This window comes from Apium graveolens, chromosome 1 (genome assembly GCF_009905375.1).
Source record: "Apium graveolens cultivar Ventura chromosome 1, ASM990537v1, whole genome shotgun sequence".
Taxonomy (NCBI): domain Eukaryota; kingdom Viridiplantae; phylum Streptophyta; class Magnoliopsida; order Apiales; family Apiaceae; genus Apium; species Apium graveolens.
This window is the reverse complement of record NC_133647.1, coordinates 173,543,191-173,615,279: the sequence shown is the minus strand read 5'-3', so window position 1 is coordinate 173,615,279 and position 72,089 is coordinate 173,543,191. Positions and strand designations below refer to the sequence as shown.

Below are 72,089 nucleotides of genomic sequence, written 5' to 3'. Positions count from 1 at the left end.
TCAATATCCAGTATTATCACATCGCATTTCACATGCTTAAATATTTTTGCTATTCTATCTATCATTCTATGGACCCATGCTCTTCCTCGAGCTTATACTCAATCACCTTTGAAACTCCCTTGACAGCAAAAATCGAATCTCGGATTTCATTCTAGACATCATAGTTACTAGAATCCATTGCTATTCCGTAACCTTCTTCGTATAGTAATACTACTCTTTATCGATAAGAAGGAATAAATATATCATAGATAAATGATCGCCTTAGTTAGTCTACCGATGATTACTTATACATCACCACAACCCGATTAGTGGTACCCAATCTCAACATCCATTACACTACAACTCTCACGGTTGTAATCGGCTCATTACTCAAAGAATCGTTGCTGCATTACTATGGTCCACCACTGACCTACTGTCGTCATTCGTTTTCCTTGGAATCTTAATAGCTAACCATACGGAGTCCATACATATCGTATCAAATTCTTCTAAGGAGTTAAATAATCACCATTCATAATTCATGAAGAACACTCCAGATCCTGACGTACTTTCATAACATGAAGCAGATAAAATTGCAGAAGAGTTTCAATCAAAGCAATGATAGCAGGTTAATACCATTATTAACCATATGTCTTTATTAGGAGACATGGAGCTCAAAGGTTCATTTACTCCTCTCGTAACATGGTCCTGGCTTATCTCAAAATAGGACCTTCTAAAATTGATAGCCCGCTCACAGTGCTAACATGAATTAAATCTTTACCAAACTACTATTATGGTTGAGTATCGTACAATCATCAGAAGAAATGTCAATCTTTCAAACCATAATACAACCTTCACGGCTTTAACCATCATCATTGTATTCCTCTGGCACGTGTGCTTATAATTGTCCTCTTACACTTAAAGTGTCGGCCACCTCTTTGACCTTTCCTGATAGTAAAATTTCCTTACAATCAATGTCATTTTTAACCACCTCCAAATAAATTTTCTACCTCATTTCAATCACTGCTTATGTGAAAATGCTTTTCTTAAGTCCTGGTGAGAAGAAAAACACCATTTTTTTCCATAAGTCATTGCCTTAGTCTTTAGATGTGAACATTGTCACGACTGACTCTCGATCATACTTAGGACGTCTCTTATCTTGGGTCCTTCTCATTTTCACCAATCTCGACCTTCATTGGGTCGATCTATACTTTCTTATGGTTCAACACGTGCCCACCTGGCATTATTATAATTATGTCATATTTCTTTATCAAAATTTCTATTCTTAAGAACTTTGAATATTACCTTTTTCCTTGTAAAACCTCTAAGATTATCCTTAAATTCTTCATCCGGTACTCCCTAGGTACAGGGCATATCAAGATACCATTTACTAATACTAGAACCCTTATTTAAGTACTTCTGAAAAATTTCTCTACTGATCTTTAAAGGTTGTTGTTACCTTAGTCCTTCGTTCCATACTACCCAACTCATAATGTCCCTATTAAGGGTGAAATGCCAACCTTTATGCATTCCTCTATGGTTCATCTCAAGTTATCGAGGTTCCATCCTTAATTCCACCTTTTTTTAAAAAGGTACTTGCATCCTTCCATAGATAAATCAAGTCATGTATCCCTGATAAGGGTGTCTTATTCAATCATTCCCATCTCGATAGTATATGCCTAATTTCACAATAACATCTGTATTCAAAATGAGGTCAATCAATATGGCCTCCAAAAGATAACAACGGTTATCCACTTTTCTTGCCTGATTTAGTAATGATAAATCCTTATTTACTTTTGTTCACCTTTGGGTCCCCTATACTAAGGGTATACGCAACTACTGCTTATCTCTAGCATAGGTATTATGCAACTTATAAGCATTTGAATCAACAATTAGATATCAAGATTACGAAACAGACATGCATATATACCATATCAGCATGCTCCAATATATCACAAAATTTGCTAATAACAATCATGCACTTATCACAAGATAATGCATATACATATATTTATATCACAACAACAGTATAACGGGTAGAAAACTTGCCTGAGTGTTCCCGGATAGACTTAAGCTCAGAGTGGGTCCGATAACCTATGAAGAACAACATAAGTCGGAATTAAACCCCGGTCGCTTAAGAAACTAGACTTTAACCAATTGAACCCTAACGTTCGCTTATGGTCACTCCTACGCTTAATGAATCACATAAGTCGTTCGAGTACCCTCGGCTCCACCATTTTTACTAAATTAACCATTAAGAATTTAAGGCAATTCTTTTGCGAGTACCCTACCAACTGCCTAATCCACTTTACATAATTGTTTCATACTCCAATTAGTCATTTAAGGACCTTAACCAAGGTTTCAAAGTAAGGTGAGGGGTAATGGTTTGTTCGCGAAACGTCGTTACTTAAAACGGTCGTTTCTCCTAAACCGCACATCGGATTCAAGCGAACCACATATCAAAACGAAGCTCGTAACATGAACTATCTAATAATGGCAATGGTCAAAACCTAACAGTGAGTTCACGGGTCCTGATGTTAAGAACAAAAGCAGTCTAAGGTAAATCGGGCATTACGACGGCTATGTTTACGCGATTACCAAAGTTTAAACCACTCCAAACAACCACCATTCAACTCACAACCAACAATACAACCAACCCTCATCCAAACCTTACTACATCAGTCCCCAAACCTCAAGATTTTTCAATTTATACAACCCCACACATGAACTACTAGCTATACTTAAGTTTCATTAACTATAAACAAGATTTCAACATCCAAATCACTACAAATCCAATCCAAACTCTAAACACACAAGCATCATGCTTCTCATTTACTATATCCATCAAAACCATCATAATACTCAAAGTAAAGTTAGGGTTTGGAGGTGTTATACCTTCCTTGGAGTGATTAGAGTAGCTAGGAAGTCTTAGGGAGCCTCCTACAAACTTGATCTTTCCAAAGAAATCAAGAACACAAAGTTAGGTTTTGAAGTTTCTAAAAGTCAGATTGAAAGAACTGTCAAAACGAGGGTCTTACCATGTTATTTGGACGAGACTTGTGAACAAGAGTTGTAGGCCATCTCAATACCTTTCCAAAGAGCTGTAGAACATACTATTTGAGTGAGTATTGAAGGAGATATAGTAGTTTGAAGTTGCTGCTCTGGTTTTGGCCGAGAGCTTCTTCATGAAATGGGGAAAGTCAACTTGTGTTTTTTGTTTTTGATTTGTTTTGCTTGGTTGTTTCCTTTTGTTTTGCTTAATTACCTTTTAAATAATGGTAAAATTTGTGTGGCTTGTAATCAACCAACAATCCCTCCATTTGTCATGCTTATGTCACCATGTCTATGTCATCCATTTGCCACATGTCTCTTCCTTGTGGTTTGATGATGTCACAATCCTTGGCTTCTTGTACAAGCTTGTCTCTTGGTTGCTTATTTATTTTACGGTTCGCTTAACTTTCGTTCTCATTTATTGTTTGAGAGATCATACCCGGGATCATATTACTTGGGTTCCCCTAAACCCTTCTTAATAATTTATATTCCTTTTATGATCCTCTCTTATAATCCTTGAATTTAAATCCTTTTAATCATGTTACCTTATACTCAATTCTTTCGGTATCTGGTGGATTTTCGGGAAAACATCAAAGTGTTCGGATTTGGATTCTGACGATCTTTACATAAACTTATATACCATATAGAGTACTAGTAAGACCTCAGAATATCAATAAAAGAACTGCTACATTGTGTGGCATGAAAAGTTTTCTTATTCAGCATAATTAGCAAAATCACTATTCATAAGGTTTACAAAAAGTCCAAAATTTTTGGGGTTATTACAAGTGGCGCCGGCCCAGCCTTATTATATTTGCCCAAATGGCCCGGAAGTTCCGCTAAGACGGTCCATTCCTTAGGAGTCCATTGTTCGGTTGACAAGTAAATATTACAGGTTCTCCTCTACATGTAGAAAATGGTGGGGTTGCACTACTATGACTGATCATCGTAAGTGGTCTTCCTGGCGCGGCAAACTCCCGTAATGAGTTCATCATCCAATTGGATATTTCTGCAACACTACCCAGAGCACTTTCATAGAAAGGCTACGGTTGGGCGATTATTGAGTGTTGGCGGGGTCGAGTTTTCAAAATGATGTTTGCATCAAATGAAGTATCTCATAACTTCATTTTATTTTGATAATATTTTAAAGATTGATTCTATACAAGTTTTGTCTTGTAGCTTAATCTATGGGATGAACTATTTATGCATTGAACGGTGGTAGTTTAAGTAGTATTCGGAAAAGATATAAGTATATTGGAGTATCTTGTAACTTCATCTTTTAAACTTATATCTAGTAAATGATTATCTTGTGCATGTCAAAGATTTTCAGAAAAACGTTGAGATAAGGTTAGATATATGAGATCACCTTGCAACGATATTTTTATACAGTTATAAACTGGAACTCTGTGTATATTATACATGTCAGAGGATTTCAAAGATTGTGAAAAGTATATATGTATATATATACTGAATATTTTGCGACTTGGTCGCGTTAAGATATCAGCTTGGTTCATTTCTTCTTGATTAAGACTTTCATGAGTACTATGAAAATACTCATATATTGTTAATTATTATACATATTTTTCGGTAGGCTTGTTGCTCACCCTTGCTTTCTTCTTTCATCACACAACAACAGATAGAAAGGATGAACAGGACCAAGCTCCCAATTTGCAAGCAGTTAGGAAACGTTCCGCAGTTTTCTGGAAGCGTTGATGTCGCCGTAGCTGAGGTAGGAGCTACCAATAGGCTAGGTTTTCAACTATTGATGAACCAGACTTATGTATAATATGAATTGTAATAATGGCAAGGAATATGTAAATTTATTCAGAACCCTTTTAAGGTGTAATGGCTTTCAATTGTGGAATAAAATGACTTGTGTTATTTTTGGTATTCATCTCTGGGACTATAACTTGTGGTGTGTGTGTGTATATTGTGGGGTCACAGTACGCAGCAGTTGGTTGATTGTTAAGATTAAGTATTATTAAGGGAAATGGAACTCGTGACGACCCGGATCCCCGACCCCGGATCTGGGGGTGTTACAGAAATGGTATCAGAGCTAAGTGTTATAAACCTCAGAGATGATGTGACGTTAAAATAATAAGTTCACTAAGATAATAAGAACTCTTGCCAAGTTCATAGTCGGACTACCTAAAGTAGTACTGCCAGTTAAAACCCTTATGGGAACCCTTATAAATAACGTGATAGAAGCGTAGTTCGTTATCGTATATGGTAGCGGGACTCCGAACCCTGAGGTTGAGGAGCAACAGCGCGATGATGTTTTATTACTTATTGGAGATCAGATTGTGGATCCGATAGAGCATTCTAATGAGGGACCAGATGATGTTCATATTAAGGATGTAGTGGTTGAGGATGTTATCCCAGAAGGGATTGTTACTGAAGAGGATCCCGTGGGAGATCCTGACAAGAATGAAAAAAAAGGACCGCTGAGGAATTGATGACCACGGTTAGGGAAACTGCCAGAGGTAGGATTGGCCGGTCACTGCCGGAGGTTCGTTCAAGTTTGTAAATATAGTAGCCTCTTTAACGCGGCTTACTCGTAAGACTGAGAAGTTCGAATGGACAGAGAAATGCGAGAACAGCTTTTAAGAACTGAAGCAAAGATTGGTGACGGCCCCTATGTTGGCATTGCCGAATGGAAAAGGAGATGTTGTGATGTGTAGTGACGCTTCGCATAAGGAATTAGGGTGCTTCTTATACAGCATAGGAAGGTAATCGCGTACGCGTCAAGATAATTAAGGGAATATAAAATTCGATATCCCCACCCATGAGCTTGGGCTCGTGGCAATAGTTGTACCCTAAAGATTTGAGGCACTACTTGTATGGAGAGAAGTGCGAGATTTACATAAGCCATAAGTGCTCTAGTACATTTTCACGCAAGAAGAGCTCAACATATGCCAGAGGAGGTGGTTAGAGCTAATCAAGGATTACGATTATGAGATTTTTTATCATCTAGGGAAAGCCAAAATGGTGGCTAATGCCCTTAGTATAAAAGAGAGACTCAAGATGAAAATGTCTTTGGGAGAGTTGATAAATGATTTTGAGAAAATGGAAATAGAAGCGAAGGTAATCGGAGCCGGTACTGAAAAGTTGTTTGAGATTGTAATGCAGCCCAAATTATTGAAAAAGATCATATTGTGCCAAGAAGAAGTGATAAATGAAGGCAGAGAGCCAATGAATAGAGAAGAGATTAATACCTAGAAAAGATGATAAGGGAATAACGAGGTATTCCTACAGAATTTGGGTTCTAAACGTTTAAGAGCTTAAGGACTGGATCTTAGATGAAATTCATAGCTCGAGGAATAAGATTTAGGGAAAACCCCGAATGTGATAGTCAGGGAGGTCACCATCAAGAAAGAAAGAACCCATAATATAATGAAATGAAAAACATTGATTTTAACGTATAAGATAACCCTGATTATGGGAGAAGGATGAAACATTTCATACTGAGAAAACAGAAGTCGAGCAAGATAAGGAGACCCGAGACGGTGCTCCTATACGGCAATTCATGGACCTGTCTAAAAAAAAGAACTTAGACTATTATCCCCAACCACCACCCTAAGGAGACAATGCGGTGGGAAATTGTTTCAGGACCTTTAAGTCGCTAAGCTCTCAGAGTTCCAAGGAACAAGCGAACCCAGTAGAGGCGAGAGCCTGGCTAAAGGAAATATAGGAATCATTTGAGATTCTAAATGATGGACGAATCACAAAAGACTATTTTTGTCACTTACCCTCCTAAGAGAGAGGCCACCCGCAGGTGAAAGACCAAGAAAGGCACGGAGCCAGAGGTTATAATAAATTGATTAAAGTTCAGACAATTGTTTTCGGGGAAAGTACTTCCCAAGGTTATGGAGGTAGTGTAAAAGCTTTAGAGCCAGAACAAAAGCGGACGAGTATGATGAATTATGAATCTAAGTTGTAAAAGTTGTCAAGATTCATTCTGAGGACACGAATCCAGAATGACGGAATGTTTGAAATCAATGCTTATGTTGTGTTGGTTCATGTAATGGTTGTAATGGAAACGAAAATAAAAGACTAAAAAGGGAAGGAGTATAAAGGGACATAAAGGAAATAGAGTTGAGAAGTGATAAGGGAGTTCGGTATGGGAAACCCTAAGAAACCCTTGCAATAAATATAGAGAAGTGTATCATCATCAGCGCGATGGTGACTGATCATGAGATAAATTCAAGGTTTGAAGGCGTAAGCGATACGTATAGTTAATTCCCTTGAAGTTGATAGTATTCGATGAAAAATTTGAGATAGATCGATTGATTAATAAGGAAACACGGATGGACTGAGGAGACAAGAAAGTAAGAAATTAGGAAAATTGGATGAAGGAAGTGACCTTCAAGAATGTGAAGTGTAAGACTGGGGGCATGATACCCAGAAAGGGAGATGCCAGGTATGAAAGATATCCCAACATTGAGATGACTGTTGAGATAAATAAAAGAGGTAAATGAGTAGTTAGAACTAAAAAGTTCACGTTGAACACGACTAATATATTCTAGAACAACCCTGTTATCATTACTGAATCAGGCAAGAAAAGTAGATAACCGTTGTTATCTTTTGGAAGCCATATTAATTGACCTCATTTTGAATACAGATGTTATTGTGAAATTGGTATAGACTATCGAGGTGGGAATGATTGAATAAGATAATCTATCAAGGATATATGACTTGATTTATCCATGGAAGGATACAAGTACCTTTGTAAAGGTGGAATTAAGGATATAACTTTGATAACTTGAGATGAACCCTAGGGGAATGCATAAAGGTTGGCATTTCGCCCTTAATAAGGACAATATGAGTTTTGATAGTATGGAACGAAGTACTAAGGTAACAACAACCTTTAAAGATCAGTGGAGAAAGTTTTCAGAACTATATAGACAATGATTCTGGTATTGGTAAATGGTATCTTGATATGCCCTGTACCTAGGGTGTACCTGATGAAGGATTTAAGGATAACCTTAGAGGTTTTACAAGGAGAAATGTAGTATTCAAAGTTCTCAAGCATAGAAATTTTGATAAAGGAAATATGACGTAATTATAATAATGCCAGGTGGGGCACGTGTTGAACCATAAGAAATTATAGATCGATCCAATGAGGGTCGAGATTGGTGAAAACAAGTAGGACCCAAGATAAGAGACGTCTGAAGTATGATCGAGAGTCAGTCGTGACAATGTTAACCTCTAAAAGACCGAGGCAATAACTTATGGAAAAATGTTGATATATTTTTTTACCAAAGCATAAGGAAGAGCATTTTCACATAAGCAGTGATTGGAAATGAGGTAGAAAATTTAGTTGAAGGTCATTTAAAAGACATTTATTGTAAGGAAATTTTACTATCAGGAAAGGCCAAAGAGGTGGCCGACACTTTAAATATAAGAGGATAATTATAGGCGCTCGTGCCAGAGGAATACAGTGATGATGGTTGAAGCCGTGAAGGTTGTATTATGGTTTGGAAGATTGACATTCCTTCTGATGATTGTGCGATACTCAACCGTGATAGTAGTTTGGTAAAGATTTAATTTATGTAATCGCCGTGAGTGGGCTATCTATCTTATAAGGTCATATCTTGAGATAAGCCAGGACCATGTTACGAAAGGTCTAAATGAACCTTTGATATTTATGTCTCCTAATAAAGACATATGATTAAGAATGGTATTAACCTGCTATCGTTGCTTTGATTGAAACTCTTCTGCAATTTTATCTGCTTCATGTCATGAATGTACGTCAAGATCTGGAGTGTTCTTCATGAATCATGAATGGTGATTATGTTAACTCCTTAAAAGATTTTGATACGGCAGATATAGACTCCGTATGATTAGATATTAAGATTTTGAGGAAAGCGAATGACTACAGTAGGTCAGCGATGGACCATAGTAATGCTGCAATGATTCTGCGAGTAATGAGTTGATTACAACCGTAAGAGTTGTATTAGAATGGATATTGAGATTGAGTACCACTAATCGGGTCGTGGTGATGTATAAGTTATCATTGATAGACTAATTAAGTCGATTATTTACCTATGAATATTTATTCCTTCTTATCGATAAAGAGTAGTATTATTATACGAAGAAGGTTGCGGTGTAACAATGGATTCCAGTAACGATGATATCTAGAACGAAATCCCTTATTCGAGTTTCGATGTCGAGGGAGTTTAAAAAGTGAGTGTTTATGAGCTCGAGCAAGAGCATGGGTCCATGGAATGATGGACGGAATAGTAAATATTCTGGCACGTGAATTGCGATGCTATAATACCTGATGTTGATATATATACGTATATGTTTTGTTCTCCTATGAAAAACCTCTATAGTTCAGAGGTAGATTCCAAGCTAGATATTTTGTGGCAGTATATTTTTTTTTCATATATACAATTCTCTTTAATTCATTCTTTTATCTCCTTTTCATTTTGTATAAGCTGAGAAGAACAACCCTTCCAGAAGGGGAGGTATTGCCGAATGACTATCTATCTGTGTGATGGAAGCCTAGTAGGATACCACATGTTGTTTAATTGCTTGTCAAGTACTAAAGGCTGGCCACCTTCCGTACTAACTATGCAATAAAACAAGTGTTCATGATCATAGTGATCTCTCAACAAATTCCTTTACCTCTATATAATGGATCAAGCTTTCGAAGATAGAAGTAGTTAGAAAAGGAATAGTATGAGTATGGTGATATTCGGAATGGAAACACATTCGTGATACTAAGGTTGACGCGTGTATTAAAAGGTTATAGAATGCTAACGAGCAAAGGTGTAACCAGTATAGTATTTTGTACGGAAGATAGTAACGATTACGAACTGGAAAAGAGTGGGTATTGAGAAGCAAAAGCTATAACGCTAGAAGCTATGATGAGAGTCTGTGTGATAGACTTGAAAGAATTTGGAATGATCACTTAACGCGGATTAAGTTTTCTCACGATAATCGATCGTATATCAGTATCGAGGTATCACCTTTTGAGATCCTTGAGGGAAGACAATGTCGATCTCCCTTATGTTAGGATGAAGATTGCAGAGCGCAAGATGCTCGGACCAGCAGTTGTCCAAAGGACCAAGGATATAATAGATTTAATCAGAGGACGGCTGGTAGTAGCCCAAGATGGGAACACGAAGTATGTTGATTTGACACGAAAGGACAAGGAATAGGAAGTAGGGGACCTAGTGCTGTTATCGGCATTCCCTTGGAAAGGATGGATGAGGTTCGGAAAGAAAGGAAAGCTAAGCCCACGAATTGTTGGACCCTTTGAGGTATTAAGACGTATTGGGAAGTTAGCATATGAGCTAGCCCTGCCCCCGAACAGGTAGCAAGTTCATAACATGTTCCACGTATCAATATTAAGGAAGTATAATTCGAATGCCAGACAAATAGGGGCATATGAGCGCATAGACATGTAACCAAACGTAACTTATATGGAGCAACCAGGAAGGGTTATAGATTAAAAAGGGATAAGTGCTTGGGAGAAGGGCTATCAAACTAGTCAGAGTTTGATGGTAGAACCACAATGTGGGAAGATTGACTTGAGAGTTATAAAGTGCAATGCTAAGAAAGTGTCCCTATTCATTTTTCCTGATTCCGGGACGGAATCCTTTTAAGGAGGGGAGACTGTAATAACCCAAAATTTTTGAACTTTTAGTAACCCTTATGAATAGTGTTTTGCTGATTATGCTGAATAAGAAAACTTTCCATGCCACACTATGTAGGGGTTCTTCTATTGTTATTCTGAGATCTTATTAGCACTTTATATGGGATATAAGTGTATGTAAAGATCGTCAAAATCCAAATTCGAACACTTTGATTTTTCCCGAAAATCCACCAGATACCGAAAGAATTGAGTATAAGGGAACAGGATAAAAAAGATTTAAATTCAAGGATTATAAGAGGGGATCATAAAAGGAATATAATGTATTGAGAAAGGTTAATGGAACCCAAGTAATAAGATCCCGGGTATGATCCCTCAAACGATAAACGAAAATGAAAGTTAAGCGAACCTTATAACAGATCAGTGGTCATTAGCCAAGTAATTAGGAGCTAATCAAAGAGGTTAGTGAGGATGATGTCATCAAACCAATAAGAAGAGGACAAGCATGGGAAGATGACATAAGAATGATGACCTAAGCATGACCAAAAAGGAAGGAAGGTTGGTTGATTATAAACCACACAAAATTCACCATGGTTAAAAAGTAATAAATCAAAACAAAAGTGGATCAACCAAGCTAAACAAATCAAAAAACACAAAAACAAAGTTGACTCTCATTATTCAAGAGAAGCTCTCGGCTTTTCTTGTTTTTCAAAGAGAAAAATTTCAAAATCCAAGATCCAACCATTGTTAAATTGCAAGATAATTATCGAAGGTTCCTTATGATTAGTTATGGCTATCCTAGGAGTTTAAGCTCCAAATTCATTCACAATCTCTTTCAATAAATCATTTAAGAAGAGAGTGAATAGTGTTTTCAAGAAATTTAAATTGTTTGATCTTGTGTTTTTGGTTAGATTAAGCTTTGGTAAGGACTTTCAAGGGTGATTCCAAGCTCCTTAGTTACTCTTACTCACCAAGGAAGGTATAATCTCTTAACCTAGCATTGTTATTGAATATTAAGAGCTTATTATGAGTTGGATAGTTCATGAGAAGCATGGTGATTGAATATGTAGAGATTAGTTGGTTTTGTGATGTTTTTGGAGTTGTAAATCTTGGTTATTAGTTAATGAACTTAAGAATAGTTTTAGTTCATGTTTGAGAATAAAATAAATTGGAAAACTTGAGGTGTTGGGGCTGTTGTAGTGATGTATGGATGGAGTTTGGTTGTATGGTTGAATTGTGATTGATTTGTGGTTGATTTGGAGTAGGATAAAATTTGGTAATCGCGTAAACATAGTCGTCGTAATGCCCAATTTACTTTAGACTGTTTTGTTCTTAACATCAGGACCCGAGAACTCACTGTTAGGTTTTGACCACTGCCATGATTAGATAGTTCATGTTACGAGCTTTGTTTTGATATGTGGTTCGTGTAACGACTGGGAACTTTACGTTTATATTATATCATGATTATAATAAAATATGTGAATTAATGTGTCATTTATGTCTGATTATCTGATAAACCCTAACGGTTACGTGATACGTGTATCCCATGTCATTTCTGTATTTTTAAGGTATTTTTCAGATATTTTATTATGCATTTATAGGTTTTATTTCAAACGTTTTATGACCCAAACGATGATTTTAAAGCCAGTATTTCAAATAAAATAATGGGCCTTATTTTTCATCAAATGACTTTTACAATCGCCTTGTTCTGAACATCTAGATAATTTATAAATTTTCTCATTTTGTGAAAAATGATTTTTCCGGGCCTCATTGGGTGTCAAAAACCCCACAAAAATCACATTTTTATTTTTATAAAATTATAGGACTTTCATTTATATTATTTCTTTGCATTTTTGCATTATTCACAATTTTTGGGAATTTTTGGCATATATATTGCATATATAAAATATTTATAAATTAAATTTTAATACTCAAAAATTATAAAAATTAGGGTCGAATATTTTTATTTAATGTATAATTAGCCCCTTAATTTTAATTAGGAGTATTAATTTTACTACTATAAATAGCCTAATTTTTATTTAATTAATTATAATTAATCATTAAAATCTGCAAAATTACCAAAAATTCTCTGAAATCGGGTCGGGAAGAACAGGTTCGGGTCGAAGAATCAAGTCGTGATTTCTCACTGATTACAGCATCAAATCGTGTGATTCAAGTACTCAAATCGAAGGTTTTGATCCGTTCTTTCTGTTTCTTGCATCAATTTCACGTTTTATTGCATCATTTTTTATTTTTGATTTCTAGGGTTTATGTTCGAATTAGGGCTTTTTGATTCTGGGGTTATTTTGATATTTTGATGATTGATATAGATTTGTTAGATGATTTACAGTCGATTCATGGTGTTTAATTGAACAAACGATGTTTGGATAATGATTCACGATTTCTAGGGTTTAGGTCGAATTTTCAAAACATAACTCGATGATTTATGTGAATATTTGGTTCTTGTAATGTTAGGGCTTTGATTGTATATGTTCTTAGCTTCATTTTGCACTATATAACGTTCGATTTTATGTACAAATGAATGATTTGGGTTTTTGGTCGGAGTTCATGTCGATTTTGATCGGATAAGATGACCCAAGGGTTATTCTGTGATGTTATTGCCAGAATTAGATTGTCAGAACGATTTGGAATTGAAACCCTGTGAAAAACGAACCAAACGGTTCCGTTTTTGGCCTGAAAGTGGCTCACTGGATTCTGCACCGGTGGCCGGATTCTGGGAAAAATCCGGCGTGTTCTTCACGACCCGGATTTTGACCCGTTTGACCCGTGTAAAATACCCGGGTTTGATCTGATTTTGTCAGGGATGGTTTTCTGACAACTGTTTCTGGAAATTATTTTTACTTTTTATTTTTATTAATTTTAAAAATCAGTTTTATTTATTTTGTAAATTGATTAATTAATTATTTAATTAATTAATTTATATTATAAATAATTCTGAATTATTTTCTAAAAATCACATTGAATTATTTTCTTAATTATTTATTATTTATTTATTATTTAATAATTATTTAAAAGTGATTAATTATTTTGATAATTAATCAAATAATTTTCAATAAATCATAATAAATTCATTTTAATTTCAAAAATTATAGAAAAATTATTTTTAATTCTGATTTTCTTAAATAATGATTTAAAAATTATTTTTGGGTTTTAAAAATTAGTAATAATTATTTATAATGATTAATAAATGGAATTATCAGTATTTAATTAATAATAATTCAACCGTTAGTCCGTTTTGCGTGAAACGAAAGCCTGTTAACTCAGAAAAATGAATCTTTTTCATTAAAAATAATATCAAAGCTTAATTTCTTTTAGAAGTTAGTTGATTTTGTGACTTGTTTGATTATCAGTCAAGTTACGTGCCGAGACGAGTCCGAAAAATTCCGGAAAAATGGGAAACGAGTCAGATAACGATCAGTTGAGCGATCAGCGAGTCGATTTTGGTTTTAAAAATTATTTTAACCATAAAAATGATTATGTGCTTATGTGCTGATGTGTATTACGTGGTTAATCGAGTCTTACTTGCTTATATGTAATACATGAGTCAGTCATAAGCGCATGGGTAGATGTTAGGATCGGTTTGAAGTCGATTCAAGATGCAAATGAAGTACGACGTGACTTAACCAGTCTGTTTTGCCAACAGAAGCTAAGCCATCCAGGCCTGTTGAGTCGGTAATAGTCCAAGGTGATAGACATAAGTGATTCAATTGCAGCAAGTCGCGCAGAAGGCAAGTTTTTCCTCTATTCTACTTTCAGAATAGTGATATTGATTCAAATATTTATCACATTTACATTCTCTTGATTATTGTTCTTGATCACTAATATTCAATCCCTATTCCTTTGTTCATATTTCATTTCAATTCTTGATTTCTCCGTTTCTTTGGATTCTTGATTCATATTCTGTTGGTAACACATGGAGATTGATATATTCTAGTGTTTGGAATATATCAAAGCATACCGATTGTCCTGGTTGCTAAGCGATGGACTGGATAATGATATTTTGGGATTGAGTGTGTCTTAATCCTGAGGACCGGGATGACTGGTGCCTCGACGTGGGCCGTAGTGCCTGGGTACCCGACTGGATCTATATATTGAGATATGGATCTGCATTATATTCTGACTGATCAGCAGAATATAGATGCGAACTTGTGTCCAGTTTAGTTTATTTGTACTCGCCAGTAATGGCCTTCTTTCTATTCTCGTGAGGTTATATCTTGGCAGATATACCTGGGATGGCGGATTCATTTAAAATGCTTTAACACTATTTATATGTTTGTGGACTTGTTGAGCAACTTTTGGCTCACCCCTTTTGTTGTTATTCACCTTATTGTTTTCAGTTAAGAATGAATATGAAACCAATCAGGACTCGAGTGGTAAAGAAGCGAGTCAAGCCTCGGGATCCTCTTATACCCAAGGTGTTGATCCCAATCCAGGAAGAAAGCTTTGAGTTGCCCGAGCAGGTGGAGTGTTGATAGATAGTATGTGTGTGTGTTTGAATAAAAGTTGAACTTAGTTTAAAATGAATTAGACAATGGTTTGTAATAAAGAGAGTTTGTGAGACTTTGAATGTTGGTTTGTAATAAAAGTAGTTAGTGGTTCTTGTTTTCATACTTCAACCTAAAAAGATCCTGGTTAGTGTTAAAGGGGTTTAATTTCATTTCTTTATTAATTGTTAATCAGATTGTACAGGTTTGGTGATTAGCTAGTAACCCCCAGACTTATACCCCGGGTCTGGAGGGCGTTACAGTTCGTTTGAATCCAATCTACGGTTTAGGAGAAACGACCGTTTTAAGTAACGGCGTTTCGCGAACGAACCATGACCCCTCGCCTTACTTTGAAACATTGGTTAAAGACCTTAAATGACTAATTGGAGTATAAAACATTTATGTAAAGTGTATTAGGCAGTTGGTAAGGCACTAGTGAAAGAATCGCCTTAAAACTCTTAATGGTTAATTTATTAAAAATGGTGGAGCCGAGGGTACTCGAGCGACTTAAGAGAATCATTAAGCGCAAAGCGAGCGTTAGAGTCTAATTGGTTAAAGTATAGATTCTTAAGCGACTTTGGTTTAATTCCAACTTATATGTGGTTTATAGGTTACCATACTCATCCCAGGACTTTTACCACCCCCAGTCGCTCAGGCAAGTTTTTTACCCGTTATACTGTTGTTGTGATGTAATTATATGTATATGCATTATCTTGTGATAGATGCATGATGGTTAATTAGAAAATCTTGCGATATATTGGAGCATGCTGATATGGTATATATATGCATGTATATTTCATAATCTGGTTATCTATCTGTTGATTTCAATGCTTATAGTTGCATAATATCTATGCTAGAGATAAGCAGTAGTTGCGTATACCCTTAGTATAGGGGACCCAAAGGTGAACATTTTCTAAAACCGGGAGTCGATGTTCCCGAGTATATTATATATATATATTTATTTATATATATATATATAGTTTTCAAAACTATTAATCGAATAAGGTTTATTCGATAACTTTATTTTTATTAATGAATATTATTTGAATATTCATTCGAGGACTTATGACTCCGTTTATTCTATTTAATGAATATTATTTGAATATTCATTCGAGGACTTATGACTCCGATTATTTACTAATTAATATTCTTTATTTTATTAAAGAATAATGTGTCGATAATCAAACTTACTTTTGATTATACAAATAAAGATAGTACTTTCGCATAAGTATATCTTTGGTTATTTAATATTCATTTCAAGTATAAGTTTCAAAACTTCTACTTCGATTATATTTAAAAAAGATCATCCTTATGGGAATATTATTTAATTAATAATATTCGGATATTTTCTAATATATCGGGACTGATTTATTTCATTAAATCAGCATTACTCCAAACATTCTTAAAAATATTTTGGAGTCTTCAAAATGATTTTTAAAAGTTAGGGCGGATCCTAAAACCTATTTTTATATTTAAGATCTTCCTTTCGAAGGGGATTTAAATACTCGTTCAAAACCTGAGGGATCCGGCTCTGTGGTGTGTTTTATATTCGCAACAAGGTTGCTGTGTTGACAAAAGAGTTTTTGATTACTTACCCAACTCTCGGGAAGTAAAATTATGGGAACAAGTTAATCCACTAACAGGCATCGCCTGGGAAATATCGGTGAGTTTTCCTTTCCGACTTGATATGACTTCTTAGTGGAGCCTTATCAACAAGTTTCTACTTGGGGAAAGGGAGAACGAGCTTTACGTTTCAGGGTCATGGATTTCATCTGAACTAGGAGTGGCGTAAGTGGTCGAGTGGCGCCGGCCCAGCCTTATTATATTGGCCCAAATGGCCCGGAAGTTCCGCTAAGATGGTCCATTCCTTAGGAGTCCAGCGTTCGGTTGACAAGTAAATCCGACAGGTTCTCCTCTACATGTAGAAAATGGTGGGGTTACGCTACTACGACTGATCATCATAAGTGATCTTCCTGGCGCGGCAAACTCCCGTAATGAGTTCATCATCCAATTGGATATTTCTGCAACACTACCCAGAGCACTTCGATAGAAAGGCAACGGTTGGGCGATTGTTGAGTGTTGGCAGGGTCGAGTTTTCAAAATGATGTTTGTATCAAATGAAGTATCTCGTAACTTTATTTTATTTTGATAATATTTTAAAGATTGATTCTATACAAGTTTTTTCTTGTAGCTTAATCTATGGGATGAACTATTTATACATTGAACGGTGGTAGTTCAAGTAGTATTCGGAAAAGATATAAGTATATTGGAGTATCTTGTAACTTCATCTTTTAAACTTATATCTAGTAAATGATTATCGTGTGCATGTCAAAGATTTTCAGAAAAACGTTGAGACAGGGTTAGATATATGAGATCACCTTGCAATGATATTTTTATACAGTTATAAACTGGAACTCTGTGTATATTATACATGTCAGAGGATTTCAAAGATTGTGAAAAGTATATATGTATATATATACTGAATATTTTGCGACTTGGTCGCGTTAAGATATCAGCTTGGTTCATTTCTTCTTGACCAAGACTTTCATGAGTACTATGAAAATGCTCATATATTGTTAATTATTATACATATTATTTCGGTGGGCTTGTTGCTCACCCTTGCTTTCTTCTTTCATCACACAACAACAGATAGAAAGGATGAACAGGACCAAGCTCCCAATTCGCAAGCGGTTAGGAAACGTTCCGCAGTTTTCTGGAAGCGTTGATACCGCCGTAGCTGAGGTAGGAGCTACCAATAGGCTAGGTTTTCAACTATTGATGAACCAGACTTATGTATAATATGAATTGTAATAATGGCAAAGAATATGTAAATTTATTCAGAACCCTTTTAAGGTGTAATGGCTTTCAATTGTGGAATAAAATGACTTGTGTTATTTTTGGTATTCATCTCTGGGACTATAACTTGTGGTGTGTGTGTATATTGTGGGGTCATAGTACGCAGCAGTTGGTTGATTGTTAAGATTAAGTATTATTAAGGGAAATGGAACTCGTGGCGACCCGGATCCCCGACCCCGGATCTGGGGGTGCTACACTTGTCGTCTTCTCCTTCGCTCTGATATGTCTCTAACTTGATAAGTTATGAAAAATGACCTAAATTATGATTATATAGCAGCCCTGATCAATGTATAAGTCTTTCTCTCAAAATCCAAGTAGATACAGGATTTTATTATCCCGACACGGCACGGGCGCGCGCTTGATCAGCGCGGGCGCGCTGGCTCTCTGATGTTTAGGCGCGGCCGCGTGCTTGATCAGCGCGGGCGCGCTGGGCTTTTGCCAAAAATCATCTTTCTTCTTTTTCTTGCAGTTTTGAGCCGGTTTTTCAAGAGCTTTTATTCCACGCCTTCCTGACACCAAATTAGCACCAAAACAATGCTAATTCACCTGATTACCTAGAGAATACCTGAAAATGCAAAAACACTAGAAAACACATTAAAACACCAATAACTTGAGTACAAATACACCATTTCAAAGCTTTATGGAGCGTAATAAAGTGTCTTAACTGCCACTCAACAAAAAGCTCGTAAAAGACCAACTCAAACCAACAAGAAAAGAAGAAGTCAGAAATTTCTCCAGAGAGATGGCGCGCCCGCGCAGTAGTAGCGCGCGGCTGCACCCAAAGAGTTGAATATCAGCACGCCCGCGCTGGTGAAGCGCGCGCCCGCGCTAGGTCGGGAAAATTAAATCATATTTCTTCTGGAATTTTGATTCGTTGGACTTCTACTCTGCATGGGCTGCTATATATACATAATTTATGTTCGTTTTTCATAACAAGACGTGCCAGAGATTAAGGAGAAGGCATAAGAACACCATAGAGCATAATTCAACCGAGGCGAAGAAGATCTAGTTTATTCTTGTGATTCTTTGTTTTAAGTTGTAACTTTGGATGCTAGTTTTCTTATTCGTGAACCTATACTCTTGTTTTATACTTGGTTTATTATTTATTTAGTATAAAGACTACATTTATTATACCATGCTTTCATCAGAACCCACGTTGATGATGAGTCCGATTATGGGCTAATCGTTATCGTGGGGTTCTAACTGATTTATTTATGGATTTCTTTAGTTAATTCGTTTTGATGCCTTAGTGTGTGGTGATTGTATGATAACTTAATATTGGTTGTGCTTATTCATCTTATGAGCTTCGTGAACTTATAAGATAGTGTGTTAATCTTTAATGAAGCGAAAGTGAATTTAAGGGTTTAGAACTTGCCATGCTAGCATAGGTTCATGTATTTGATATGCATGATTCGTAGGTAATTTTAACCATCTTACTTGCCCTATGTAATCACGATAGATAACTTGTGCGTTAAACCATTATGTTGTCAAATTCTATAGACATATAGGGTCTCAATGTAATTGGTGTCTATTCAGCTTCTATCTCTTTTGTGGATGTCTGGTAGTATGGTGTTCGTACAACGAAAGTTGGCCTTATCGGTTTCGTATTATCTGATTAGTGTCATCACCATTGCATGCTAAGGTTAAAGAATAAAAAGGCTATTGAATGAAGTTTTTAATGAAGTTAGAATCCCATGTTTGTGTCATATAGTATTCAATCTCTTTAATCTCTTAGTTGAGGTTCTTTAGTATAATCTCTTAGTTAATTGTAGTTATAAATAACCTCAATTTGTTATTTGTCTTAGCATTGGATAATAACCATACCAGTGTTGCATAGATACATTGATTGAAATTAACCTAAACCAATCCATGTGGGAACGAACTAGAATTTAATTTATATTACTTTCGATCGTGTATACTTGCATGACCATTAGCGCGTGTTTCAGCCCTAACAGACCCTAACTTCATATAAGTTACCATGTCTTACACCGGTCATTGCAATCTTGCCATCAGACTTACTGACAATTTCACAATGTTCTTCATATAAATTCACATGGTAACCTTTATCACAGATCTGACTCACACTGATCAAATTATGCTTGAGTCCTGCAACCAGAGCTACATGTTCAATGATGACATTCCCAATTTTGATTTTTCCATATCCCAAGATTTTTCCTAAGTTGTCATCTCCATAAGAAACACTTAGGCCAACCTCTCCTTAAACTCTGATTTCAGGGATTTATAACCAGTCATGTGTCTTGAGCATCCACTATCCAAGACTACAGAATTTCTCATGTTACCCTGCAATTAGTTTTTAAATCAATTAGTGATTTTAAGGACCCAGACTTGCTTGGATCCTTTGGCCTTTTTAAGTTTGTTAACATATGCAATAGAAGACTTCATATCAAAGTTTATGTTAACATTCTTATTATCAGTATTTACACCTGCAGAAACAGATTTTGTTTTATTTAAAGAGGGTTTCAGTTCATAATAATCATAATATAAAATGTGATACTCTTTACATGTATAAATAGAATGCCACACACTACCACAATGAAAACAAGGATTTTGTGGTTTATATCTAACTGTTCTATTCCTAAACTATGATTTAGGAGGAACAATATTTATCTCTTTATTCTTCCTGCAATAATTAGCAAGATGATTAGTACTCCCACAGTTCAAGCATGTATTTCTATATATATTGAGAATAGTTTTATAAGTACCATTTTCATTAACACCTACTTTACCAATTCTACTTTTCCTAGGCTTTTTCTCCTTATCTTTCATGTGTAATTCCATTAGATTTTTGCTTAAGTTGTCCTGAATCATTAAACCAATATTTAATGATCTTGTGTGAACTTGTTCACTCTTATTAGTATTTAAGTTTGATTTAGGTTCTGAGGTTTAACCTACCTCATGAATTGACTTAACAATATCAGCACTTGAATTAAACTTAATGTGCTTCAGCTGAACTTTGTTCAGTATACCCTTTTTATTAGTATTTGTTGGTTTAACCTTCTCAGTTTCTTTTCTATTTTTCTTATCAGAATTAGATCTATTTGCATATCCTAATCCTAATCCCCAACAACCATTCTCTAAAATTTCCTGAGTTGTTTTTCCTGAATTAGTACAAGCTTAATAACTTCTCTTTCTTTAGCTAGCTTCTTTTCTAGATAAGCATGTTTTTCTAATAATCTTTCTTTAACATAAATAGCATTAGCTATTTTTTTTTTAATTTCTAGCATGGAAAGTAACTCAATTTCTAGGTGATCATTCCTTTTCTTTAACTCATAGTTTTCACTCTTGTTTCTATTATTCTCTAAAGTTTGATCCCTATAACTAACATGCAGAGATTTAAGAAACAATCTTAATTCAGAGATATCATCAGTATCAAAAGCAAGAGTGGTTTGAGATACCTTTAATTTAGCAGTTTCAGCATTTTCCATGAGGGCATAGTTAACACCATCATCTGAATCTGATGAATCATCCCAGTTTATCTTCTATATGATCAAGGCTTGTTTCTTCTCAGCCTTTGGCTTTCTGCAGTCAGCTGCAAAGTGTCCAATTCCATCACAGTTATAGCATATTTCCTTTGACTTGTCAAATTTTCCAGACTTTGATTCCTTCCGATCAGTATTTCTACTGTCATTCCTCTTATCAGAGTTTGAGGAACTGGAACCCTTTCTAGAAAACCTTTTCCCTTTCTTGAAGTTCTTGTAAACCATATTCTTGAAGCTTTTAACCAATAGAGCAACCATTTGTTCCATGTCTTCATTGTTGTCATGATCACTATCAGTATCTGATTCACTGTTAGTATTTGAATTATCATCAGAGTTTGATGACTCACTATCAGACTTTGCAATCATAGCTTTTTCTTTGGATTAACCTTTTCTCCCAGCTTTCTCATTTGGCTTCTCTTCAACTCTAAGTGCATTTGGTCTAGTTTTTGATCCTTTTATCTTGCTTATTTGCTCCATCTCTAGTTCATAAGTTTTCAAATACCATAGATCTCATCTAGAGATATTTCTTCAATTTTATAATTATTCCTTATTGGTGTGACCTTAAAGTCCCACTTTTCAGGGAGTGCAAGTGGAAACTTCAAGTTTGAGTCCTCTAAGTCATATTCCTTGTTGACAAGAGAAAATTCATTCAAAAGCTTTTGAAATCTATCATAGATCTCAGTTTAGGACTCATTATCTCTTGAGTCAAAGTGCTCATATTCCTGAGTAAGTACTGTCCTCCTATTTTTATTGATAGTTGTAGTACCTTGACACTTTACTTCTAAAGCATCCCAGATTTCCTTTGCTGTTTTAATCCAATAACCCTGTTGGACATAACACTATCAAGATTGCTATGCAAGATATGTCTTACTTTTGCATCCTTCATGATTGATGATAGATCATCTGCAGTGTAGTCCTTCTTGGTTTATCAACCATCTTTTCTTCTTGACCAGCAACTGCTACTGCCAACTTCATTGGCCTATGAGGACCATCATAAATCCTGCTTAGATATTCAGGATTTGTAGCTTCCAAACACATGGCCATCTAAACCTTCCAGATTTGATATTCATGTATCTTTAGGATCGGAATCTTGATAGCCTCATACCTACTCATATTATTGTTAATATGTGGTGTGGTCGGGGGTGGTGGTGAATTCTGTTGTTGTGGTTCTTTGTCTGCCATTAAAGATTGATTTTCAAATCTTAAACTTTTGTATATCAACAGCAAGCTCTGATACCAATTTTTAGGTCTGTAATATAACTATAGAAGGGGGTGAATACAGTTTATGCAAACAATTCGATAAAGCTTAACAGAATCAACAGTTTTTATATTAATCAGATAAAAACTGTTACAAAAGTACTCTCTCAAAGAATGAACAATTATCCTTAAGAGCTGCTAGGTTATCTGAAAGATATAACAATTCATAACTCATATAGAGTAAACCTAATTTATGCTTATATAGTGCACAGTTACACAATCAATAAGGAATCCTATTCTATTACAATAAGGAAACCTAATGCATATCCATGTATGATTGCTTCTGTAAGTAAAGTCCTTCACCGCCTTGAATTCTGTAATCCTTTTCCTTCTTTAATATCTACTGATGTGACTAAATACTGATTGTCAAATGTTGATCATCAAATACCGATAGACAGATATCGATGACGTCACCTTCAGTAAATACTGATATCAAATATTGATAATAAACTCTGATAGTTTATATACTGATATCATCAATTTCTCCTAACATATTAAGTTGAGAGCTTCTCTTGGAATTTGTTATTAATGTGCCACGAACACAACAAATGTGTCATGTCCGGTAGTTGAGATTGAATTGCCCGCGCTATGGCCTGATCTTGATCGGTGATAATAGCCAAAGATTCTTTTCATTCAACGTCCTCTAACCAAGTACTCAACACCCAATCAAATATAATCTTCAATTCATCACACAATAGTGCAAATGCAAAGAGAACCGATTGGTAGGGAAAGTTCACCCCGGTGAAAGGCACAAACGGCATAACCTACCTATTTGTTCGATATGTTGTATCGAACATAACTACATCAATAAAATTTTTGTATGCCAACAACGACCGAGGATCAACCCATAGAAGACACCTCAATCTTCCTTCTCCATCAATTAGAGTCCTAATAAAAAAAATTCTTCCACTTTCCTCTTCTAACCGATGTAACAAATCCAATCCCGCTTGAGTATCATTCACACCCAAATTGTTATATTTATTTGTTGTCTAGGTTGGATGCCCGAAACATGAAAGCTATTGATTAAATTACGTTGGGCGGTGGTTTCATGTCGCTCCCTTATAATCAAACTCATCTTAGACGATGACACAACATCATGATTGTGTTTTAACGCCAAGGAAGTTATCTCCCAATGACTTGTATTTCTCCTATTAATTACATAAATTCTAAATTTACATCCATTTCTAGGAAGTTTATCTCTACGTCTTTTCTTCTTTGTACTACCAACACTTCCGATCAAAATTCCATCATCCTCGAGGGGTTCTTTATCACGATTTTCTCTCTTTAAATTACAAACATATGTACGGGCATATATTGATTCGTCCACACGTCTTTGTGTATTTTGAATCTTAATTGCAAACCCATTTTTCAAAGCGTAGGCCCTAATTACATTCTCCGCGACTACTAAATTAGGAAAATTTTGACTCAAGAAAGGAATTACGGTATTTTCTTCTTCAAGAACACTCTTATCCCTTTTCTCACTACTATCATGCATAAAATCACTACTCTCGTGCAAAATTTCATTTTCAAACACATCTTCACTAACAAAAACATCCCCATCACAATCATCAACAAGATTCAAATAATCTACATTATCATAACGCAAGCAACTACCACTACTATTATCAACATCAATATTTACTACATTATGAACATTTTTATCACTTTTGTTCAAAACTTTTCTATCTTCAAATCTATCAAATATCTTATCCATAATGAAAATAACAAAAAAGTAAGATTTTTAACTTACCCAATGCAAGTAGTGAACAATGATGAAAAATTTCAAGAAATCCCCCAATTTAGCTCTCCAATTAACTTCAAAAGTCACAAAGAGTAAATTGTGACCGTTTAAGATTTTGTTAGCTGAAATTTCTGGCCTTTCTGCGCAAAATATCCGTGAAAATATTTACCCTTTATGCGGATAATATTCCGGGAATATTATGCACGGACCCGCTAATTTTTTATTAAATCCTGACCGTGAAATAATCGTTCCCGAACCCACGATTTATCCGGGAACAAGATCCTTACGTAACTACTCAAAGTCAATAGGTCAAAGCCGCGGAAACAGGACGTAACCAAAGTCGCTTGCATGTTGCATATATACAACACAACCATAGTTGAGTTGACGCGGAAAGTTGACTGTTTACCGGCTCACCCGGTAATCATATCATCTCCTTATTATCTTCTCTCTCCTCTTCAACGTTACTTTTGTAAAATCACAGAGCTCAATTGGGGTTTATTCGTAGCTGATTTCAAGGGGAAAATCATTGGAAAGGCTTCATCTTCACTTTAATTGTAACCCCTTTTGTTCTCTTTGCTTCATTTCTGCTATTTCTGGTGAGTGTTTAAAACCCTAGATCTTGTTTTATTATGATTTAAGCTGTTTTATTTATGAGTGTTTGTGATTCTGATGATTATGGTTACTTTTAATTATCTTTTGCTTTTGTATAATTTACATGTGGTGTTATGTATGTGTGTGTATTGTTGCATATGATGTTACTGTTATATTGTTATATGTAGGTGTAAATAGTTTATGTTTGATGTTATATATGTAGGTGTGAATTGTGACTGTTATACGTTCTGTTTGTGTGGGTGGGTGAGAGAAGGAGGGAGGGAGGGAGGGAGAAGGAGAGGGGGGGGGGGAGAGAGAGAGAGGGAATGAGAGAGATAGGGAGGGGGAGAGGGAGAGGGGGAGAAAGATTGGAAATTTGGGTGATTTCCCACATTTCTGTTTTGAGAGACATTGAGAGAGAGGGAGGGAGAGGGGGAGAGAGAGGGGGGGGAGAGAGAGAGAGAGAGAGAGATTGGAAATTTTGGTGATTTATTACATTTCTGTTGCATTTCCGCTACCTGTGAGATGGTGTGAGCTAGTTTCCTATGGTTTTTTTGCTTTAAAGTTTTGGGAATTCACCCGAGTTGAAAAAATGTGTACAGGTGACAGTGACTTTTAATTGCTATTTACTTTATGTTGCATAGTGTTTTCAGACTACTGATGTGTAGGTTATTTGTGGTTCTATTTGGTTTATATTGGAAATAGATACTACATTGTGATCAACTTCGGCTTGAAGTCCTGAATTGGAAATTTTTATTTATGTGGTGTAGGATTGAACTGTCTGTTTGTTTATGGGAACATCTTCTGGATCGAATTTGAATCATCAGCCTTCTCCTAGAATGCTTCCACCGCGTCAACAACTGCGTTCTGGAGGCGGATTACCAACTTCATTCTCTCTACCTTTGTTAGATGCTTCTGGTTCTCCCAGTGTTCAGGAGCGTATGTCTAATTCTGATCAGGTCCGTGAGTCCCCAACAGAGAGTGCCAGTTCACGTGAAACTTGGCCAAACGCAAATGCTGATGCATTACTGGCTCAAAAATTGGAGAAGGAAAGGGAGAATGGGTTTACTGAGCATTCGGTCACTCGCAATGTTTCTAGCTCGGATAGGATGTCTCTCCGTGACATAGTCAGAGAAAGAGTCGATAGCATTGCTGAGAAAATGCAACGTCTGCCTGACGAATTTCTAGAGAAGCTAAAGAACGAGGTTCGGGGTCTGCTTGAGGGAACAGGTGGTTCACAGCATAGGGAAGAGTTTCTGTTTTTACAAAAGTTAATCCAGAGTCGGAGTGATTTGACAGAGAAAACTCTGAGAATGGCACATAGGGTCCAGCTTGAGATTTTAGTAGCTATTAGAACTGCAATTCAGGCATTTCTTCATCCAAGCGTTAGTCTTTCTCAAGCGTCTTTGATTGAAGTTTTTTTATACAAAAGGTGCCGTAACATATCATGTGGAAGTCTACTTCCTGCCGAGGACTGTACTTGTGATGCTTGTTCGAAGAGAAATGGTTTCTGTAACCTTTGCATGTGTTTAATTTGCAATAAGTTTGATTTTGAGGTGAATACATGTCGTTGGATTGGTTGTGATTTGTGTAATCACTGGACTCACACAGACTGTGCTATCCGCAATGGACATATTGGCATGGGACCTTCTGTGAAGACTGGTGCAGGCTTACCTGAAATGATTTTCAGGTGTCGGGCTTGTAATAGAACATCTGAGCTATTTGGGTGGGTAAAAGATGTATTTATGAGCTGTGCACCAAGCTGGGATCGGGAAGCACTGATTAGAGAACTTGACTTTGTGGGTAGAATTTTCCGTGGGAGTGAGGATTCAAAGGGTAGAAAATTGTTCTGGAAGTGCGAAGAACTCATTGATAAACTGAAAGGAGGGCTCGCAGACCCTGTGGTTTGTAGAGCTGTATTAATGTTTTTTCAAGGTATGGTTTCAAGCTAAAACCTTAAGAACTGCTGACTTTTTTCTATTTTTTAATTATATTCTGGATAAGATTATTAGTATTGAAGTCCTTACCGAGTTCATTCTGTTTTGTGCAAGAGTGTCAAGTCTCAATATATACATACCGCGCATTGATGTCTGTTTCATCAGTATAAACTGTTAAAACTATTTAGCTTGGTTGTATTTCCAAAGCATTTCATCAAATTCTTAAACCATTATCATAAGTTATGCAATATAGAAATCTAAAACATAAAAAGGATAGATAATCAATTTTAGTTTTTTCCTGTCTTTGCTTAGTTTGAGTTTTAGAATATACTTATTATATAATGATCTGACTTGGATAATTGTTAGTAAGGAGAGCTAGACTGTAATATAAACTTCTTTCTTACATAGCTTTCATCATATGATTAGATAACTGTTTACCATTGCAGTTCTTAGTTGGGCTCTTTGCAAATTTGATTATTGCTATAACAGGCAAGGTCATTTAATATTTAAGCAGTAAATAAATTGATGACAGTTTTTTTACTTGTACAGAATTTGAGGTGGACCCTCTAAAGAGTTCAGAAAGTGAGGAAGGTGGGGGCCTTATAGCCCCCCAGGAGGCGTTCAACCGGATTGCTGATGTTGTTCAGGAAGCTGTTAAAAAAATGGAGATGGTGGAAGAGGAGAAGTTGCGGATGGTGAAGAAAGCCCGACTGGCTGTTGAGGCTTGTGATCAAGAGCTCAAGGATAAAGCTAGGGAGGTGACAGCACTGAAAATGGATCGTCAGAGAAAAAAGCAGCAGATTGATGAACTTGATAGCATTGTACGGCTCAAGCAGGCTGAGGCTGATATGTTTGATCTAAAGGCTAGTGAGGCTAGACGTGAATCGGAAAGGATACAGAGGATTGTACTAGCTAAATCAGAAAAATCGGAGGAGGATTATGCAACTAGGTATCTCAAACAACGTTTGAACGAGGCGGAAGCTGAGAAGCAGTATCTGTTTGAAAAGATTAAGCTTCAAGAGAGTTCAAAAGCATCGCAAACTCAAAGCAGTGCCAGTGGAAATGACACTTCGCAGATGCTAATGTATAGCAAGATCCAGGATCTGCTTAAGAATATGTACAGTGTACCCTCAAAAGAGGGCCAATCCAGTAGTCACCACTCTCTTGGTGCTCTCCCTTGAGTGAGTTGATAACTTGGCCCAAAACATATAGCTGTGAAATATGAATATTACAGAGTCTGTAGACTTTTACGTAGCCTCAGAGAATTCCAAACGTAAAGAGGCCGAGGCTTCGAGAATATTTGTACAATGTGTTTTGCTTTAAGCATGCAGTGAACTTCCCCTGAAGCATGGGTTCATGGATTGTTTTATGTTGCTTTTATAATATGGACCTAGCCCTTCTTGTACAATGATTTCATGGCCGCTTGCTTTCCTGGGATCTCATGTTTATATTCCTGTCTACATATGTCAGCAATTAGCAAGTTCCTCGTCATTCCTGCTGTTTTTTTCCCCAGGTTGGACCATCATGAACTCCTGGTTCGGCCAGTTTTTGAAAACTTTAGGCCAGAATAGATCTACTCTAGTTCGTATAGTTTTAAGTCCAGATCTGTGTGAAATTCAGTTTTTCTTGTATGAAATCGTATCTTCAATTGATGAACTTCGTAATCGGAAATAGGCCTGAATCTGTGTCCTTTGCAAAATGAATAATGCGTCATCCAGACGGAAAGGGCGATATTGCTTGCATTTTATTTTCTGAGCAGGTAAATGCAGGGGTAGGTTTCTTTATTCTTCAATGATACACGACCAAACAAACAAACAAAATCAGTAAATACAGCATTAAGCGTTATTTGGACATGATATAGTACGCAGTTTTACCTTCACTCAAAAAATGAAAAAACTGTTTTCAGCAAAAACTTTCAGTTTATTTGTGAAAACTGTTTTCAGCAAAAATCCCCGGCTTATATGTGCACGTAGACGTGTGTTATAAGTTAAAATTAACAAATAATAATACATCAAAATATATAATGTAAGAATTTAATTGACATGAATTTGAGCATATAATTCATATCTTAACCCACGGTTCTGTGCACATGGGACTTATTTATAACACAAAGCTATTCATCAATTTATGATCTAAAGAATATGTTAATGCTGCTTTTTTTTCCAGTCGCTTGATTTGCAATTAGAGATAATAGTAACTTTAAAACACACTGTCAGATCTGATGAGCAAAAATAAGATCTGAAACTCTAAATCTAGAATTCGATTGGATCAACGAAACGCGCAATTGAAGTACCTAACGATAGAGAATGATCGGAAAACCTTTACCGATTAATCTCCCAAAATCCTTTTACTCGTTGACTGATGCGACGTCATTTTCCACCTGTCCTCTTGAATCCACCGTCTTTCTCAACACTCTCAGCGTTTGTTCATATTATAACATGATATTTATAATATATATCCAATCGTAGATGCAAGAAAATATCCCTAAAATTTTGAGAGAACAAGTTGCTTCATAAATCATTCTTCAATAGTACACGTCTTCTAAAAAGCAAAAAGCACAACATAGTTAATTTGTGGTTCAAACAAGTAAATAATGTTGCAAATTAGATCAGATTCAAATCATTTAGAGGGAACAATAATAGAAGCACGGATAAAATGTGCATTCCTCTCACTTTTCCTTTTCCTCGTTAATTTTTATTTTTTATATATAAACAAGTGTTTATTTATAAAAATAATACAGATAAAGAATTTACTTCCTGACAAATGATGCCCATAATTTTGGTTCCAACTTAAAGCCTCTAACAAGTTTGGGAACTTGGGTCCGTCTTCAATCTTTGTGAAGACGGATGTTGTCCAATTGTCGCAAAGAAGAATACAGTGTTAATATACGCACGACAGTGGTTAATCTGAGGATGGAGCTTGAAAGTGATGGCATTGTAGAATTACTCAAGTGCCATGATCACAAAGTATGGGTCTGCACTAAATTGACGTCGTCAACTTGCCATCGCAGACATACACTTGCATTGTCATTACAACATCTCCCCCGACAAACCCAAATCAGAATTTGCTTACTCCTATCACCTTGGGAGGACCATCTCGACATATACATGATCACCGCAGATGTGGTTTCACACACACGCATAAATACTTATACACTTGTGAGTTGCGTTTAAGAACCTCTTAAAATAAGAATCGTGAGAGCTTTTCAAATCGGCAATTTGAACATTTAATGCAAATCACCATTTTTTCCCATCACATAAATTCCCAGATTTTACATCCAAATCACCGATTTCAATTATACCAATTATCCGTTTTCATTTTTGTTACTCGCTGCTCAGATTAGGACTATATGTAAAAAATGAATAAATCAATGATAATCATTATGTCAAGTGACCTGGCCGAGAATATTGTAGTACCACGAGTTGTACCCCGTAAGCTGAGCTCTGATAACATGTCAAGTGATCAATTCTCCTAAAATCTTAAGGTGTTAGCTATGAATTGGGCTTATCACGATCAAAAGGATCAAATTTCATACCTTAACTTATTTAGAGTTAGGAATGGGTGTATATTGAATTGGTTGATAACATGATATGGAGGCAAAAGTTATCAAGTTTTTATTAAATAGATGAAAGGAGAGATGGATTTTTGGGCATGTGCTAAAAACTGCATAGCTAGGCTATAAATTTTCCATATTCATGTAAAAACAAGTCCAGAAGTAAAGGAGCTATAGTCTTAACAAGTAACAACACAAAAGTTGTCATTAATCTATACCACTTCAATATGGTCCAGTCTATCTTGGAAACACGCGTTACTCACCAACACTACCAATTACAATTAGCATTTTCGATTAATAATTAAGGTTAGATAAAAATCATAAAATGTATCCTATCCGGTTCTTTTCAACAGATGGAATTCCCTTTAAGTGCCATCAAAGCTGATTATCTCTAGCACTAATCAATCAGGTCGACACAGAGTAACACCTCACCTAATAGTTGGTTTATATAATTTTTTTTATACTACACAACTTTTTCTGTTAAATAAAAAAAAAGTGCTCTTGAAACCAAAAGTTCAACTTGATCATCATCCCAAAAGGTGCATGCTCCTAACATAATAAAACATCAACCAACTCCCGGCTCCTTAACTGAAGTTGCATAGAAACATAGTGAACATCTTCGAGATAGGCAAGATATGATTTGCATGCCTTTTCGAAGATAAAGAATTAATGATGCATACAGTTGCCGCAACCACAAGAATGCACACCTAACCCCTCCCTCAATCACTCCGCAAACAATTTTCTTCACAATAGAGGAATATAATTTTCTTCAGTAAATTTTGAACTTTATACATCATAATAATCTATTTTCTAGTAATTTTCGGACGAGTGAAAATCGAATCATTAGAGGGCGATATGATCAATTAATCATCTATGGTATTTTTACAATATTTAAGTAATACTATCTCCGTCCTATTTTATTATCCAGTTTGTCTTTTTCACGTATTTTACCTCAGTCTCATTTTACTTGTCGAGTTTATCTTTTTTGTGGTGTATTGACAATATAGTTCTATTGATTTTTTTAAAAAAAAACTTTTTTTTTGTGAATAAAAATTTGTGAACAAATAAAAGGGGACGGAGAGTGTAAGATTTATAAAATTAGATTTTAACACATTCTGATCATAGGAGAGGATAATAAATACAGTAGATGGTAGATTTAATAGTACTAGTAACATGTAGAATGCACACTTGTCCTCCTTATCCCTCCCTTGTTCTTGGGAGAAGAACTATTGCCCCTTCCCAGAAATTAAAAAAATGGAAATGGTCATAATATTTAGGTCTATATTGATAACAATTGTCAGGCTAAATTATGACTGTATTTACTGCCTGGATTTGATTACATTAAATGTTATGTATGGCTGTCTCTCTCATCTTTCAACATGTGTTCTTCCGCGTCTTTCCTCTTGCATTCGCACATCCGATCTATGTTTACGTGTCCACTCGACTGTTATTCACTGCCGGAACTGTAGTTGCGGGCAATTAACATTTGATTCAGCTAATTTTGATTTCATTTCAACTCCAATTGTAAATGAAAACAATTTTGAGCACAATGATATTGTTAGAGCAATGATCGATTGAGTATGATTGCGGTAATTTTGATTAATTCGAATTCGTTTAATGTCCATGAAAAATATATTTATATTATTATCATGATAAGTAAATTCGTGAAAATTTTGGTTAATGTCAAATAACAATAGACTTTTAAAGGAATTTATGCTAATGGTTTTGTTGGAAAATGTGGGTTCTAACCCCACATTATCAAGTCAATTTAAGTGTATAATTGTTGCGTGCACGCGCTTGAAAAACGTTCTTTTCCGAGAGAGAGTTTCCTGATGCACTTTAAATCACTCAAAAAGACTTGAAAATAAACGAGATATGATTATTCAAAATTGCTCTCTTGATGGCGAAAAGTTTGTTAGTGACTCTTAAGTCTTACATTGAAATGAAAAGGAAATTCCCGTACCTTTAAATAGCAACACACATGTGTAGTGTTCACTTATGTTGGTTATGTGTTACATTATCACCTATGTGGGCGCTATGTGTTACGTTATCATCTATGCGGGCGCGCAGGGTGGGAATTGTGGGCTTTTGAGGGAAAATCTGAGTCTTGCGAAGTTTTCGAGCTTGCCGTGTGTGACGTGCGGACACGAATGTAACAGAAAATTGGTCTGAATAATCACGGACTACTTTTCCTAAATTTAATTTTCACGGGGCTTAGCGCACACGTTTCCTCGAGCTTATATAATATCCTATCAGATTTAGAGTTTATTCACAATTTATTACACATACATTATTCGCACGCACACACTTATATTATATATATTAATCTCAGATTGTTATCACATATTTTATAGATGAAATTTAGGAAGGCGAAATCTTATCGTTAAGCATTTGTGAACAAACTAAATGAGTAAGCAACGGTATAATTTGCTACGAAGTGTTCGTGAGTGTAAATTTGTGTAACATTTATGGACTTTTAAGTAATGTGTACAAGTTGTCGATGATCAACTGCTCATGAACTTGCGAGCAGGAGATCGACAAAATTAGTGACCACTTTTCTCGACAGGAGGTCGAGAACTCGAACCTCATCAAAATTAAGTTAGATATCTAATATGTTAAGTGAAAAAATCAAAATAAATGTTCACGAACTCAGAGTCAAGTAGACCCTAACTCTATACATTGTAACTATAAAGACATTTCGAACTCAAAACATAATGCGACTGATTACTAATTTTACAGTATCACGTAGAACACCCCTATATTAACACTAGTGCGAGTGGAGTTGATAGGATAATTGATTAGTACTAGTATACATTGTGTGTAGTGTTTAGAATTTAGATCCTCATTCAAACTACTGTTGGCCATATTTCGATTTATCGAGGAGTCCTCTCTTCACGGGATAAATATGTAAAATTCTTAGTATGAGCATCTCTATTGATGTTAGTTTTCATAGTTGGCTAAAATTATATTTCCTCCGTCCCAACCATTTGTTTATATTTGATTTGGACACGGAGATTAAGAAAAATGATAAAATAGTGGTAAAAAGTTAAAAAGGTGAGTAAAGTGGTGGACCAATTAATATTTTATGTATAAAGTGGGTACAGCGGAGGTAAGCAGTGGATGGGTTTATTTTTTATATTATAAAAACTTTACAATTTTTGGAAAATTTTGAAATTTAAAGAATCGGAAGGGACATCCCAAAAAGGAAAGTGTAAAAAAAAGATTGGGACAGAGGGAGTATAAATTAATGATTATGTAAATTTTGCTGAATATGTAAGTTGATGTGCTTTAACGGAATTCGCTATAACGCAAAAATTATATTTACAGTTTTGTTATACCTCTTGACAGATTCGATAAATTTGGCAAAGACGGGGATATTGGCTATAATTTTAACTGAAAGTTTTATATGGTGGAGTTTCACAATTTACCCAAATTATATATAATATTTGCCACATAAGATATTTTTGCTAAGCGTTTCTCGAGTTGGAGATAAAATATTAACAAGGTCCAAAATATCTTTGCAAGTTTGTATAGGATTCCAATTTCAGATTTGAGCTTGGATCATCCTTAAAATAAATTTTGTTGAAGACCATTGTCACAGGGCAAGTACGCATGCACATTAAATTCTTTCAGCAAAGCCCTACCACCAGATATCTAAAATCCTAAAGTGGTTATAAAATAATTGCAAAAAAACAAATTATAAAAAAGAACAAATATTGGTTGGTAGCTAGGAGAGTCTATATAAATAGGGGAGCTATGTGGATTTTATTGTATTGCATTTCACTCCTTGACATTTTTGTCTCTCTTGTTTTCTCCCATCTTATATAATTTGTAAATTGTATATAAAATAGGGGGAAAAAGAGGAAGAGATCATGAGTTATTTAGGAGTTGGAGTGAGTCCTGGAAATGTTGCAGTACATCATGGAAGTGATATGAAGGTGTTTGATAGGAGAGTTAAGCTTGGAGAGTTGATATTGAGATGTGTAATTTGTGTTTTGGCTCTTGTTACTGCTGTTCTTGTTGGCACTGACACTCAAGTCAAAAAAATATTCTCAATGGAGAAGAAAGCTCAGTTTACAGACATGAAAGCTCTTGTGTAATCCTCTCTCTCTCTCTCTCTCTCTCTCTCTCTCTCTCTCTCCCTTTCTCTAATGTTATTGTTGATGGCAGATTCTTGGTGGTAGCCAATGGGATAGCTGCAGCCTACTCAGGGGTACATGTGTTGAGGTGTATAGTGAGCATGGTTAGAGGAAGTGTGCTCTTTAATAAGCCCTTGGCTTGGGCTATCTTTTCTGGCGATCAGGTAATTAAACCTTAATAATCATCCTCTTACAGGGGACTCATCCTTCAAGTTCTAATGTTCACACTACATGTTTCAATTTGTAGCATGGTTCTGTTTTTTTGTACATCATTTAGCTTTTTAAGGAGCACAATAACACGATGATGAGTAAGAATCGAACTCATACAATTACAGAACTAAATCGTCCTGCTTCCTGTTTTTCAGTCTAAAATTTTTCTTGTTAAATTACTAAGTTTTAACAATCTATCTTGATCTATTGGCCCATATTTACCAAAATTAGCCTGTTTCAGAGATTTAACAATGTTTACTAAAATTGAATGATCATAACCGATATTGGGATTCATGGGGGTAGGAGAGAAATTGAAATATGAGGCTCCTCTATTTAATTACATGGGTACAACTTACAAGTTAACATCATTAAAGGCTTAAAGTGGACTTTGGAACCCAGTACACAATCTTTTGGCCCTTTGTTTCAGAAAATGTTCTACCAAAAATGTGTCCATTTCAGATTTGAGAGTTCCATATAACTTCTTGTACTTCTATTCAATGCATAATTGTGTTGATTATGTATCGTTTACGATTATTGTTAGTATACTTTAGTATTGTTGTTACTTGTTATTGTTGTTACTTGTTAGTATACTTTGGTTGTAGTTCTATTTTGTTGGGCTTAAAGTTTAGACTACTTACGTAGTGCAAAAAATGCAGAAAAACACCGGTGATTGCAATTTGTGGTATTTTTTAAAAGGTTAATTACAAAAGGTAACGATTACTTAACAAATACTAACAATGTTGGTAACGATATGCAAGAGTAATAAAATAGATGGAAATCATATCATAGAAACATATGCATGGTCATGTAGTCTTGTAGAAATCACACAAAAATTGCCAGTGAAAGAGTACTACAGAAGGTATGAACAGACTCCATGTTAGTATTAAATCTTTGAGTTAACTGTTGAACTGTAAGTATACTGCGTAGACAATTCTTAAATAGTCCAGCATTTATTGAAGGCTCAACTAAAATTTTGATGGAGGTTTCTGATAAGTTCGGATTTGCTGGTGACCACATTTATAGAGTCACAAATCTCACAACAAAGACCATACCTTATTTTCTGTAATGGAGTAGCTATGTGTACACATCTGACATGCATACTTAGTATACTGTCTACCAAACTTATAGTAACATATGTTGCTGGTTTTAGTTGCTAGTATTAAATGAACATCTGTTCTCAACCAACTATTATTGACCAGTTGGTTGTACATTCTTACCAAACATGCTTTGATTACCCAAGTTGTTGTGAAATTATTTTGCTATCTTAAACCATTTTATGTTAATTTTGCGGTGCAATGATGCAGATGATGACATACTTGTGCTTAGCAGCAACTGCATCAGCCACACAAGGTTCATTGTTTGCAAAACTAGGAGAGCCGGCATTGCAGTGGATGAAGATCTGCAATATGTATGGAAAATTCTGTAACCAAATCGGGGAAGGAATTGCGAGCGCTGTGCTTGTGAGCCTTAGCATGGTGATACTCTCCGCAATTTCAGCTTTTAGTTTGTTTCGATTGTACGGAGAGAACAAGGCCAAGAACAATGCAAGATGGTAGAATTGTGGCTCTTTCTTAAGAAATTGATAGTTTGCCCCTTAACTTGACATTAGGATGACTATATGTTGTGTAAGGTTGGGTCATTTCTTATAAATAGATGGAAAAGGATTTGGGGCTTTAAAACTTATAATGTAATAAAACTTGGTATTTGGCTCTATGGAGGTTGTGTGTTGATGTTAATATATTTACATGTCATTAATAATTAAACCCTTACTCTTACCCCTGGTTAAATCAAGTATTGATCAATGGTCGTGGTAGCTTAGTTAAAACCTCTTCTCCTCTGCATGCCCGGCTTCTTACTATTCATATTCATGGAGCTTGCAGCTAGTTTACTTGAAATTTCGTTGGGCTTTTATTGAATCACTCAAACATTATAGTTGTTTTGGTAGACTCTTAGGACAAAACTCCTTAACATGTTACTGCAATCATGATTTCATTACCGATGAGTTTTTGCGCTTAATATGAAATTTTATTTTTATTTCATTCACCGGCCGATAACTCATAAAATTTTGCGTTTAATCGGAAATTTCATTTTATTTAATTCACCGGCTAATTGCATAGCTAAAAATGCTTACCATTCTTTAGTTTGTTTAATTTGCACTTGTTGTGCTACTTGTGAACTTCTTGACGGGATATGTTTTAATATATTTATTATCTGTATATTGGTTTGTCCAACCCACCCATTTTTAACATAAAATGAAATTACATATTATATATCATAGACGTTATTACATTTTATTTTAGTTATTCTTTCATTTTAGTATCTATCCAACTCCTTTTAACGACAGATAAAATTAGGGAAAAATATCAAATTGATCACTCATTTCATCCAAATGTATCAAATAGGTCACTACTTTTTAGTTTGACTCGAGTTTCGTTTGGTATTATATTTGGTTTTAAATGAGGTGACAGTTTTTTGCAAGAAAAATCTATCAGTTTTACCATCAAAGTTTCTCAAAAATATTATTTTTATATATTTTATCTCAAAATATGCATAAATTAAAAAAAAATACCAAATAGTTATCTAATTTTTCTAAAAGCATTTTTTCCACCGGAACTTTTTGTCACATCACATCAGTTTTCAACAGTACTCTCAAACGGACCGTCAATTTGGTTAACAGTTTGAAAATTTGGTAATTGAAAATTTAGCTTCAATCATTTATTATTTAAACATATACTTTAATTTTTCAACATGTAAATTTCATGTATAAAATTATATATACATTTCATGTAAAACTATTCAGTTATTATTTAAGGGAAATTATTTATATATAAGAATAAAATAATACTAAAATAAATTTTATTTACTAATTTTAGTGTTTATATTGATGAAAAAAAATAAAACTCAATTGTTTATCAAGTCTCGGGAAATAAAATATCCTCCAAACGCCGATGAGATGAGTAGTATAAAAACTCTTCTTTCTAAAGAAAAAATTGTAAGAGGTCCGGTTTCAATGAGATCTTGAAAATGATCATCAACTTTGCAGCCACCAAAAGAGTGATCTCATCTCATGTATAAAAAATACTATATCCCCCCACACACACACAAAAAAAAAAACTTCTGAGCAGTAGATAAACTTGCAAAAACTCTTTGAAACGCCGAAAGAGTGATCTCAATGTATAAATCTGAAAATAGTAATAATGAAGTTGGCAATGCTGTGACATGGAGGCTGGAGCCTATGTACATATACGTGCCGAAAATGGCCAGGCATTTTGTCATGGGCTGTGGTTTTGTTATAAAAACAACAGTATAAAAAAAAGAACAGTACAAGTAGGAGAAGAAAATTAAAATGATCATTACAGAGCAAGTTTTAAGAATCTGCTACTCGGAAATAAGAGGTGACAATCGGATTTAAATAAGTACCACGATATCGAAAATGAATTATCAATATATTTTTTTTGATTTTTCAAATTTTATAACTTTGTTAAAAAATTGACGGATTATAAAATTTTAACTTTGTTGAATTTGTATATTCTCGAGTTAATTGTGAGACTTTCACTGATTTTTTCCGATAAAAAACTCCAACTCCTTCTTTGTTTTTTTCCCGTTAATCTCTTTTTAATAAAACCCAATTTTTTGGGTGTTTACGTGTTTCTCTTGTTGGAGGTGTTTTATTTCTCCTTTTGACTATTTTGTTATACTAGCTTTATACCCACGGGAAATTTTTATTTATATTTTTAATGTGTTTGTTACATATATATTTTGTATTAATATTTGTTTTTGAATTTTTATAAAACTTTATATAAATTTTTTGTTACACAATTTTTTTTCATAAATGTTGTTATGTATTGTTTATAAAACTTATCTTCAATTGTATTTACTATATATTTTATTGAATACATGATTTTCACTTGTGTTTAATATAAATAGTGTTATTATTTTTTTCGCTAATTAATTATACATGCACACGATTATGTGCTATTTGTTTTACTTGTAATATTATCCCAATTTCCATACACATATAAAAATAAAGTCAAATAACGTATATTGTTGTAACTTTTATGTATTTCATATTTAATATAAATAGTATTATTATTTCAATTTCTGAAATTGATTGTCAACTTTTATATAAATTTTTAGTTGCATTTTTTAACTACATGAAATTTGATTCTGTGCTATTTCTTTGACTTGTATTATTATACCAATTTTGATACACATATAAAAATAAAGTCATATAATTATAATTTATATTGTTGTAACTTTTATGTATTTCAAATGGTGTCCTTTTTTCAATTTTTTTAGTTTTATGTTTATAATTATATAAAATGTATCTTCCTATTATTTTTCCTTTATGACCAAATATTAAAAAACTCTTTTGACCAAATTATAACTTTTTCTAATCTGTTAAACTATAATTTTCCGTATAAATTAATAGCCTATATTATACATATTAGAGTATTAGTTTTGTTTATTCAAAATAGTGTAACAAAATTATAAAAATCTTCTTTTTGAAATCTTCTTCTTAGTAAAAATGTACATAGTGAGTCTTTATTAGATATTAGATAAGTTTAGTTATTTAGTTAAAAAGTCATATAATTTATATTTTTGTAACTTTTATGTATTTTTAATGGTGTCCTTTTTTCAATTTTTTTAGTTTTAATAAAAAATCATTCTTTGTTTATATTTATATAAAATATATCTTCCTATTATTTTTCCTTTATAACTAAATATAAAAAAAATCTTCTTGACCAAATTATATCTTTTTTCTAATTTGTTAAATTATAATTTTCTGTATAAATTAATAGCCTACATTATGCATATTAGGGTATTAGTTTTGTTTTTTCAAAAGAGTGTTAACAAACTTACAAAAATCTTCTTCTTAGTAAAAATGTAGGTAGACGACCAAAATATCACATACCATCCCATACCGTACCGTATTATCTCCTTTACTCTAATTATATATAAGGATATAATTCTTATGTAGTTATGGTTGGGTTTATTGGCGTTGGATCTATTGAGAACAATTTTGTTGATATTTTTGGTAATCTCACTACAAGAAAAACAGGCTGAGAGAGGCTAAGACAACGGTTTAAAACGTTGCATATATCCCTCGATACTGTTGAGTATTGAGGTGTTGTCTGATATGCATAACAAACAACAGTACCCTTTGTTGTCTGTCATCATCAAGACAACAGCAAGTGCATATAAAACTGTTATTCGAAGGTTGGTATATACAACGATTTTGTCAAAACGGATTGTTGTAAAATATTGTATCAGACTTGTTATATTAATTCTTATATCACAAGAGTTTTTAAAAACTGTTGTCCAACCTCCCAAAATTTGAGAATTTTTTACAACAGTTCACAAAACCGTTGTATGAACCTTGGATTAGATAATGGTTATTGGAGGGTAAAAAAAATCATTGTCTGTTATTTGGGACAAAGATTTTTTTTCCAACTGTTATCTAATTAGTGTTTTCTGATGCAGTTTTTCTTGTACTGTCTGGAAAGCCTTCATCGATTCTGTGGTGGTGGTGATTATTGTAAGAACTCATATTTCACAACCAAAGATTGTTTATACTTTGAGAGTTTACACTTTCAACATGTGGTATCCGGCGTGTAGATAGTTGGGGTACTTTCGACATGTTTATATATGTTATTTGGTATGTATATAGCTGGGGCGCCATTTCTTTCATCTCACTTTATGCGATTGATGTTTTTGAATAATGGGTTAACAATAATTTTTACGTGATATGGTTTATTTTGATGTTGTTGTTTTTAGGATATTGGTGTAGTTAGAATCGTTTGGAATGTCTTTAATTTTGTTTTTAATTTCAAGATTTTTAAATTCAGCATGTTAAACGATCAGAAAACAAATCATCTAATTATTTTTATTATGTTATTTATTTTACAATCCGGTTATATCGATCATTCAGAGTTTGTCACGATTATATAATGTTGAAGTTAATGAAAACGACTTATTATTTTTCAAAAAAATCTTCCATAAAGTTATAATTTTTTAATAACTAGACTTGTAGAGTGTGATTCTTGATAAAAAAATACTAAAATTTTGTGTTGTTATTTAAGTATTAAAAAGTTTAAAAAAAGATTAATTTAATCATATTTCTCATACTTAACCGACCAACTATATATTAAACCTTCCCACAATATGTTTAAAGAAATTGTAGAGCTCCCAATTCTTTTTAAAACTTTTGAAAAAAAAAATGAGATCTTTGATTTGTGATTAGTTGATTTTTTATAAATGTAAATTACCTCATGTGTGTTAATATGAATTCCATCAATTAGAAAATGTCATATGTGTTTTGAAAATTATTTTGATATACTTCCCAACTATTTTTTATTATAATGGTCTAGATGGGACGGGTTATATAAAATTTCTCTTTAACATCATCAGCTTCTATTATTAAAAGAGGACAAGGGGCAAATTGAGCCATTTTAATGACTGTCAAATTACAATTTTTCCTGTTGATAAATTATAAAAATGCCAATTACAATTTTGTCCTTTTATGTTAAAAATTATAAAAATGTCATCCTCATAGCCATTTTAATGGGGGAAAATAAATTCATACGTCCCTGAACTATTGGTGTTTTCTAAAGTAGGTCCCTGAACTAAAGATTCCAATATTAACGTCACTAAACTTTTAAATTTTTTTCACCGCAGTCCTTCCGTCAGTCAACCAGTAACGGACGTTATGTTTTTGCTGACGTGGCATGCGGGTTGAAAAATTTAAAAGTTTAGGGACGTTAATGTTGGAATCTTTAGTTCAGGGACCTACTTTAGAAAACACCAATAGTTCAGGGACGTATGAATTTATTTTCCCAAGCCAAGTTACAATTTTGCCCTTTTATGTTAAAAAATTATAAAAATGCCATCCTCATAACCATTTTAATGGCTGCCAAATTACAATTTTGCCCTTTTATGTTGAAAAATTATAAAAATGCCAATTACAATTTTGCCCTTATATGTTGAAAAATTATTAAAATGCCATCCTCATATAATTTATGTTAAAAATAAGTATAACATTGTATCTCCTAATAATCGAACATCAGACCTCCTAATCATATACCTCCTAATCATATATTTCATGTCACTATCATTGCGCTATATCAATTCTTGAGTTAAATTTAAATTTTTTATTAAATAAGCTGCATCCTCTCTTTTTATCAAAATCATTTTTATTACTTTACTTTTTAAGTAAATAAAATGTTGGTTTATATTATTTATGTGCCTCCTTTTTATTTAGATTTTATAGTTTAATAATAAAATTTTAAAAATAACACCACCTCATATTTGTTTTACTCACCTCATATTCATTTCCAATGTTTCACTCTCACTTCACATTTATAAATTTTTTTAATCAACCCCGATTTGTTTATATATATATACATATATATATATAAGGATGAGATTTATATTTTTTTTATTTTATTAAATAATTTTTTATAAAAATAGTATTTAAAAATTATAATAATTTTAAAATAATCTATAATTTTATTGATCTATTTTTTTACATTATATGTAATATATATTTTTAATTTGTCATTCATTTACATTATAAATTATTTTAATATGATGAATATTAAAAATATGAGATATCATCAATGTTTTATGTATTACGAATTATTAGATTATTTTTATTAAAAAAATGTACTAAAAATATAAAATTATTATTTTTAATTATTCCCCGCATCCCCGTAGGAATCTCCGTTCTGGCGGAGATCAGTAATGAAAAAAAATCTTCGTTTCGGATTTAAGGTGTGTTCGGGGATCAACAGCGGCGATAGTAATCCCCAACCCCGAAATGACCCGATGCATATTCTTACGTATATTTTCAAATATTTTTGTTATGTGATATAGTTCTGATTTCTTTATTAATTAGAATCACATAACTTTAAATAAATATAAAATCTCAAAATTATCGGGATAAGTTAAAATCGAACTGTATGATAAAAAATAAGTTTTCACCACTAAAGTTATCTAATACCGTTTTAAGGATATATACAGAAAAAAAGTAAGACAATCCAGTGAAGGTTAAAATGATCATTTATCGTATTAAAAAATTATTTATGTATAAATGCAAACTCGTTCGAGATACTATTTCAATATATATGGAGACCCGTGACTCGCACAGGCTTTTACGCTAGTTATAAAATGATTTTCCGAATATTTTTTAAAGTAAATTAGAAACAAAGTCATTTTATCTTTTATAAAAACAAGTAAATTTAACAAAATTTGAAATTGTAATTATGGGAAAATAATTAAAAACTGCAAAATGGAAGAATATGGAAAAATACTACCTGCTATAGGCAAGAAATTAAACTCCCCCGTTACCACAAATTATTAGATAAGTAGATAGAGAAGCGTTACTAAAAAAAGACTGACAAAGTTTCCAAGCTTCCGTCAAATATTCTCCCTCCTCTTCTCTCCTCTCCTAGGGTTTGTTTATTTTCAAGTAAATCAAGGGGCTTCCACTGGTTTTTTCCGGTGGAAAGCCCCAACCCTTCATTCTCTTTTGTCCTTATTAATTTCCCTTCAATAAAACCCAATTTTTTGGGTGTTTGCGTGTCTCTCCTTTTGGAGTGTGTGTTTTGTCTCTCCTTTTGGAGTGTTTTGTTATGTTTTTGTTTAATTATGATTGGGTTTATTTCGTGTTGAATCGGTTGAGAACGAGTTTATTGATATTCTTGGTGGTCTGCAAAGCCTGCGTCGAATCTGGAGCGGTGTTAATTATTGCAAGAGCTCACCTTTCACAACCAAAGATTGTTCATCTTTCACGTGTTTACACTTTCGGCATGTCTATAGCTGGTATCCGGCATGTAGATAGCTGGGGTGTTTTCGGCATGTCTATAGCCGGTGTCCGGCAAGTAGATAGCTGTGGTGTCGTTTTTCCAATCTCAGTGATTGGTGTTTTTGAACATTGGGCTAACAATGGTTTTTATGTGATATGGTCAATTGCGATGTTGCTATTTTCAGAGATGTTGGCACAATTTGGATTGCTCGGGATGTCTTTTATTTCGTTTTTAATTTCAAGAATTTTTAAATTCTATGTGTTAAACGATCAGGAAACAAATCATCTAATTGTTTTTAGTATGATATTTGTTTTACCACCTGGTTGTATCGACAGTTGGGGGTTTGTCCCGACTGTATTATATTGAAGTTAATGAAAGTTTTCTGCATTTGTCAAAAAAAAGACTGACAAATTTTCTTGCTCAAAATACTAATATTTCACTCTATGAGTTAATTTCGAAAAGTATAGAGCGGAAGACACTGCACAATTCGAAAGATCGTAGAAATTCAAATTTTTTAGGAGAGTGAAAAAGAAACACTTATTTATTTGCCATTCTTCTTGAAGGAAAAAAAGAATATTACCTTTTTTTTAAATGAAAAAGAAGCCTTCGAATCTTCATAAATAATTTTCAAAAGAAAAAGGAGATATTGTTCTGTATTAAACATAATATATCCGTATTTTTATTATAAGACGGATATAGAAAAGATCGGTATTTCCAGAGAATGCACACACAATGTGCAAAGGACACGGACCCACAAATTAGTGAGCAGAAAATCCTAGGAGGAGGGGGTCCTCTAAAGTCTTTGCATAAAATCTGTACTTTATTACTGCTCCCCCTCATAAATACTCTAGAATAAGACAGTGAGTGTCACTTATCACCTCCCCTCTCCCTCTCTCTCCTCTCTGTCTCTCCTCACAATCAAGAAAAATGGTAACAATTTTTTTTCTTCACCATTGAATTATGTCTTCATTCTTATGTATAAATTTTTATGTTCAATTTCATAGATCAGTCCTTATGAATTATGTACATGCATTCATTGATCTTTTGTCTTTCGGTTGCTTTGTTTTCTTTTATTTGTGTGTTGTGCTATAATTTACATCCGATTAGGGTTTTTGTTTAGATGAATCAAAGGAATTCTGATCTGAATTTCTTGTTTTTGTTTACAAATTGTTGTCTGATTCTGATCTGCAGATATGTGTATGTAACATGTCACAACATGCCTATATCACCTTTCTTTTCTTTTTGTTTTTACCAAAACCCTTGTTTGAAGGATCAATATGTGTTGCATAAAAAATCAAGATTTATTCTATGAAGTTATCTGTACTGTTGAATATTAATATATTGTGGACCTCATAGAAAGATTAATAACAATCAATTTGTTTTCAATATGACATTCTTTGTGCCGAGGTATTAATTAGAGATTTGGTCCATGATAACTAGAGCTTTGTTATGTATTGATCAGTATGCAATGACATATATAGTCCTGGATGAAGTTACAAGGTCATGGTACTTCCCCTGAATTGTGTTTGTGTGTTTTGCTTGCATATTTCGTGAAACCTTTCGCTGAGGTAACTTAAATCGAAAGGTGTTCTTTGTTTAAAACAAGACCAAATTTTTTAATTTGACCGAATCAAATTATACTTGTAGTAGGCCTTTAAGGTGTAAAAATGTTGGTAACTGTGTCTAAGCGGAAACATGATGAGGTTGATAGGTTGAATATAAGATTACTGGCGTTTAGCCTGACGTAGGCAATTCGTTATGCAAATTTGTTTTGTTAGAAATGTGATCCTATTACCGCAAACGATAAAACTTGGATTTAGTCGTTATGCAAATTTGTTTTGTTAGGAATGTGATCTTATTACCGCAAATAATAAAACTTGGTTTTTGCACCATTCTTTATTCGATAGAAATAGATTTGTCTTGACAAATTTAGCCACTGAATATTTTATATAATGTACTACGTATGATCTTATACTAGTTCTAGCGGTATATTTTGGCGATTTGTTGCTCTGCACCATTTATTTCTTTTATATGTTCTTTAAGATGCATGCTGATACAGCTCTTTTAAACATTGCAGACTACCTCCAAGCGCCTCGCAGAAAAGAAGATCGCAAAGTTTGAGGAAAAGATAGCTAGGAGGGGATCGACAGCAACCTCATGGAAGAAGTCACTTACAGCTGAAAACATTGCTATTGCGTTCTTTGCCAGCGTGGTCATTGGCTCATGTATGTTTGATCAATCTATTTACTTATGTCCTGTTATTTGCAGAATATACTCATCTATCAACTTTAAACATAGAGGTAAATGTATATAGGAAATATATCAGTGTTGTTAATTATGAATTCAAGGAAACTTATTATGAAGATGTCACATATAAGTTTTTTCTCTCTAAGATACACTAGACTATTTCATACTCTGATTACGGAGGACACATAGGAAATTGAAATAGAAACATAAATTTGGAAAGCGACAAATAATTGGGTGCATATGGAATGAAGCACTTGTCTGGAAGGTGTTGAAACTAATAGACTGAAGGAAAGGTAGTTCTATACTATAAAAGATCATTGAATTCAAACGATAACACGTGCCACGTGGTGACTTTGATTTCATAAATCTTCAAATTAACCATTAGAAGATGATATTACATGATATTCAGTGCTTATACTTTGGTTTTGACGAATTGGAGTACTCCTTATACTTTGTACAGTATTGATTTAGTAGTACTTGAATGAATAATTCCGTACAATTTACATTCTTTTGTTTTTTGCTTTGCAGTTATCTTCCAGATAATCAAGCTAGCCATGAATGCGGAGTAGAGTAAGGAGATGGCCATGATGTAGATCATTAACAAAGGAAGCTTCTGCCTTAGTGATAGCACATAGTTTTTTTCTTTTTCTGGATCGATGTCATAAGCGAATGTTACCTATCAGATTAAATAATGAAACTTCCGCATTAATGATCTCATACCTATTTTGTTCATTTTTTCTTAATCACTGATGAAAGTATCCTTCAAGAAGGGAGCACTGCAGTAGCATAGCATTGTTTGAGCATGTTTGCGCTAGTATATGTCATGTAATTCATCATATGCAGCAAAAGCGAACCACCATATGCTGCAAGTAATTCACCCCCACTGCTTGAATGAAGCTGGGTACTTGTCAATCATGCAACTTATTCATGAGAGTACAAGAGAAACACCAGTACTGGGGTCGATTTGTAGATGATTATCATAAAAACATGGTTGAAATGTCCATGTAAATCGCTATTATAGTATGGAACACGAGTTAACAGGCACTTTAATTAATGTCGATGTTAGAGGCAACTTTGGTACACAAATTTTGACAGCCATTAACAAGTTATGTGAAACAATGGTTATGTATGCATACATTGTCACAATGAAGCCAACTTTGAATACAGTGTGTAACAACAACATATATGCTGTTGTAACTATGTTACGAAGGTAACAATATCCTGACTAGGACGATTAGATGTACTATAGTTTTGAAACTATGAGCAAACTTTACACTTACAGATTAAACACAACTGAATTCCATTTCATGTTTTTGAAAAAATTTAAGGAATCCGGTCATCCAGAAAAGGGCCAGGGTAGATCAGGTTCAAACATTCGATATACATAGTGTATACAGTCCAGTTGGTTTTCGTTATGGTTTGCAAATGCTTCCTTTAAGAAGAATATTGGATGTGGACAGGTTTTGGCTCTATGTAAATGATCAAAAAATCAAGGCTTCACGGATTCTTTGTAAGGGCTCTACATTACTCTGAATGTAATATTTTGAACAAATAGGTAGATAGAGGAATGGAAAATTTTGTAATGCAAAAGGCCAAGAAGTCATCATAGCTTCTGGTTACACATTTAGTGTACAGATGGAAATAACATAAAAGGCTGATGAATCCTTATTTATGTCCTTAGATTCAGCCTAGCCTACCTAGATAGAACTCTCTCATAATGTAAGATAACACATTAGCCGGATTAGCAAGTATATCAATTTTGCACATCTGTCAATTGATACACCTGCCAAAATAAAAGTTTCTCCCCCATATTTTATTGACTTGAACAGCCAATGATTCAGGTGAATGGAACTATCTGTTTGCCACGACCATTCAGAAAAGTCTATGCTGCATCTGCTTTCCGTATCTTAACTTGGTTTCATCTGATTTTCGAGTTCCTTGGGATGAAGTGTTTTTAGAGTTTGAACATCTACGATAATCTGAACTTTTTGACAACTTCCTACCATTATTATCGAACTCAAGGTCATCACAGGTTCGCATGCTGAAATCAGACAATCCATCATCTTGAGGTGAATAATGGCCGTTCAACTCAAACTCCTACAACATAAAAAAGCTCAATTAGATATTACTCGGGTTAAAAAGGGTAATCAGGTTCATAATCCTCGCAAAATAAGCAGGAAATATTATGGTATCATGAAACTGGTAAGGTTTTGCACCTTGGACTTTGTGGCATAATAAGGTGTTAAGCAGGGATTCAAATCCTTAATCAGCATGTCGTCCAGACTGCCAGAAATTGTTTGGGTGGGGGAGCTGAATTCCTACATAGATTCCAACACAGGTCTTTCAGAATATAAACAAAAACATGTGTGTGATATGTTGCTACAGAACAAGCTTCATATGTAACATCAGAAAAGAAGTGAACAATAGACTGATAACCCAATCTTATATTGAACAAGGTTGAGTTGTAACAGTGAGTTTCTACAATTGCAACAATAAAGTTTAGGGTTTAGGGTTTATAATCACTTGCATCATATGCAGACATAGACTTTTTGAAGGAAAGAAGCAAAGATGAGCCTGGACTATAGCATTGCCTTTTTCCATTCTCTCTATAAAATAGCTGTCCTGAACTATTAGAACCATAACCAAATCAACACTAGAGAATCTCAAAGACCATGAGATCTTAATATGATAGTCCAAGGTTTCATCCCAACTCCTGAGAGCCTTGCAGCTCATGTATGTCTTCGAATCTAATTACAGACCCCCTGTACCTTTTATTTGGTTTTAGATGGACCATCTATCTAAACAGAACAACCTACGTCAATAGGGGATCATATCTTACTGCACATTGCACTTGCAGGAGATAAAGGCTAAAAATAACATGCAACGGAAGGATAATTTTCAATTCAGTTTTACTTTATCGATTTTTCTTCACGTTAAAACCAATAGACTTTATCATAGCAACTATGATTACTTATGTAGATATTTCTTGTAAAAACCAATACTATTAGTAACTAATAGGCTTAGAGGCAGGTGGTACTGTGGTAGTTGTGTGAGATGCATGCATAGACAAATGCTACCATGCTTTTTCAATTGAAGGGGCATTATGCTTTTACATGACAAAAAAGGACTCACAAAAAAAAGGAACTTTCTATATGACAGATACTCTAGCACATGCTAATTACTTGGCATGTTCTTTAAATATGGTATTACCAGAGAATTAGCTGCTGCTTCTTGATTATTCATTGGTGTCCTTGGAGGACTATCGTCTTCTTCGTACCATTCCCTGGAAGAATATTTATCTGCCTTTACCTGATTACAAAAGTAAATTTCCACAAATATTTGTCATGTGCCACGTCTCTTTATTTCAATTAACTAAGCACTGCAGAAGATACAAAGATTTGGTACTAGTCTGATAATTGCCTTCCTGGCTATATCTTGTTAGATATGCAGCTTTAACTTAATATAACAGAAATATGGATATACTTCAAACAAATCGCTGTTTAATCGGAAAATACAAGAACATAACAATGATACATAAGATTGGAAAAGTCAATTTCCTCAAATTAACACCTTACCTTCCTAGCCTGTAGTTGAAGTGTTCATAGTAAACTGATTAGTACAAACAATTGAATTAACTAATTAAAAGTAGCACTCAAATAAACAAGTAGCCATCAGAAACAATTTATTATTTGCACATAAGAAATCAGCAATCAAATAAACAAGTAGCGATCAAATCATCAAACATGTTAGTAGTTTTAGAAAACAGCTTTAAAATATACACCAAAAACAACAAAATGCTCCAAAGGAATCACATAATTGTTCCCATCAGAAACTTCTGATCAAGTTAAAGGAAAACTTCTGATCAAGTAAACAATAAGCATTATTATTCATATGTAACTATGCGCAGTCCAGACATCATTAAATATGAGCTAACAATTTTAAACAAGCGTGCAACACATCCTTTAAAACCCAACAAATATAGCGTAACATAACATAATCCACAAAAAACTTCACAGATGACTAGAAATATTTTCGAGTTATAACAATGAAATGATGTGTTTCAGGAATAGAGTTAACACTAATTACCTCTTTGAGATCCTCAGCGAGATAGTGAAGTTGACCGGTAAGAGAGGTAACCTGCCTCTGCAAACTTGGAATAAGTTGCTTTGCCTGTTTCAGTTCAGAACCCTGCTTCTCCAAAAGATCCTGAAGTTGCGAACCCAGAACATCAGGGAATAGAATGGCAGTCTTTAACGACTTTATCTCTTCCCTTTGCTTTAGACACAAATCCTTTAACTTCTCAACCTGCAACACACAAGTAGTTGCTATCAAATTACATAAAAACAAGAACTGACAACTTCCTAAAACTAAAAACAGGAAATGACATTCTCCTAATCCTTAATTTAAGCACAACACTAAACCAAAATACTACAATAAGGCTAAGGTCATTTGCAAATGTATTTCCACACTTTCAAATTCTTGAAATTGAATATTATGAAACTCATCAACAAGAAACAAAAACAAGTGTGTGTGTGTGTGTGTCACTGTATCACTTAAAAATGCATCAACTAGCTAAGATATCACACCTCCCAACACAACTTACCAGATACAAAGAAAGGAAAAGTATATATGTATGTAAGACTTAATTTAAGCATAACACAAGTACACAACCAATTTAGAATAATGGCCTCTCAACTATAACTTATGGCTTTCATTATAGAAAGGCTACAACAAGTCTTTAACCATTAACCAGATAAATTACAACACTTCTTAATTCCTGATTTTTCTAATCATCATTTATAGTAATGTATGTACTCAATCAGTAAAAGAGAACGGTACCATGGCATTAAAGCCCAATATTCTCAAAGGCATCTATTTCGGACACTAATCGACACAACCATTACACACACAACATCATTCTCATTTCTTGAACTTGGGAAAATCATTATATCACACAACAAAAATACAAATGTGCGTATAATTTACTAAATTAGTAAAGAAGAATAGTACCTCTCGATTCCTCTCCTCAACAACCAACTTAAGTTCCACAATCTCCAACTCCAAATCCTTATTCTGAGTCAAAAGCTCCCTCTCACTCCTCAAAACCATCCCTAAACTCCTCGTATTTGCCTTCACTTCCGTTAAAGCCTTCACCTTTTCCCCTTCACTCCCCTTCCCAAACAACTTCTTCCCTAACCCTCCTCCAAAACTCCCCCCTTTCTTCCCATTTTTCTTCAAATCCTCCTTTAAATTCTCCGCAACGACAAACAACTCCCCTCGATACTCCTTCCCTAGTCCCCCTTTCGGCTTTTTCTCCATCAATTTCTTCACCATTGTGCTCAAGCTCTGATCTTTCTTGGTTTTCGATAAGGCCATAGACGATAATTGAGCATCAGGGGGATTGCGGTGTGAATTTGAGCTTCCGGTCACGAGACGTTTGAGAGAGGAGGAATGTGGTTTGGATTTGGATTTGGATTTAAGTTCAGTGGAGGAAGAAGGATCGGATTGAGCAGAAGATCGAGAAGTTGCGAAAGAAGTGTATCGAGTCGACATTCGAGATGTTGTCGATGTTTTTAGGGTTAGTGTTTGAATTATGTAGAGTGATTTTGAATTTGGGAGTGGAGAAAGGGAGGATTTAAGATTAAGACAGCTTTTTGTGGGGAGGGATGTAAAAAGATGGTTTTGGTTTTGGGGGTAATAATTTGAATTTAAAGTTTTGAGCGGTATTTTCATGTCATGTGTAATAATTTAGCCTCCACCCATCGTAATCATTGCCTTTTTTTATATTAAAAGAATAGCTATGTATTTAATTTAATTTCAGATTTGCAATCAGGGACAGACAAATGAACCCAATTTGGTGGGATTCAAGATTACTTTGTTCAGGTTTTGTTTTTTTTTTTTTTTTGTTTTTCGATCAAATTTCGATGGGTAGATAAATCTCACATTGTGACCAAGTAATTATATTCTTACTCTTATAAAAAAATTTATAATGCTGTTCATCTTTACATAAACGAACGAACTTACATTTTCTACTAATTTTTTTTAGATCCAAGGAAGCAGATTTATTCTCAAAAAAAGGAAGCAGATTATTCCTTCTTTATTTATTTGACAAATAGGTCCAGATTATTTTACTATGGTAAAAGTAAATTTAGAAAACACGGAATTATCTAAAGAACCAATTGCAGTCTAGATCTAGATAGTAGAATCAATATATGGTGAAAGAACAGTTATTGATTGATGGGAAAAAAAGATGTGAAGAAAGGCCAACAATAATATGAATCCACCGTTATAGAATATGAGTTTAAGGCTAACACATTAGTATTTTCAGGCATTCTATCGTTCATTCCTAATATCACCTTCATGAAAAACCAGGCGTAGACACCAAAAAATCCTTCCCTTTGTGTACTTAACAAGCATCTCTTGTCGTCCCAACCAGATGTTGGGTTCGATTCTCGCTCACCCACGACATTTAAACATATACTCATTTGTTGCTCACCCACAACATTTGTTAGGAACATATACTCATTTGTTGCAAGGCGCCAAGGCATATAAACTTAATTAGTAAAAAAACAGATATCTCCACCATGGTGAAGTCATGAAATTCACACAAACATCTTAATATGCCTTTGAAAGAATTCTAATTTACATCAAGCTCCACAATAAAGCATGATCATGCTAGAGCCATTCAGCATCTCGGAAGCGAGACATTAACATCTTATAAAACTAATTCAATATGTAATGTAGCATACAAGTTAATCAAGCCTTGATACAAGATCCTCCTATTGAAGCAGAATAAATGATTTTAGCCTTAAGCTGTCCCTTGTAGCTGGTCGGGAGGACTACATGCTCAAATGAATATGCTAGTTCTACACGGGGAAACTGTTTCTCATAATTGCTCCGAATCAACTCCTGAAACATATTTATAGAATACGTTTGCAAAAGTTTGGACACGGAAAGAGAAGACAAAAACCAAATGTAAGAGATTTGATTGAGTAATTAAAGATGACACCAGAAAAGATTACTTGGTGTTCCGATTAAGTAATCCTTGAAATAGCAAATAAAGATCTTTATTATCTGTTCCAAAAATCTCTTCTGCCTTTCTCAATGTTTCCTGAAATAAAAAGATACATATAATTGTCGGTTAATTTGAAAAAGCAACAGTAACACACTTCAACCGAGTTTATAGAATGGTAGAATCTAAAGTTCAGTAATCACCTCACGAGTTTGCTTTTGAGCATTCAGTTCCTTTATGTTTGCAAGGAAAGCACTGAACTGTTCATATGACAAACGACTCCTGCATCCACGCCATTAAAACAGTCAATAATAATCCCATTAGGGTGTCACAAAATAACATTCCAGTTCCACAATTTGATTTCATTTCGTTCCAATTTATTGATTAAATTATGAGTACTCAGACTTTGTCATAAACCACAAATACAATACTTAAAAACCAAAAAAAATATCATGCAGAACATTATAAGTAGGACGTAATATGAAATTCTGCATTAATTTGAATTTAATTTAAGAATATTACAATTGCCAATTGACACTGAGGAAGACTCCTATTATGTGAAAGAGGAATGACTATAATTAAAATTAATTGCTACACTCACCTAAACTGGCTGCTTCAAACAATCAAGTCAAAGGTGTGACGAATAATAAGAAATCTATTATGTCTAGTACATTTGCTTTGATTTCGATAAAAAGATGGATCAAACTTTTTGACACACAGCTTTTATTCAATGACCGGACCAGTATTAATAATAGGGAGGAACGAACATAACATTTATTTCATGATATCTGCAGAGTTACTAACATTGGAAATACTGACTAGCAATTAGAAAATTAATAGTGACGACTAACCTCGCTTGCCGAAAGAACTCCTTTCCATCAATCCGAGGTGTGCGTGCTTAAAAATTCAGAGAACAGAAGAGGTTAGATACAATAGAAACAAAGTGATTAACCAACTAATAGGAGTCAAAATTGAATATTTAGAAAATCTTATTATATTAATATCAATAACCAGGTAGCTGCATTATAGTTTCAAGTATCTACCACTTTGGCTGCTTAAAGAGGGCATGCAAATTAGTAATAAATACAAGACAACTAAAAAATCACAAAAGGCCTACTTGTACTTTTTAGCTCCTTATTACTAAAACTAGCTGAATACACACACACACACACTGAACACCTGTTGTGGAGCGACCACGAGGAGGCGAACTTGCAGCTGATGATTGTTGGCTTGATGGGTACCAAGAAGACAGTGATGCTCGTCCATCATACTGCGATTTTGTTGGTGAAGTGGCCCCGGAGATTATCTGAGGAGATTCCATAGAAGAATACCTTCTGGGTGAACCATTTGTTGAATATACTTTTGGAGTAGCAGTTGGAGTAAGCCGGGGTGTAATATATGATGGAGTCAATGGAACTCTTTGGCCAGTTGGCACCAAGGCTGTGATCGAAAATGTACAATGGCTCATTAATATTGTCAAGACAGCAATACCAGACTATTGTTAAAAATATCACTGAAATTACTGCAGGTACCATCCGTTATAGTGCTACTATCTGTAGATCCGCTTAAAGAACGTTGTATCATGTAGCCATTATTCTCCTCTGTAAAGAGATAAGTATAAGGATAACAGTGACTACCATGTGACCAAGAAGGCAACTAAAAATCTAGTCCAAGATATGGTAAGTCAGTTTTAGTCAGTTATATTGAGTACATACGCTCATCGAGTATGCATTATGCTTTCCCATCTCTGTCTTGGAACTAGAAAAGAGTATTTAAACTGAAGTACTCAACCCTTCCTATAATTCTATATATGAATGAAAAGTTAATATTGAAAGACGCCTAACTAATTATGTCCTCACATTAAATTTGCATCCACGTAAAGCTAAAATTCTTAATGGATTGTGATTAGCTTACTAATGAATAATAATTGAGGCTATGTTTGACACAGGGAATATAAGTTTTTTAAAAACACAATGCTTCCCACAAGATAACATTTTTTTAAAATAATTCTAAACTGTAACGTAAACGTAAACATAACAGTTATATGCATCACCCATAGTGAAAGAATAAATTTAAATTAAACTATCAATTGATTTACCTGTAGTAGGATAGGCTTTGGGAATCTGTTCTATGTCAACAGTTTCAGCTTGCTAAAGAAAAGACCATAAGTTTATTAGCACAATTGTAAAATCAAATTAGCTGTCGATGATAAGCTGTAAAGATCTTAAAAAGGCATTAATTAAATAAAGGGAACTGTATTGGGAAAGACAAGTGAAGTTCTAAAACGTCTGAGTGTCCCTTACAGATGAATCATCTTCACTCAGTGATTGCATCAATTGTCGTTTGAATGTCTCCAACTGCCAAGAGGAAATAAAGTGCAAAGTGATATGCCAAGTATTAGTCTAGAGGTTCTAAAACTACCACCAAATGTCGACAGAAAAAAATGAGGAGAATCTAACAGTCATTCAGGGGTAAACACAAGGGCTAGAATGAGATGACAAAATATTAATACAATATATAAATATATACATTTTAGCAAAATTATTGGAAATGACATAGAATTTAATATCAAGAATTCAAGATGATATTAGAGGTATGATGACAATGTAAGCATCCTAAGCATGAAAGCAGAAGTCAGAATCCCCTGTTCGATATATAATAACTATATAAAGGGGGTATTTACTAGAAGTTGTTAAGTGCTTAAGCACACATTTCAATGACATATAAACAACATAATATTATTAAAGAAACTAGAGTCTTCTCTTCTCAAATTCGTGATAATAAACTCAATATCTAACAACATCCAGCAGAATACGGGTTCCAAAACATACCTTAGCAACTAAACCAACTTTTAAGCGGCATGTAAACCAACTAGTCACATCAGCACAGGGTAATTAAAAATTACAATGAAGAACATCCGTAATTATTCCGAACCCCGATTTATATAATTCCAGGTACATCTACAAATGCCTCTTTTACTTAAATTCCAAATCATAATCACAAAAATTAAAAACATAAACACGTACTCACTAACAAACACCCAAAATAAAACCTTTCCACAACCACAACAAATCCTCACCTTAGCTAAATCGCGACTCAGCTTCTTCGCAGTCATCGCAAACGAATCACGCTCCCTCACCAATTTCATCTTCACCAAACACAACCAAATCAACAAAACTAAACACAAAAACTAAATTAACTAAACAGCAATTGATTAACACAAACAATTAAACTAAACACTTATAAATAAACACAACTACATACATTATCTTCAGTGGCAATTCTGAGCTGAACTTGCACATCCTGACACGCATCTTCAAGCTCCGCAACTCTCTCCTGCAACTTCACAATAACCTTATCCTTCTCACTCAAACTCTGCTTCAACCTCCCCGTATCGTTCTCGAGGTTCGACACGCGTGACGCAATCGCCATCGACGTTATCTTACGAGCCAAATCGAGCTGATCATACGGATCCGTTGGAATCACCGATAAAATCTCGTCCGGTAAGTTAAAATCGTGCCCTAAATTCTCAGACATTTCGAACCCTAGAAAAATAAAAAATTAAAATAATTGAGAAATGAAATGAAATTTGGGGGATTTGAAGAGCGGAGGGGCTTTGGAATAATCGAATAAAAAAGGGGGGCGGTGGGTGGGCAGGTTTTGTTAAAAGTTGAAATGTATTCGAGTGTTGAATTTTGTATGTTGTGGTTGTGTTATGTGTGTAAGTGTATTTTATTTAATTTTTGGGTGTGAATGTCGTTTTCGGAATTTTAAAATGTTTTCGATTTCCCTCCCAATGTTGCGAGAAAGGCTGCTCTCATTTTTTTAATAGATTGGTTGTGGTGGGGGCTCCATTTTTGGTAAATCGACACAGCCATGGGGCAAGTTGTTGTATGTTTTTTGGTTGCCTTACTGAAGCGTATCGGGGTGATTTTCGAGTTTTTTTATCACGACAAAAATTAGTCTTTAATTAAGTGTTAGAATACTTTTTTTCGGAGTTTTAAGAATTTAACCGGGACGAATGGAATTATAAATTTTATGTTTTTGTAAGTGAATATTCTTTTTGATATATATTCTACGGGGTGTTGCATTTCAAGGGGAAAAAAATCATATCTAAATTTAAATATTATGTATTGTTTGGTTCCTCGTAGTATGGGTAATATTCAATATCTTGTGGCTTAACTTTTTAACTGGCATATTTAATAATGGTATAGAATACATGGCATCAATATTATTGTCAAAATTTTAAATAGTCTAACTAGGTGAATGCGATTATTGGATTGTTACAAATTTTAAATTTGACCAATTTTTTGAACCACAGGTTAAATAAGTTTCACGCTCCCTATTAATTAATGATGAATAACTTATTAAAGATTGTTGGCGGATAAATTCGATACCACCAAAGTTTGCCAAAAAGTTGATGAAGTATGACAAGAGGAAGTTCAAAAGTGTCGTAAGAGATGTCTTAAAAATATTATAAAATATAATATTTTAGTAATTTAAAATAATAATCTCGGACTTCCACAACAATATCTCGTAGTTGTGTTTTATTATTAAAAAATATTATATCTCAGCTTGTTAAAGAGGGGATAATTATCTTCTTGATCACATGTTCGAATCTCAGAGGAGGAGAATTTATGATTATGCCTCCTGAGTCAGAATATGTCGCTTAAATGCGGTTTACCTTGATTCACGTGGTTTACAGGCTATTGCGTGAGTGCGTAGGGTTTACCCAGTGCGCACCCGAAGAATAGCGGCTGCGGGTTACCAACGATAAATAAAAAAATAAATAAAATAATAAATATATAAATATATATATATATATGGAGTGAAAGTAAAACATGAGAGAGAAGATATGTGAAAAAAAGTAGGGAAGTAAATTTTTTATTGAAAAATTTGAATAAGGCATTCCTAGGGGGCCTTACAAATGATGCATTTGATGGATGTTATAGTATTTTAAGGCACAATTAAGACATTGTTGGAGCACCTAATTATTTAAAATGCCTCAGATTATAGTTTGAGATAACAATTTAAGCCACCATTGGACTTGCTGTAAGGTGATTAACAAAGGGTATCCCTAATAGTACTCCAAATATCCAGATTTGAAAAAGATTACTCAAATTTCTCTTCAATATTGATACAAATAATAATTCAAATTTGGATCAGTGAACAGTGGCGCATTCATGGATCCAAATTAGTTTAATATAAAATAATAGTTTTCTTGTTAATATATTAAAAATTTATTTGTGATTAATTAATCAATATTAATGATATTTTATATCTTAATTAATGAAATGAAAGTATTTTTCGTTAATTAAAAATACAATCTTTATTATTTTTTCCGTATATTACAAAAAAACTGTCTTTGATTTAAATAATTTATCAAATATAATATAAATAGTTAATAATGGTTAAACATTAATGTTAAAAATAAAGAGTTTAATATAAAATTTATGTATTTTAATATGTAAAAGATAATTTAAATCAAAATTTCGATCACCTTGTTGGAGTTCATCAGAATTTGGATCAATTGATAATCCAACCTTGAATTTTTGGATCAAAACTGTTGGAAATGGAAGTTGAGATTGTTGGAGTTTGAGTTTGTTGGGGACTTGGTGAAAGAATGTTAAAAATAATATTCCCTCTGTCCCAACCATTACTTTACAGTTTGCTTTTTGGGATGTCCCATCCAATTTTTTACATTTCAAAACTTACCAAAAATAGTTAATGGGTCCCACCACTTTCCTACTTTTTCTCCTTTGCACACTACTTTTACTCAATCATCTCCTATTTATATATTAAAAATCAATAGGTCCCACCACTTCACCCATTTCTCTTTCCCTTTTTCACTACTTTATACATATTTCTTAACCTCCATGCCCAAACCAAACGTAAAGAATTGGCTGGGACGGATGGAGTAATTTTTTGGTTCAAATTGCTGAAAATACTCATTCTGGAAGCGGATGGCTGAAAATACCGTTTTGGATACGCATTTGTCAGGTATCCTGTTTTGTACTAGATACGCATTTGTCAAATAGGTCTCCAATTTATTTTATTTATCTTTTTTAAGATACGCATTTGGTAATACCCAAACTACAAATGCGTATCTTTAGTAATTTTCTTAGATACCCAATTCTCAAATGTGTATTACACTTACCCGATTACAAAATACGTAACCAATACGGTATTTTCAGCAATGTGTTTTAAAAATGGGTATTTTCAGCCATTACACCTCAAAAATGGGTATTTTTAAACATCACCTGGACTTGGTGGTTAAAAGAGTTTTTCCGTTTCGAATCCGTGTCTCTGTATTTCGGGTTTTAAAAATTCAAGCCCAACATCTATCCTATTATATAATAAATGACTTCTTGGTTAATTTACCTAATTATCCTTACTTATTAATCTATTTTTTAAAAAAATCTAATATTATTCTATTGATATTAATTAATAATATAATATTCAACATCAATTAGATTAAATACCTATGTTCTCATAGAATCTTTATTATACCAAACCCACAAACTCTCTCGAAATATTAGATAGGGAGAGCCACAGTAGCCCGAACCGCTTGCATCAAATGCCACAATTAGTTCTCTAAGTTCATCGATTATCCTGAGTTCATCCATTCTCCAAAAACATCAAAATTTGTCATCCCCATCAATTAACAGCTCTAAATAACAGATAATTTATTTATAAAAAAACCCTAATTCTCTTTCTCGATCTCGATGAGAGTCGGCCGCTCCGTCTTCCTTTAACCCTAATTCATCACACCTTTTTCACCCTTTCTACCCATCTTCATCTCTATCTTCATCCTCTCTTTTCATCCATACAATATTTTTTCCATTTGTTTTTAACTTTCTTTCAATAAATATCGGATTTTGTTCAAAAATTCAGTTCTTTTTCGTTTCGTTTAATTGAGTTGTTATTAATGTATTTGATTGTCTCGCTTTGTGCGATGTGTCTCGCTTTATGCGATGTGTTAAAAATGGATTTTACGGTGTATTGGGAGATCAGGATATCTCGCACCAACAACACTTTCGATAGGTTTATAGCTGGTGTCCGGCAGGTAGATAGCTGAGGTGTTTTTGGAACGGTAGTGAAAATCTGAAAATCGCATGTGCTTACCTCTCACAAAATATTTTTGTTCATAACACGAGGGCCCTCAGTTTTTGCAACTGAGTCCTTTGAACATTGTACTATCCATGGAATTAATGTGAGGGTCAATTGTGAAACTACTGTTTTCGGTGGAAATGCAGGCTGGATCGCTCGAGAAACCATTATGTTGTGAATATGTTGTGTACTTGACGATCACTTAAACAAAACATCTAAGTAGATTTTACTTAGTGAAATTATGTAGCACTCGACGGATAAGAATTATAGTCCCGACGGATAATTCATTATAGTCCCGACGGATGATTAACTTATTATCCATCGAGTGAGTAGCTTATGTAATAATAAGATTGTAGCACAGTGATGTATGCACCTTTGTATAGAATCTGTAGTAGCATATAAGTCATGTTGACTTTAACTAGATATGCAGAATAGGTTGATTAATTGTACATAAGCAATGTCTTGTAATTCTGTATAAGTGAAATGAAGTCAAGTGCCAAAATAGCTACCGACGGATGATTAACAAAGCCTTCGACGGATGATCAAATGACTATCAACGGATGTTTAACATAGCAGTCGACGGATGATCAATCAAGTCATCGACGGATGATCTGAAAGTCGATGGATAATCATATCAAGAATTCAAACATGAGTTGAACAGTGAAAGCTGACACACAGTCGTCGAGTTGGATACAAACACATTGTGGAAGCCCATTAACTGGGTAATAGAGGACGAAAAACAGCAAAGATTAAGACTGCTAGATTTTATATTTGTTCAGTCTGTTTGACTTTGTAATCTTGGTAATATATAAACCAAGAGAGTAGCAAATAAAAAAAGATATAGCTGAGAAACACAAAAACAGAGAAATCTTTGTAAGCATAATCTTTAGCATTTCCTGTATTCTCAGCAGTTCCATTTGTAAGCAGCTGTGAGCATTTCTGCACATAGAGTCCTCTCGATATATTATATATATCTCTGGTGGAATTGTTTAAATCCACCAGAAAGTTTTTAAAGACTCTTGTTTTTTAATTACTTATGTTTTGATTCATTCAAGTTTACATTCCGCATTGTGCTAATCAAAACAAATATATCTATAATCGAGTTGAACATTTTTATTTCAAGAAAAAGGTTCAAAAATTCCATTCAACCCCCCTTCTGTAATTCTTGCTATATTGTTAAGGGACTAACAATTGGTATCAGAGTAAACTCTTAATCTACAAAGAGTTTAAAGATCAAAACAATTCAGCAAGATGAACAAGAAAGATGTTGGAGTCAAGATTCCTTTTCTTGATAAAGATAATTACCATCATTGGAAGGTAAAGATGCATCTTCATATGCTTTCTCAAGATGAGGCCTACGTGGACTGCATAGAAAGAGGCCCTCATATTCCAATGAGAGCTGCAACAGGAAATGAACCATCTATTCCAAAGCCAAGACATGAATGGTCTGATCCTGATATTGAACAAGTCAGGAAAGATAAAAAGGCCATGAACATTCTGTTCAATGGTGTTGATGTAGACATGTTTGATAACATCATCAACTGCAAGACTGCCAAGGAAGTTTGGGACACAATACAGATAATCTGTGATGGTACTGAGCAAGTAAGAGAAAATAAAATGCAGCTCCTGATTCAGCAATATGAGCATTTTCACAGTGAAGAAAGTGAATCACTCACTGACATTTTTAGTAGATTTCAAAAACTACTAAATGCTCTTAAGTTGCATGGAAGGGCCTATCAGACTAAAGACTCCAATCTGAAATTTCTCAGATCTCTTCCAAAGGAATGGAAACCAATGACAGTCTCATTGAGAAACTCACAGGATTATAAGGAGTTTACTTTAGAGAGACTGTATGGCATTCTGAAAACCTATGAGTTTGAAATAGAGCAGGATGAAAGAATGGAGAGAGGAAAGAAGAAAGGAGGATCCATTGCACTAGTTGCTGATCTGGAAAAGGAGAAGGAAGTGAAGATGAAAGCTGTGGAATCAACTTCAAAGGTCTGTGAAAGCAAGGGTAAGGGGCTAGCTGCAGAAAATAAAGATTCATTGAGCCAAGATGACATGTAGGACATTTATGAGCACCTAGCATTCCTTTCAAGAAGATTTTCCAAGCTCAAGTTCAAAAAGAACTTTGGAGCAGCCAAGCCAAATAGAAATATGGTGGATAAGTCAAAATTCAAATGTTTCAAGTGTGGCTTGGCAGGGCATTTTGCAAATGAGTGTAGAAAGTCAGATTCCAGTAAGAAAAGATTCAAGTCTGTAGATTACAAGCAAAAAAAACTTTGATCTACTCAAACAAAAGGAAAGGGCTTTTATTACACAAGAGAATGACTGGGCAGCTGATGGTTTGGATGAAGATGAGGATGTCAGCTATGTCAATCTAGCCCTTATGACCAAGTCTGATGAAACAGAGACAAGTTCCTCAAACAATCAGGTAATCACTACAAACCTTGCACATTAATCTAAAGCTGAGTGTAATGATGCAATAAATGACATGTCTACAGAATTGTATCATTTGCGTGTTACACTTAAGTCTCTCACTAAAGAAAATGCTAAAATCAAAGAAAACAACTTGTTTTTAAGTGAAAGGAATAATGTGCTTGAGTCTCAGTTTGTTGAGTTTGAGAAACTAAAAATTGAGTGTAGGATTGCCAAAGAGGAATTAACTGAGTCCTTGAAAAAGGAAGAAATTTTAAAGAAACAGCTCGATCGTGAACAAGAGGTGATTAAAGCATGGAAAACATCCAGACATGTTCATGCTCAAATCACCAAGGTTCAAGGAATTGAGTCTTTCTGTGATGAAGTCTGGAAAAAGAATAAGGAAAAATTAGAACCTATTTTGGTAGATGGGTTGCTGACAGATGTAGACTCGACGGATGATGAGGACTATCCGTCGGATAACAAAAAGTGTTATCCGTCGGATAACAAAAAGTGTTATCCGTCGAATGATAAAAATCCTCATCCGTCGGCTGTAAGCAAACCCATTAGCAAATCCAAATTAACCAAGCTAAATGATAAGTATGGGTCTGTTTCCAAGAACTTTGTTTCAGGAGAGTCAAGTCAAGCTAAGAAAGGGAAAAAGGCTAATGTTGGTCACATGACTGTCAAACAGTTAAGTGACAGACTTGAGAAGATAGAGGTAAAAACAGAGACTAAAAGGAAAAACAATAGGAATGGTAAAGTAGGGATTAACAAACACAATAACTACACACCTGATAAATATGCTCCTAGAAAAATCTGTGTCAAGTGTGGTAGTGTAAATCATTTATCTGTTAATTGCAAATCTGCCATGCCTACTCCCATGTCTGTTCAGCCTCAATTCTCTAACATGAATGCCATGCCTCCCATGCCTGTTAATGCTATGCCTACACAGAACATGAATGCACAGTTTGCTAATATGCCATTTGCACCTAATCCATATTATGCCGCATACAATATGCCTCAAATACCATTTAGCATGCCTTACTGGAATAACATGTTTGCACCAAGCATGCCATTTCCTGTTAGCCATAACATGCATGATAATTCTGTTGCATCTAGTGGTTTCAAAGGCCCAACCCAAATGACTAAGGAAGAATCTAAAATTCCTAAGTCAAATGAGTTAAGACCTAAGAAATAGAAGAAGAAAGCTAACAAGGAAGGACCCAAGGAAACTTGGGTACCAAAATCAACTTGATTTGATTTGATGTGTGCAGGGAAACAGAAGGAATCTTTGGTACTTGGATAGTGGTTGTTCAAGACACATGACTGGTGATTCTACCCTGCTCACAAAGTTTAAGGAGAGAGCTGGCCCAAGTATCACTTTTGGAGATGACAGCAAAGGTTACACTGTGGGATATGGCTTGATTTCAAAGGACAATGTCATCATTGAAGAGGTTGCCTTAGTGGATGGTCTCAAACACAATCTGTTGAGTATCAGCCAGCTTTGTGACAAAGGCAACTCAGTAACCTTCAACAAAGAAGCCTGTGTTGTGACTAACAATCAAAACAACAAAGTGGTTCTCACTGGTGTGAGAAAAGGAAATATGTATCTAGCTGACTTCAACTCAACTAAAGCAGAATCTGTAACTTGTCTTCTTAGCAAAGCAAGTCAAGATGAAAGTTGGCTATGGCAAAAAAAACTATCCCATTTAAACTTCAAGACCATGAATGAGCTGGTAAAGAAAGAACTAGTAAGAGGCATTCCTCTAGTGAAGTTTACAAAGGATGGACTGTGTGATGCCTGCCAAAAAGGGAAGCAGATTAAAGCATCATTCAGGAAGAAACTTGATTCATCAATTGAAGAGCCTCTGCAACTGCTTCACATGGATTTGTTTGGACCAGTCAATGTATTGTCTATTTCAAAGAAAAGATTTTGCCTAGTAATTGTAGACGATTTCTCAAAGTTCTCTTGGACATATTTCCTAAAGTCTAAAGATGAGGCTAGTGAAATCATCATCAATCACATAAGGCAAGTTAACAATCATCCTGATTTCAAAGTAAGAAGAATCAGGAGTGACAATGGAATTGAGTTCAAGAACTATGTCATGAGAGCATTTTGTGATGAAAATGGGATCTTGCATGAGTTTTCAGCAGCAAGGACTCCACAACAGAATGGAGTAGTGGAAAGAAAGAACAGATCTCTTATTGAAGCTGCAAGGACAATGCTTGAAGAATCAAAATTACCAACTTATTTCTGGGCTGAAGCTGTAAAAACTTCATGCTACACTCAGAATATCTCTCTGATTAATCAAGCAAGATGCATGACTCTTTATCAATTGTTCAAGAACAAGAAGCCAACTCTAAACTTTCTTCATGTCTTTGGCTGCAAATGCTATATTCTGAGAAATCAAACTGATCAAAATGGAAAGTTTGATGCTAAAGCAGATGAAGGAATTTTTGTTGGATATGCTGTTGGTAAAGCATATAGAGTCTACAATCTAAGAACCAACATTGTTGTGGAATCTATACATATTGTGTTTGATGATAAAAAGATTGAAGGACTAAAAGATGGAGATTACCATGAAAGCCTCAAATTCGACAATGTTGAGATGGTAAGTGATAAAAGTGATGATGAGAGTGATCAAGAAACAGTGTCTAAAGATAATACAGACAAATCTACCACCAATGAAGCACAAAACTCAATATCCGTCGAGTTACATAATGCTTCATCCGTCGGAAGGCAATCTGTGTTATCCGTCGGAAGATAACCTGCCTCATCCGTCGGTACTCAAAATTCACCATCCGTCGGGTTATCAAAAGGAGCAGGAAGTCAAGGCAGATCACCCATAGAAAGTACCCCTTTCTCAAATCAAAGATCCACAAACTCAGGGGGAGTTTCTAGCAATCAAAACTCAATCACACATCAAGACAACATTGAGATCTCTTCATCTAGAGCTAATCTACCACAACCAAGGAAATGGACAAAAGATCATCCCTTTGAACTGATTATTGGTGATGTTTCTTCTAGAGTTCAAACCAGGAGAGCAACTCAAGAAGAATGTCTATACAACAGCTTTCTTTCAAAGGAAGAACCAAAGAAGGTAGAAGAAGCCTTGTTAGATCCTAATTGGATTTTAGCTATGCAGGAGGAGCTAAACCAATTTGAAAGGAATAAAGTATGGAAGCTGGTACCCAAGCCTAAAGAAAAGAAATCAATAGACACCAAATGGGTATTCAGAAACAATATGGATGAAAATGGCATAGTAGTAAGGAACAAAGCCAGATTGGTTGCCAAAGGCTATTGCCAGCAAGAAGGAATATATTTTGATGAAACTTTTGCTCCTGTTGCAAGACTTGAAGCCATCAGAATCTTCTTAGCCTATGCAGCCCATGCCAATTTCAAGGTCTATCAAATGGATGTCAAAAGTGCCTTTCTGAATGGAGATTTGGAGAAAGAAGTGTATGTTAGTCAACCTCCTGGCTTTGAAGATCCAAATTTCCCAGAGTATGTCTATTATCTACTGAAAGCACTTTATGGACTGAAGCAAGCACCTAGAGCCTGGTATGACACTTTATCAAAGTTCCTTTTGGAAAATCACTTCACAAGAGGTACTGTAGATAAAACTTTATTTTTCAGAAATGTTAATGGCTCTAGCATACTTGTTCAAATTTATGTAGATGATATTATCTTTGGCTCTACAGATGAGAAACTTTGTAAAAAATTTGCCAAACTGATGCAAAGTAAGTATGAAATGAGTATGATGGGAGAACTAACTTACTTTCTTGGTTTACAAGTTAAGCAAGTTAGTGATGGAATATTCATTAGTCAAACTAAATATATTTTTGATCTTTTAAAGAAGTTTGATCTAATGGATTGCACATCTGCAAAAACTCCCATGGCCACTGCAACTAAGCTTGAACTAAACACTACTGAAAAGTCTGTGGATATTTCAAGCTATAGAGGCATGGTTGGCTCACTTCTGTACTTAACAGCTAGTAGGCCAGATATAATGTTTGCTACATGTTTATGTGCTAGATTTCAGGCTGATCGTAGAGAGTCTCACTTGATAGCTATTAAGAGAATTTTCAGATATCTCAAAGGAACACCAAAACTTGGCATTTGGTATCCTAGAGATTCTGGTTTTGATCTAACTGGTTATTCAGATGCAGACTATGCAGGTTGCAGAATTGACAGAAAAAGCACAACAGGAACTTGTCAATTTCTAGGAAACAAGCTTGTGTCCTGGTTCAGTAAAAAGCAAAATTCAGTTTCTACTTCTACAGCTGAAGCTGAATATATTGCTGCTGGTAGTTGCTGTACACATATTTTATGGATGAAGAATCAATTGCTAGACTATGGTTTGCAAGTTGAAAGGATTCCTATTTTCTGTGATAACACAAGTGTAATTGCCATCACTGAAAATCCAGTGCAACATTCAAGGACAAAGCACATTGACATCAAGTACCATTTCATAAGGGAACATGTAATGAATGGTACTGTAGAGTTACATTTTGTTCCAAGTGAGAAGCAACTTGCAGATATTTTTACCAAGCCACTGGATGAATCCACCTTTTTTAGGTTGGTAAGTGAGCTAGGTATGCTTAATTACTCTTGAATTTATCTGAATTATTTTGCAAGTTGAAAAGTAGCCAGAAATTTAACTGATTTTTAGTCTTGGATGAAATTTTGGCTAAGTCAAAATTTGCATCTCGACGGATGACCATTATCCATCGAGTTGAGTCATCCGTCGATATACAATGTGCAAATAAAAATCAATTACTTTTCTGGAATCTTTTAAAACTCGACGGATAACTGTTTATCCTCATCCGTCGAAGTGTCTAAATCTTAACCGTTAATTCCCTGAACATTATCCATCGAGTATACTTACAGTTTGTAAGCATTACACGACGGATAATGCGTGGAGTTTTTATAGATTATTCTTTAAACGGCTAATTTAGGCAATTTCTATTGGGTAATTTACTTCTCTTTATTATTTTTATCCATTATTTTTTAGCAAAGTATAAAAGCTTATTTCATTCTAATCATTTTCTTTTATCATTCTCAAATTCAACTGTGTTTATTTCATTCTCTCTCAAGCAAAAATCCTCTTTCTCTTCAAGCTTTAATTCTCTAACAATGGCACCCGTAGTAAAGATCATGTCACAGACTGGGTTCATCTATGAGAAGAACAACTTCACTTCTTTGGTCAATAAGGGTATCCAGCAATCAGAAGACTATCACAGGATGATGGACTTCGTGAAAAACTGTAAACTAAGTTATGCCATGCTGGAATCGCCCACAATTTACTGTGAAGTTGTTGAAGAAATGTGGACAACAATAATCTACAACTCTACTGACAAAACCATAACTCTAACTATCAAAGGTAACGAGTTCTGTATCAATAGTGATGTAATAAAAGCATGTTTCAAGATTCCTGATGATAATATAACTGCACCACAGACTGACACTGATATTATCAATATGCTCAATTCCATTCATTATGCACTTCTTACTACAAAACTAAGTGACATTAGAAGACTAGGTCTTAGGAAGGAATGAAGTTACACGTGTGATGTTGTAACTAAAGTCTTTTCTGGAAAAATCAGTAATTTTGATTCTGTGAACATTTCCATGCTTAACCTGCTATACATGCTAGTTACCGACAAATATTACAATTTCAGTGACCTTATTGTGTATGAGTTAGGTTTTAAACTAGGTGACTTAGCCAAAAGAGGAAAGAATGTTTACTATGCTAGATTTTTTTATGCTTTTGGCTAACCATCTTTGTCAAGAGATTGTACTTGAGAACCCAAACAACAAATTGGCTTGTTGGGTTCAAGAGAGAAGAATTATTGCAGACTTGAACAGAGCCAACCATCACAGGGATGTGCCAATGTTCTATTTCCCTGCAATGCTGACACCTCGGGTAAGTGAGGTAAGTTCATCCATACCCTCAACTATTCCAATCTCCTCTATTTCTTTGACTTCAGGCATAGCTATGGCAACTGTGACAATGACCAAACAGTTGCCTACCAAAGCTGCCAAAACAACTGTAATTTCCAAATCCAAATCAAAGAAAACCCCCTCTTGTATCTCTCAAAAGGTACCAGTTGAAAAATCTACCAAAACTAAATAGGGGAGGGTGAAGGAGGGTCAGTTAGGTGAGGGAAGGGGTGAACATCAAAGAAACCCCAAGGATAAGGTTGGAGAGTTGAGTGAATCCCAGCCTAGCCACACTGCAGTTTCCCAACAAACTGCAGTGCTTAAAAAGGACAAAAGCTCACTTCTAGCTGCATCCTCCCAAAAGGATGTGGCTATTGAACAAAGCTCTCATCCAAGAGCACAAGCCAAAAGGGTTAGGGACACAAGCTCACCCCAAACTTATACTAGAAAGAAGAAATCCAAAACAACTGGGGATGCACAGGGCACACACTTAGTGCAAACTGGTGCTAAAGACATAGTCCCTGCACCTTCTCAAATTCAGTTTGATGTGGCTCCAACAAATGTGGAGTCACAGCCAAAATCTCTCATTATAGAAGCCACTGAAACACCATACTCACCAACTAACTCACTGGAAGTGGACATGATAAACACTTCAATTCCTGATTCCCCTTCTTTAACTCTGTTGGGGAAGCCAAAATCGAGTGCAAGTGAGCATCATCTTTTAGATGATTTGTTGGCTCACTTGCCAATTCTTTCAGATTCTATTGTGAAATCTGTGCCTCAAATAACTTCAATCAACACAGAGTCTACAATATTTTCTCTTCCCACCTCATTCATTTCTACTCTCTCGATGGATATTGCTCATTCGTCGAGTAGTGATTGTATCCCGACGGATAAGCTTAACAGCAGTTATCCGTCGGATAGCTTTACCACTCACCCGACGGATGTCACTTATCCGTCGAGTGTCTCTGCACAACTTCAAACTTCAATAATTTCAAGTGCAGAAGATTTAGTGGTAATACAATCACTCTTAGGACTGAGAGAGGAGAGTGCATTGAGTGAGAGGCTGGGTTGCTCCCAGGCAAAAGGAGAGGAAAAAAGTGAATTTTAGCAATCCATTTCTTCAGGATTGGCAAAAGTGAGTGAGAGGAGTCCCACCTTAGTAGGTGAAGGTGAGGGTGTGAGGGTGGGGAGCCAGGGTGAGACCCTGATGCAACAAAAGAGAGAATATGAGAGAAAGGCAGGTACAGGAGAAATAAGGATGGAACCAGCCATTGCTAGTGAGTCAATGATTGTGGATGATGCTGAAAAGGAAAGACAATTTCTGCAACATTACAAAGCTGTAATTGATAACATTTCCTTGGATGCTGACACTTTCACTCATCCTGTGTCAGCCTATCAATTGTTGGCTGCTCAGGGCAATGTGGAGGCAAAGCAGACTTTGAATTTAGTGCACACCACAGAATCTCTTCAAAGAGATAAAGCTGCTGTTAACAGGATGCCTTCTCAAGCTGGAGAGCCATCTGAAGAATTTGGAGTAAATTCTGATGATGATGACTCTAGTTCTTTGGATGGAAGCATGAACTTAGGGGGAGCTGAAGGCCCAAGTTCTGCTTTAAGTTTACCTGAATGGGCATGGGCAAAGGAATCTACACCAGGACAATTTGAGGTGTCCTTGGTCAAACAAGTAATAGCTATTCAACAGGCTCTTCAGGAAACTTCAGATGCTGGTACCAAGGCAGTTCTTCAAGCTCACCTAGACTCTTTACATCTCATGAAGATCCAACACTTAAGACAGAATATGAATGTGGATGAACTCAAAAGAGAAATAGCTGACTTGAAGACATACAATTCTGAGAAGCTGGATTCAATAATGCCATATGGTACCATGCAAGATCTATTACTAAGATTAAGGAGAGAATCAGATTCTGACAAGAAGATAACCAAGATGGAGAACAGAGTTCAAGTTATTGAGAATTCAGTGGCCTTACTTCTTCAAAATCAACAGACTCAGACAAATCTTCTTATGCAACTGGCTAAAGCACAAGGCCTAACTCCTCCAATTGATGATAACAAAAAGGGGGAGAGAGAATTAAGTAAGGGGGAGAAAGGACCAACTGAGGGGGAGACACTTCAAGTTCAAATCAGCAAAGTAATTGTACCTTCAATTACCATCTCCAAGCCACCAGTTGCAGATGGTATAGATCTAATCAATACAGCAGCAGAAAATTTGAAAGATGCTGATAAAGGAAAGTTGACTTTGATCAACTGGAAAAAGATTGATGAGAAAATACAGAAAAAGTTTGAATTAGTCAAGGAACCAGTTCAGTCAGCCATCCATCACTCTCATGTCAAGCCAATCAGTGTGAATGGGATGAGCATGAACTATCTGGAGAAAGGACAATCTTCCTGCATCAAGACTACAAAGGCTGCGATCATTCTTAAACCAAGGGCAAACTATCCAAAGTCATCTTTGAAGAACCCTATGGATACTGTGTATGAGACACCCAAGCCTGATGAAAAGAAGCTTATGTCAAGATCTATTGTCTTCTACAAAGATCCAGCTGATTCAGCCTCAAGAAAGAGAATTGCAAAGATATTCAGAAATGGAAAGGAAATTTGTGTGGTAGCTGGACATCCATAATTTGCTCAAGCAAAGAAAGAAGAAAAAGCCAGATTGAAGCAGGAAAAGAGGCAAGCTGCTCTAGATGCAAAGAAGTCTAAACAAAAGAAAGAACAGTTTGCTATCTTGGCCAAGCTACAGGCTGTGAATTCTGCTCAACAAATTCCCTCTCAACCATCTCAAGCTGCTGAATCAAAGAAGAAGATTGAAGAACAGAAGAAATCCCCAAGAAAGAAAGAACTGGCTAAAAGAACAAAAAGGAAACTGGATGTTGTTGACAAGGAATTGGAAGATCAATTTCCTAAGGAATCCACTCAAGCTAAAACTCAAGCATCAAAGCCCTCTGTGGTATTTGAAGACATAAGGGTGGTGGACCCCTACAGGAACATACATGGAGAGCCTATTGTGCCAAAGGATGAGCCAATAGAGTGGGATAAATTACCAATTCCTGACTTCAACTTGCCAATCCTTACTAAGCCAAAAAGGACAAAATCAAGGGCAGTCAAGAAAGTGAAGCTGTCACCTCTCAAATCCAAGTTAGTAGTTAAAGCTCAACCCAAGGTCAACAGGGGAGACTACTTGTACTTGTGTGACATCAAAGAATTCTCAGATCTAAACCTTATCTGGAGGAGCTGGATGAAGTAAGGGCAATTGATGCATACAGAAACCTACCTGAAAGGTTGTGTTGTTCAAGTTACAAAGGGAGGAGGGAGATTCGGTGGCCTCTTCACAGGATACTTCAAGAAAGCCAAGATGTGTTGATCAAAGTCTATTCATCCTTCAAGAAAAACTTTGGGTTCAATGTAACTGCAAGAAGATTAGTATTGAAGAAGATTGAAGAGCTAAGGAGTGTTAGAGACAAAGTTGCACTCCCCAAGACTCTTATCATCCCATACATAGGGAGAAGAGTGCATCTAAGGCCCTACTGGCTGATGGAATTCATGGATGACAAGGGTGTGAGAAGATTCTTCAGACTAGAAGACCATTGAGTATCTCTAGCAATGAGACTCTC

General features: G+C 34.8%; 4 protein-coding genes and 1 long non-coding RNA gene across 6 annotated transcripts; 3 read left to right on the top strand and 2 right to left on the bottom strand.

The window, feature by feature from the left end:
- The first annotated feature begins 24,874 nt into the window (after positions 1-24,874).
- LOC141671258 (OBERON-like protein) lies at positions 24,875-28,471 on the top strand. Its single transcript, XM_074477435.1, has 3 exons — positions 24,875-25,079; positions 25,845-27,009; positions 27,561-28,471. Exons 2-3 carry the CDS (start codon positions 25,866-25,868, stop codon positions 28,190-28,192), a joined length of 1,776 nt encoding a protein of 591 aa, XP_074333536.1. The 5' UTR covers positions 24,875-25,079; positions 25,845-25,865; the 3' UTR covers positions 28,193-28,471.
- Positions 28,472-34,334: 5,863 nt separating this feature from the next.
- LOC141671252 (CASP-like protein 2B2) lies at positions 34,335-36,698 on the top strand. The gene is made up of 3 exons (XM_074477423.1): positions 34,335-34,660; positions 34,735-34,867; positions 36,218-36,698. Exons 1-3 carry the CDS (start codon positions 34,437-34,439, stop codon positions 36,467-36,469), a joined length of 609 nt encoding a protein of 202 aa, XP_074333524.1. The 5' UTR covers positions 34,335-34,436; the 3' UTR covers positions 36,470-36,698.
- A 7,795-nt stretch (positions 36,699-44,493) lies between these two features.
- On the top strand, positions 44,494-46,684 carry LOC141671247 (uncharacterized). The gene is made up of 3 exons (XR_012555023.1): positions 44,494-44,650; positions 45,798-45,945; positions 46,496-46,684. It is a non-coding gene; the product is annotated as an uncharacterized LOC141671247 (long non-coding RNA).
- Positions 46,685-47,527: 843 nt separating this feature from the next.
- On the bottom strand, positions 47,528-51,647 carry LOC141671241 (uncharacterized). Its single transcript, XM_074477402.1, has 5 exons — positions 50,978-51,647; positions 50,054-50,272; positions 49,178-49,276; positions 48,184-48,285; positions 47,528-48,064 (listed from the first exon to the last, which is right to left on the bottom strand). Exons 1-5 carry the CDS (start codon positions 51,518-51,520, stop codon positions 47,840-47,842), a joined length of 1,188 nt encoding a protein of 395 aa, XP_074333503.1. The 5' UTR covers positions 51,521-51,647; the 3' UTR covers positions 47,528-47,839.
- Positions 51,648-52,492: 845 nt separating this feature from the next.
- Positions 52,493-56,679, bottom strand: LOC141671227 (uncharacterized protein At4g15545-like). 2 transcript variants are annotated; one of them, XM_074477387.1, is made up of 10 exons: positions 56,244-56,679; positions 56,059-56,127; positions 55,283-55,336; positions 55,078-55,129; positions 54,512-54,580; positions 54,159-54,419; positions 53,831-53,876; positions 53,183-53,261; positions 52,990-53,078; positions 52,493-52,876 (listed from the first exon to the last, which is right to left on the bottom strand). In XM_074477387.1, the coding sequence occupies exons 1-10, from the start codon at positions 56,514-56,516 to the stop codon at positions 52,870-52,872; spliced, it is 999 nt and encodes a 332-aa protein (XP_074333488.1). In that variant the 5' UTR covers positions 56,517-56,679; the 3' UTR covers positions 52,493-52,869. The 2 variants fall into 2 exon arrangements, with proteins under 2 accessions (XP_074333488.1, XP_074333498.1); XM_074477397.1 differs by lacking the exon at positions 54,512-54,580 and having other exon boundaries at positions 56,244-56,677.
- Positions 56,680-72,089: the final 15,410 nt, after the last annotated feature.

Bases quoted from the DNA above. Each gene is read 5' to 3' on its own strand.
- LOC141671258 (XM_074477435.1), top strand. From the start codon at position 25,866: ATGGGAACATCTTCTGGATCGAATTTGAATCATCAGCCTTCTCCTAGA. The intron at 27,010-27,560 runs GTATGGTTTCAA...TTACTTGTACAG, and splicing joins TGTATTAATGTTTTTTCAAG to AATTTGAGGTGGACCCTCTA.
- LOC141671252 (XM_074477423.1), top strand. From the start codon at position 34,437: ATGAGTTATTTAGGAGTTGGAGTGAGTCCTGGAAATGTTGCAGTACAT. The intron at 34,661-34,734 runs GTAATCCTCTCT...TGTTGATGGCAG, and splicing joins ACAGACATGAAAGCTCTTGT to ATTCTTGGTGGTAGCCAATG. The intron at 34,868-36,217 runs GTAATTAAACCT...GCAATGATGCAG, and splicing joins CTATCTTTTCTGGCGATCAG to ATGATGACATACTTGTGCTT.
- LOC141671241 (XM_074477402.1), bottom strand. From the start codon at position 51,520: ATGTCGACTCGATACACTTCTTTCGCAACTTCTCGATCTTCTGCTCAA. The intron at 49,277-50,053 runs GTAATTAGTGTT...TTTTGTAATCAG, and splicing joins TCGCTGAGGATCTCAAAGAG to GTAAAGGCAGATAAATATTC. The intron at 48,065-48,183 runs GTGCAAAACCTT...TTTATGTTGTAG, and splicing joins ATTATGCCACAAAGTCCAAG to GAGTTTGAGTTGAACGGCCA.
- LOC141671227 (XM_074477387.1), bottom strand. From the start codon at position 56,516: ATGTCTGAGAATTTAGGGCACGATTTTAACTTACCGGACGAGATTTTA. The intron at 54,420-54,511 runs GTACCTGCAGTA...TTTCGATCACAG, and splicing joins TAGTAGCACTATAACGGATG to CCTTGGTGCCAACTGGCCAA. The intron at 53,079-53,182 runs GTGATTACTGAA...TTTTTATTTCAG, and splicing joins CTCAAAAGCAAACTCGTGAG to GAAACATTGAGAAAGGCAGA.